Source organism: Mchenga conophoros, linkage group LG5, assembly GCF_057382185.1.
Source record: "Mchenga conophoros isolate Kocher_MC1m ecotype Shallow Benthic linkage group LG5, M_conophoros_male_GT1.1, whole genome shotgun sequence".
NCBI classification, from domain to species: domain Eukaryota; kingdom Metazoa; phylum Chordata; class Actinopteri; order Cichliformes; family Cichlidae; genus Mchenga; species Mchenga conophoros.
This window is the reverse complement of record NC_140530.1, coordinates 412,979-485,067: the sequence shown is the minus strand read 5'-3', so window position 1 is coordinate 485,067 and position 72,089 is coordinate 412,979.

Genomic DNA, 72,089 nt, shown 5'->3' with positions numbered 1-72,089 from the left:
TGTGCCTCTCCCATTTTGCTGAATCCGCCACCGCAAAATCAGGATTCTTTTGTAAATCTGTTCTTACTCGTTCTGGGAGACCTGCTAATACTGCAGATCGGAACCACGCCCTTGGTTCACCATTCTGCCCAGGATGTTCACCAGTTTGAAGAATCCACTGTTCTTTTGCATGCTCCATATACTCTCTAGGGGAATGTTCTGGGGTCCAAACAATCCTAGGTGTAGTGCCCATGTTATGAGTCGGATACTTCTCACGCACTGCGTCAGAGAGAGCATTTCGCACCCTTGCATAGGGGACGTCGTTTGGTTGGCATACAGTTCTTGCTATCTCTTCTACATCTGCGAGGCCTCCTCCTCTGAAGGTCCTCCCACCGATAGCTCGGAAATCTCCCAGAGCCAATTCCTCTCCTTCTGTAAGACTTCCTAGTCTCCTCAACCAAGCGGCTCCTCCCTCCGTGATTGGGGGCAGCTGCTTCACCAGAGCCTCAAGATCTCTGATATTGTAGGGGTGGTAGACTGGTTCACCCCTTCCTCCCTTCAATAAAGGCATTGTGAGGGATAATTCCTCCTCTGTGTCACCCTGCCCTTCTTCAGTTGGCAATGCAACAGTCTTCCTCTGGTTCTTCTCAAAGATGGACGGTCTTTTATCTCTTGGTTCCTCCAGAACCCTCCCAGAGCGAAGGGTCGTTCCTCCTGTGGGAGTCTGAAACTTTGGGGCAAATCCTCCCCTTTGCAGGTTTGACACTTCTCTGGATTTTCGTGTGTTGCTCTCTACTGAGCCCGCCAAGTCCTTTTCCAAGGCATAAAGTGTTTGTGCTACGCTACGTGGTGTTGCTACGCCTTCCTCCTCCAATTTTCTCAGGAGGCGTTCCAGTTGTATCACAGCCTCCCGATTGTCAGATTCTTTTCCAAAAACGTGGCCTTGCCACTGTTCTTTCTCAGAATCATCAACCTTTGACCTCTGATTAGTTTTTCGGGTCGCCTTTGATGGCGCCTTCTGATACTGCATTGAAGGTGAGTCTTCCTCTGAAGTCCAGACCTCCTGGGATGGATTTTCCTGGCTGGGCTGTTGCATTGTCACCTGTCCGGTACTTGTAGACGCCACAGGTTGAGCTTCTTCTGTAGCTCTATCTGGGCTAAAAAGAGAGGGAGGAATCAAGATCAACCCCCGTGTAGTAATTCCTTGTGATGTCCCAGCAACTGGGTGAGGCTGACTTACCTCTGATGCAGCTGCCGCTGATTGAGACTGCATCGCTTTCTGTGCAGGTACCCCTGATTGTGGCTGCACTACTCCTGTGTCTGCCTCCACTGTGGCTGGAGCAGATGTCGATGATGGAGGATTCTCCTGTAAGTTAACAATTCCACCTGTCACTTTTCCTGTTTTTCCTTCCGGCCCCCACATAGTACCACCCTCCAGGGCCACCACTGGACAAATATAAGGTGGGGGTGGGCCACTCAGGAAGTCCTTCAGGCTGGGATATAGCTTTCCTTCAGCCTCAGCTTCCTTTTTTAAGGCTGGCTGGATGTCGTTCACTTCCTCTTGCATCCAGTGGGAAACACCTTGGGAGATAATCATAAGCTTACAATACTTACTTTGTTTTTCCATCATAAGTTTCTTTTCAGCCTTTATTTTTCTCCCCTGGAAACGTCCTAAAGATTCCTCTTCAAGCTCCTTGATTCTCTCCTCACATTTCTCCCCTTGTCGTTGAAAGAGGGAGTGCAGAGGGATTCTGTCCTCCAATGTCTTCTGTTGATTTTCACATAATTCCTTCACTTCTTTTTCTAAATCCTGACACTGACGAGCAATCTCTTTTGAAGACGTCCCTTCAGTCATTTTAATGGCTTTCTTCAATTCCTGTATTTGCTCCTTCAGTGGCTTGTATCTCTTTCCCCCTCCAGGGGTCGCCTTTTCCTCTTCAGCCATTTTGCTTTTTGACCTCACTTACCTTACCAAAATGGCCGGTCTTAGGCTCCTCCCCTAGGGGTTGCCTCGTTGTATTTTCCTTTCGGCAGTCAGAATCTCACAAGCTGGTCAAGCCGAACTTCCGCTAGGCTCCAGCCTGAGAGAGAGAGACCGCCCACAGACACACACACACACTCTCTAATCCTCCTTTCAAGCTCAAAGCTTGACAAACGTCTAATCTAACAGTTTTAAGCACGCAAAGCCAGCGAAAATTCACTCTCACATTCACTTCCCTAACAACTACAAAGTTTTCACATACAAGAATAATCCAAACAATCTACCACGCACCGTTTTCCCTCCTTATACGAGAGACTCAACCAACTTTTAAAAGCTTTATTTACACAACATCAAATAGAGCACAGATCTCTGCCTTTTCCAGGTAGAGAAAGAAATACGACCCAACTAAAAATCTCCCAACAATCACACACAGTTCTCAAATTTTGTCAAGATATTTATCCCCGCATCCTACCTTACTGGAGTTTTACACAAGGGATCATTACTCATGGAATTCTATTAAACCATAATCACATTAGGAAATCACCAACACAAGACTACAAGGTTTAGTTTATTTAATATACTGAAATCTTTTAACCATACTTCTGAGACCCCCTTTCACCTAACGAAAAGAAGCTCAGAAGGACAGAAAGGGAGAAATAGGGCCGCAGCTGTACACACACACTCCGCTCGTACTCGCGCGCGTGTGCCCGCTACTGCGCCGCACCACACAACCCCTCCCCTCTGGGAGAGATACACACACACTCTCTGTTCCCTGAGAGCGAGAGAAGAGAAAGGCGTTTTCGTTTTTTCACACACTCTGAATCCACACAGAAAAAGTTCAACAACACAAGACAGTTTATACAATTTACACTTTTAAATGCACAGACACACGAATAATTTATATACAGTATACACGGGCCCCATAGACGTCATATACCAGAAGAGGTTACTCCTATCTTTTTGACTAATTTAAAAGCACCTATAGCCCAGGCCTAGCCTTGCTGGTCAATACACACCTCGGGAACGCCCTCCCGATAGCGCTCAAATTCCTAAGAAAACACCATATGCCAGAACAACTTTATCTCACTTCTCTATTTCTCTGCTGGTGTTGCTAAATTTTTGACTAATTTAAAAGCATCTTTCAGCCCAGAGCCTCGCTCTTGCTGATCAATTACCCGTCTCAAGTACGCCGCCTTGAAAACGGTCAAATTACTAAGTTCTAGTACTTTAAAACTGCTTCCCCGCCCGGACACCCGGATCTCCACCAGCAGCGTGAAATATCCCAGATCACGCTTTTGGCTTTACTTAAAGTTCACAAGCTCCTGACGTTTAAATAGGAGGCAGCCGGTCCGCGACTCTATCTGTCAATCTGGCGCAGTAAAAGAAACGGTCTCCCTTCGACCGTTTCGGTTTATTCGGGGCGCCCGAATCCCCCTGGCAACCAACCAAGCAAATAGTCTAACGGTGCGTCCACTGTCAGGTGTCGCCGCCACAGCGCTGAGCTGAACTACGCCCTTAGGGGCCACGCCCCAGTCCTAAATTAAATTTACTTATTTTAAAAGCCTCACTGTGGGTACCCTGCCCTCCAGTTTAATTACCTGAGACCCAAAACCGCGTTTTTGCTACTCAATCAAAACCAAATTATCCCTACACTACCGATTGACTGGCTGGCATCCCAGTCAACCCACAGATAAACCTCTTAAACCGTATTTATTTGTTTCCACACACCTTAAACCGTATTAACTTAAACACATAACTTCTTAACTCAAAATTCACCCCCAAAATGAACAACAATGAATTTAGTCAGACTACTATGCCCTATTTTAAAACTAATTAGTCAAGATCACTATGGACCAACGCCAGAAGCCCAGACTGAGTGAATATTATTTAATTAAATTTAGTTTTAACTTCCAATATAGCGCCTTTGGATAAAAATCAACAGGTGGCACTCACCTTTTCTTATGTCGCCTGGCGTCACTCAGATAGGCTGCTGGCCCTTGCCCCCTTTGTCACCTTCCCCGACGAGCTGCAGGTTGCAGAGTCTTCTATCAAAAGTTACAGCTATTTCTATGAAGTTGTACAAAAACGTTTTCTTTCGCCAAGACAGTGCGTTTCTCACTGTTACATGCATTTTGAATGGGGAACTCCACCGAAACAAAGTATAGGTTTTCATTATGTGAATAACTTGGAAATCTTAGCTCAAACAGCTGCAAAACCTGTTTGCCCAGCACGGGAACCTTGAGTTCTATAAGATAAAGCCATAAACATGTTTGTCTGAGTCTTCTATCAAAAGTTACAGCTATTTATATGAAGTTGTACAAAAACGCTTTCTTTCTCCAAGACAGTGCGTTTCTCACTGTTACATGCATTTTGAATGGGGAACTCGACCGAAACAAAGTATAGGTTTTCATTATGTGAATAACTTGGAAATCTTAGCTCAAACAGCTGCAAAACCTGTTTTCCCAGCACGGAGACCTTGAGTTCTATAAGATAAAGCCATAAACATGTTTGTCTGAGTCTTCTATCAAAAGTTACAGCTATTTATATGAAGTTGTACAAAAACGCTTTCTTTCGCCAAGACAGTGCGTTTCTCACTGTTACATGCATTTGAATGGGGAACTCCACCGAAACAAAGTATAGGTTTTCATTATGTGAATAACTTGGAAATCTTAGCTCAAACAGCTGCAAAACCTGTTTGCCCAGCACGGAGACCTTGAGTTCTATAAGATAAAGCCATAAACATGTGTATCCGAGTCTTCTATCAAAAGTTTCAGCTATTTCTATGAAGTTATACAAAAACGTTTTCTTTCGCCAAGACAGTGCGTTTCTCACTGTTACATGCATTTTGAATGGGGAACTCGACCGAAACAAAGTATAGGTTTTCATTATGTGAATAACTTGGAAATCTTAGCTCAAACAGCTGCAAAACCTGTTTTCCCAGCACGGAGACCTTGAGTTCTATAAGATAAAGCCATAAACATGTTTGTCTGAGTCTTCTATCAAAAGTTTGCCCAGCACGGGAACCTTGAGTTCTATAAGATAAAGCCATAAACATGTTTGTCTGAGTCTTCTATCAAAAGTTACAGCTATTTCTATGAAGTTGTACAAAAACGTTTTCTTTCGCCAAGACAGTGCGTTTCTCACTGTTACATGCATTTTGAATGGGGAACTCGACCGAAACAAAGTATAGGTTTTCATTATGTGAATAACTTGGAAATCTTAGCTCAAACAGCTGCAAAACCTGTTTTCCCAGCACGGAGACCTTGAGTTCTATAAGATAAAGCCATAAACATGTTTGTCTGAGTCTTCTATCAAAAGTTACAGCTATTTATATGAAGTTGTACAAAAACGCTTTCTTTCGCCAAGACAGTGCGTTTCTCACTGTTACATGCATTTGAATGGGGAACTCGACCGAAACAAAGTATAGGTTTCATTATGTGAATAACTTGGAAATCTTAGCTCAAACAGCTGCAAAACCTGTTTGCCCAGCACGGAGACCTTGAGTTCTATAAGATAAAGCCATAAACATGTGTATCCGAGTCTTCTATCAAAAGTTACAGCTATTTCTATGAAGTTGTACAAAAACGTTTTCTTTCGCCAAGACAGTGCGTTTCTCACTGTTACATGCATTTGAATGGGGAACTCCACCGAAACAAAGTATAAGTTTTCATTATGTGAATAACTTGGAAATCTTAGCTCAAACAGCTGCAAAACCTGTTTGCCCAGCACGGGAACCTTGAGTTCTATAAGATAAAGCCATAAACATGTTTGTCTGAGTCTTCTATCAAAAGTTACAGCTATTTATATGAAGTTATACAAAAACGCTTTCTTTCGCCAAGACAGTGCGTTTCTCACTGTTACATGCATTTGAATGGGGAACTCGACCGAAACAAAGTATAGGTTTTCATTATGTGAATAACTTGGAAATCTTAGCTCAAACAGCTGCAAAACCTGTTTTCCCAGCACGGGAACCTTGAGTTCTATAAGATAAAGCCATAAACATGTGTATCCGAGTCTTCTATCAAAAGTTACAGCTATTCATATGAAGTTGTACAAAAACGCTTTCTTTCGCCAAGACAGTGCGTTTCTCACTGTTACATGCATTTGAATGGGGAACTCCACCGAAACAAAGTATAAGTTTTCATTATGTGAATAACTTGGAAATCTTAGCTCAAACAGCTGCAAAACCTGTTTGCCCAGCACGGAGACCTTGAGTTCTATAAGATAAAGCCATAAACATGTTTGTCTGAGTCTTCTATCAAAAGTTACAGCTATTTATATGAAGTTATACAAAAACGCTTTCTTTCGCCAAGACAGTGCGTTTCTCACTGTTACATGCATTTGAATGGGGAACTCGACCGAAACAAAGTATAGGTTTTCATTATGTGAATAACTTGGAAATCTTAGCTCAAACAGCTGCAAAACCTGTTTTCCCAGCACGGGAACCTTGAGTTCTATAAGATAAAGCCATAAACATGTGTATCCGAGTCTTCTATCAAAAGTTACAGCTATTCATATGAAGTTGTACAAAAACGCTTTCTTTCGCCAAGACAGTGCGTTTCTCACTGTTACATGCATTTGAATGGGGAACTCGACCGAAACAAAGTATAAGTTTTCATTATGTGAATAACTTGGAAATCTTAGCTCAAACAGCTGCAAAACCTGTTTTTCCAGCACGGAGACCTTGAGTTCTATAAGATAAAGCCATAAACATGTTTGTCTGAGTCTTCTATCAAAAGTTACAGCTATTTATATGAAGTTGTACAAAAACGTTTTCTTTCGCCAAGACAGTGCGTTTCTCACTGTTACATGCATTTTGAATGGGGAACTCCACCGAAACAAAGTATAGGTTTTCATTATGTGAATAACTTGGAAATCTTGGCTCAAACAGCTGCAAAACCTGTTTGCCCAGCACGGAGACCTTGAGTTCTATAAGATAAAGCCATAAACATGTTTGTCTGAGTCTTCTATCAAAAGTTACAGCTATTTATATGAAGTTGTACAAAAACGCTTTCTTTCGCCAAGACAGTGCGTTTCTCACTGTTACATGCATTTGAATGGGGAACTCCACCGAAACAAAGTATAGGTTTTCATTATGTGAATAACTTGGAAATCTTAGCTCAAACAGCTGCAAAACCTGTTTTCCCAGCACGGAGACCTTGAGTTCTATAAGATAAAGCTATAAACATGTGTATCCGAGTCTTCTATCAAAAGTTACAGCTATTTATATGAAGTTGTACAAAATAGCTTTCTTTCGCCAAGACAGTGCGTTTCTCACTGTTACATGCATTTGAATGGGGAACTCCACCGAAACAAAGTATAGGTTTTCATTATGTGAATAACTTGGAAATCTTAGCTCAAACAGCTGCAAAACCTGTTTTCCCAGCACGGGAACCTTGAGTTCTATAAGATAAAGCCATAAACATGTTTGTCTGAGTCTTCTATCAAAAGTTACAGCTATTTATATGAAGTTGTACAAAAACGCTTTCTTTCGCCAAGACAGTGCGTTTCTCACTGTTACATGCATTTGAATGGGGAACTCCACCGAAACAAAGTATAAGTTTTCATTATGTGAATAACTTGGAAATATTAGCTCAAACAGCTGCAAAACCTGTTTTCCCAGCACGGGAACCTTGAGTTCTATAAGATAAAGCCATAAACATGTTTGTCTGACTCTTCTATCAAAAGTTACAGCTATTTATATGAAGTTGTACAAAAACGCTTTCTTTCGCCAAGACAGTGCGTTTCTCACTGTTACATGCATTTGAATGGGGAACTCGACCGAAACAAAGTATAAGTTTTCATTATGTGAATAACTTGGAAATCTTAGCTCAAACAGCTGCAAAACCTGTTTTCCCAGCACGGAGACCTTGAGTTCTATAATATAAGGCCATAAACATGTTTGTCTGAGTCTTCTATCAAAAGTTACAGCTATTTCTATGAAGTTGTACAAAAACGTTTTCTTTCGCCAAGACAGTGCGTTTCTCACTGTTACATGCATTTTGAATGGGGAACTCCACCGAAACAAAGTATAGGTTTTCATTATGTGAATAACTTGGAAATCTTAGCTCAAACAGCTGCAAAACCTGTTTTCCCAGCACGGGAACCTTGAGTTCTATAAGATAAAGCCATAAACATGTTTGTCTGAGTCTTCTATCAAAAGTTACAGCTATTTATATGAAGTTGTACAAAAACGCTTTCTTTCGCCAAGACAGTGCGTTTCTCACTGTTACATGCATTTTGAATGGGGAACTCGACCGAAACAAAGTATAGGTTTTCATTATGTGAATAACTTGGAAATCTTAGCTCAAACAGCTGCAAAACCTGTTTTCCCAGCACGGAGACCTTGAGTTCTATAAGATAAAGCCATAAACATGTTTGTCTGAGTCTTCTATCAAAAGTTACAGCTATTTATATGAAGTTGTACAAAAACGCTTTCTTTCGCCAAGACAGTGCGTTTCTCACTGTTACATGCATTTGAATGGGGAACTCCACCGAAACAAAGTATAGGTTTTCATTATGTGAATAACTTGGAAATCTTAGCTCAAACAGCTGCAAAACCTGTTTGCCCAGCACGGAGACCTTGAGTTCTATAAGATAAAGCCATAAACATGTGTATCCGAGTCTTCTATCAAAAGTTACAGCTATTTCTATGAAGTTATACAAAAACGTTTTCTTTCGCCAAGACAGTGCGTTTCTCACTGTTACATGCATTTTGAATGGGGAACTCGACCGAAACAAAGTATAGGTTTTCATTATGTGAATAACTTGGAAATCTTAGCTCAAACAGCTGCAAAACCTGTTTTCCCAGCACGGAGACCTTGAGTTCTATAAGATAAAGCCATAAACATGTTTGTCTGAGTCTTCTATCAAAAGTTACAGCTATTTCTATGAAGTTGTACAAAAACGTTTTCTTTCGCCAAGACAGTGCGTTTCTCACTGTTACATGCATTTTGAATGGGGAACTCCACCGAAACAAAGTATAGGTTTTCATTATGTGAATAACTTGGAAATCTTAGCTCAAACAGCTGCAAAACCTGTTTGCCCAGCACGGAGACCTTGAGTTCTATAAGATAAAGCCATAAACATGTGTATCCGAGTCTTCTATCAAAAGTTACAGCTATTTCTATGAAGTTATACAAAAACGTTTTCTTTCGCCAAGACAGTGCGTTTCTCACTGTTACATGCATTTTGAATGGGGAACTCGACCGAAACAAAGTATAGGTTTTCATTATGTGAATAACTTGGAAATCTTAGCTCAAACAGCTGCAAAACCTGTTTTCCCAGCACGGAGACCTTGAGTTCTATAAGATAAAGCCATAAACATGTTTGTCTGAGTCTTCTATCAAAAGTTTGCCCAGCACGGGAACCTTGAGTTCTATAAGATAAAGCCATAAACATGTGTATCCGAGTCTTCTATCAAAAGTTACAGCTATTTATATGAAGTTGTACAAAAACGCTTTCTTTCGCCAAGACAGTGCGTTTCTCACTGTTACATACATTTGAATGGGGAACTCGACCGAAACAAAGTATAAGTTTTCATTATGTGAATAACTTGGAAATCTTAGCTCAAACAGCTGCAAAACCTGTTTTCCCAGCACGGAGACCTTGAGTTCTATAATATAAGGCCATAAACATGTTTGCCTGAGTCTTCTATCAAAAGTTACAGCTATTTCTATGAAGTTGTACAAAAACGTTTTCTTTCGCCAAGACAGTGCGTTTCTCACTGTTACATGCATTTGAATGGGGAACTCCACCGAAACAAAGTATAAGTTTTCATTATGTGAATAACTTGGAAATCTTAGCTCAAACAGCTGCAAAACCTGTTTGCCCAGCACGGGAACCTTGAGTTCTATAAGATAAAGCCATAAACATGTTTGTCTGAGTCTTCTATCAAAAGTTACAGCTATTTCTATGAAGTTGTACAAAAACGTTTTCTTTCGCCAAGACAGTGCGTTTCTCACTGTTACATGCATTTTGAATGGGGAACTCCACCGAAACAAAGTATAGGTTTTCATTATGTGAATAACTTGGAAATCTTAGCTCAAACAGCTGCAAAACCTGTTTGCCCAGCACGGAGACCTTGAGTTCTATAAGATAAAGCCATAAACATGTTTGTCTGAGTCTTCTATCAAAAGTTACAGCTATTTATATGAAGTTATACAAAAACGCTTTCTTTCGCCAAGACAGTGCGTTTCTCACTGTTACATGCATTTGAATGGGGAACTCCACCGAAACAAAGTATAGGTTTTCATTATGTGAATAACTTGGAAATCTTAGCTCAAACAGCTGCAAAACCTGTTTTCCCAGCACGGGAACCTTGAGTTCTATAAGATAAAGCCATAAACATGTGTATCCGAGTCTTCTATCAAAAGTTACAGCTATTCATATGAAGTTGTACAAAAACGCTTTCTTTCGCCAAGACAGTGCGTTTCTCACTGTTACATGCATTTGAATGGGGAACTCCACCGAAACAAAGTATAAGTTTTCATTATGTGAATAACTTGGAAATCTTAGCTCAAACAGCTGCAAAACCTGTTTTTTCAGCACGGAGACCTTGAGTTCTATAAGATAAAGCCATAAACATGTTTGTCTGAGTCTTCTATCAAAAGTTACAGCTATTTATATGAAGTTATACAAAAACGCTTTCTTTCGCCAAGACAGTGCGTTTCTCACTGTTACATGCATTTGAATGGGGAACTCGACCGAAACAAAGTATAGGTTTTCATTATGTGAATAACTTGGAAATCTTAGCTCAAACAGCTGCAAAACCTGTTTTCCCAGCACGGGAACCTTGAGTTCTATAAGATAAAGCCATAAACATGTGTATCCGAGTCTTCTATCAAAAGTTACAGCTATTCATATGAAGTTGTACAAAAACGCTTTCTTTCGCCAAGACAGTGCGTTTCTCACTGTTACATGCATTTGAATGGGGAACTCCACCGAAACAAAGTATAGGTTTTCATTATGTGAATAACTTGGAAATCTTAGCTCAAACAGCTGCAAAACCTGTTTTCCCAGCACGGAGACCTTGAGTTCTATAAGATAAAGCCATAAACATGTTTGTCTGAGTCTTCTATCAAAAGTTACAGCTATTTCTATGAAGTTGTACAAAAACGTTTTCTTTCGCCAAGACAGTGCGTTTCTCACTGTTACATGCATTTTGAATGGGGAACTCCACCGAAACAAAGTATAGGTTTTCATTATGTGAATAACTTGGAAATCTTAGCTCAAACAGCTGCAAAACCTGTTTGCCCAGCACGGAGACCTTGAGTTCTATAAGATAAAGCCATAAACATGTGTATCCGAGTCTTCTATCAAAAGTTACAGCTATTTCTATGAAGTTATACAAAAACGTTTTCTTTCGCCAAGACAGTGCGTTTCTCACTGTTACATGCATTTTGAATGGGGAACTCGACCGAAACAAAGTATAGGTTTTCATTATGTGAATAACTTGGAAATCTTAGCTCAAACAGCTGCAAAACCTGTTTTCCCAGCACGGAGACCTTGAGTTCTATAAGATAAAGCCATAAACATGTTTGTCTGAGTCTTCTATCAAAAGTTTGCCCAGCACGGGAACCTTGAGTTCTATAAGATAAAGCCATAAACATGTTTGTCTGAGTCTTCTATCAAAAGTTACAGCTATTTCTATGAAGTTGTACAAAAACGTTTTCTTTCGCCAAGACAGTGCGTTTCTCACTGTTACATGCATTTTGAATGGGGAACTCCACCGAAACAAAGTATAGGTTTTCATTATGTGAATAACTTGGAAATCTTAGCTCAAACAGCTGCAAAACCTGTTTGCCCAGCACGGAGACCTTGAGTTCTATAAGATAAAGCCATAAACATGTGTATCCGAGTCTTCTATCAAAAGTTACAGCTATTTCTATGAAGTTATACAAAAACGTTTTCTTTCGCCAAGACAGTGCGTTTCTCACTGTTACATGCATTTTGAATGGGGAACTCGACCGAAACAAAGTATAGGTTTTCATTATGTGAATAACTTGGAAATCTTAGCTCAAACAGCTGCAAAACCTGTTTTCCCAGCACGGAGACCTTGAGTTCTATAAGATAAAGCCATAAACATGTTTGTCTGAGTCTTCTATCAAAAGTTTGCCCAGCACGGGAACCTTGAGTTCTATAAGATAAAGCCATAAACATGTGTATCCGAGTCTTCTATCAAAAGTTACAGCTATTTATATGAAGTTGTACAAAAACGCTTTCTTTCGCCAAGACAGTGCGTTTCTCACTGTTGCATACATTTGAATGGGGAACTCGACCGAAACAAAGTATAAGTTTTCATTATGTGAATAACTTGGAAATCTTAGCTCAAACAGCTGCAAAACCTGTTTTCCCAGCACGGAGACCTTGAGTTCTATAATATAAGGCCATAAACATGTTTGTCTGAGTCTTCTATCAAAAGTTACAGCTATTTCTATGAAGTTGTACAAAAACGTTTTCTTTCGCCAAGACAGTGCGTTTCTCACTGTTACATGCATTTGAATGGGGAACTCCACCGAAACAAAGTATAAGTTTTCATTATGTGAATAACTTGGAAATCTTAGCTCAAACGGCTGCAAAACCTGTTTGCCCAGCACGGGAACCTTGAGTTCTATAAGATAAAGCCATAAACATGTTTGTCTGAGTCTTCTATCAAAAGTTACAGCTATTTATATGAAGTTATACAAAAACGCTTTCTTTCGCCAAGACAGTGCGTTTCTCACTGTTACATGCATTTGAATGGGGAACTCCACCGAAACAAAGTATAGGTTTTCATTATGTGAATAACTTGGAAATCTTAGCTCAAACAGCTGCAAAACCTGTTTTCCCAGCACGGGAACCTTGAGTTCTATAAGATAAAGCCATAAACATGTGTATCCGAGTCTTCTATCAAAAGTTACAGCTATTCATATGAAGTTGTACAAAAACGCTTTCTTTCGCCAAGACAGTGCGTTTCTCACTGTTACATGCATTTGAATGGGGAACTCCACCGAAACAAAGTATAAGTTTTCATTATGTGAATAACTTGGAAATCTTAGCTCAAACAGCTGCAAAACCTGTTTTTTCAGCACGGAGACCTTGAGTTCTATAAGATAAAGCCATAAACATGTTTGTCTGAGTCTTCTATCAAAAGTTACAGCTATTTATATGAAGTTATACAAAAACGCTTTCTTTCGCCAAGACAGTGCGTTTCTCACTGTTACATGCATTTGAATGGGGAACTCGACCGAAACAAAGTATAGGTTTTCATTATGTGAATAACTTGGAAATCTTAGCTCAAACAGCTGCAAAACCTGTTTTCCCAGCACGGGAACCTTGAGTTCTATAAGATAAAGCCATAAACATGTGTATCCGAGTCTTCTATCAAAAGTTACAGCTATTCATATGAAGTTGTACAAAAACGCTTTCTTTCGCCAAGACAGTGCGTTTCTCACTGTTACATGCATTTGAATGGGGAACTCCACCGAAACAAAGTATAAGTTTTCATTATGTGAATAACTTGGAAACTTTAGCTCAAACAGCTGCAAAACCTGTTTTTCCAGCACGGAGACCTTGAGTTCTATAAGATAAAGCCATAAACATGTTTGTCTGAGTCTTCTATCAAAAGTTAGAGCTATTTATATGAAGTTGTACAAAAACGTTTTCTTTCGCCAAGACAGTGCGTTTCTCACTGTTACATGCATTTTGAATGGGGAACTCCACCGAAACAAAGTATAGGTTTTCATTATGTGAATAACTTGGAAATCTTAGCTCAAACAGCTGCAAAACCTGTTTGCCCAGCACGGAGACCTTGAGTTCTATAAGATAAAGCCATAAACATGTTTGTCTGAGTCTTCTATCAAAAGTTACAGCTATTTATATGAAGTTATACAAAAACGCTTTCTTTCGCCAAGACAGTGCGTTTCTCACTGTTACATGCATTTGAATGGGGAACTCCACCGAAACAAAGTATAGGTTTTCATTATGTGAATAACTTGGAAATCTTAGCTCAAACAGCTGCAAAACCTGTTTTCCCAGCACGGGAACCTTGAGTTCTATAAGATAAAGCCATAAACATGTGTATCCGAGTCTTCTATCAAAAGTTACAGCTATTCATATGAAGTTGTACAAAAACGCTTTCTTTCGCCAAGACAGTGCGTTTCTCACTGTTACATGCATTTGAATGGGGAACTCCACCGAAACAAAGTATAGGTTTTCATTATGTGAATAACTTGGAAATCTTAGCTCAAACAGCTGCAAAACCTGTTTGCCCAGCACGGAGACCTTGAGTTCTATAAGATAAAGCCATAAACATGTTTGTCTGAGTCTTCTATCAAAAGTTACAGCTATTTATATGAAGTTGTACAAAAACGCTTTCTTTCGCCAAGACAGTGCGTTTCTCACTGTTACATGCATTTGAATGGGGAACTCCACCGAAACAAAGTATAGGTTTTCATTATGTGAATAACTTGGAAATCTTAGCTCAAACAGCTGCAAAACCTGTTTTCCCAGCACGGAGACCTTGAGTTCTATAAGATAAAGCTATAAACATGTGTATCCGAGTCTTCTATCAAAAGTTACAGCTATTTATATGAAGTTGTACAAAATAGCTTTCTTTCGCCAAGACAGTGCGTTTCTCACTGTTACATGCATTTGAATGGGGAACTCCACCGAAACAAAGTATAGGTTTTCATTATGTGAATAACTTGGAAATCTTAGCTCAAACAGCTGCAAAACCTGTTTTCCCAGCACGGGAACCTTGAGTTCTATAAGATAAAGCCATAAACATGTTTGTCTGAGTCTTCTATCAAAAGTTTGCCCAGCACGGGAACCTTGAGTTCTATAAGATAAAGCCATAAACATGTGTATCCGAGTCTTCTATCAAAAGTTACAGCTATTTATATGAAGTTGTACAAAAACGCTTTCTTTCGCCAAGACAGTGCGTTTCTCACTGTTACATACATTTGAATGGGGAACTCGACCGAAACAAAGTATAAGTTTTCATTATGTGAATAACTTGGAAATCTTAGCTCAAACAGCTGCAAAACCTGTTTTCCCAGCACGGAGACCTTGAGTTCTATAATATAAGGCCATAAACATGTTTGTCTGAGTCTTCTATCAAAAGTTACAGCTATTTCTATGAAGTTGTACAAAAACGTTTTCTTTCGCCAAGACAGTGCGTTTCTCACTGTTACATGCATTTGAATGGGGAACTCCACCGAAACAAAGTATAAGTTTTCATTATGTGAATAACTTGGAAATCTTAGCTCAAACAGCTGCAAAACCTGTTTGCCCAGCACGGGAACCTTGAGTTCTATAAGATAAAGCCATAAACATGTTTGTCTGAGTCTTCTATCAAAAGTTACAGCTATTTCTATGAAGTTGTACAAAAACGTTTTCTTTCACCAAGACAGTGCGTTTCTCACTGTTACATGCATTTGAATGGGGAACTCGACCGAAACAAAGTATAAGTTTTCATTATGTGAATAACTTGGAAATCTTAGCTCAAACAGCTGCAAAACCTGTTTGCCCAGCACGGAGACCTTGAGTTCTATAAGATAAAGCCATAAACATGTTTGTCTGAGTCTTCTATCAAAAGTTACAGCTATTTCTATGAAGTTGTACAAAAACGTTTTCTTTCGCCAAGACAGTGCGTTTCTCACTGTTACATGCATTTTGAATGGGGAACTCGACCGAAACAAAGTATAGGTTTTCATTATGTGAATAACTTGGAAATCTTAGCTCAAACAGCTGCAAAACCTGTTTGCCCAGTACGGGAACCTTGAGTTCTATAAGATAAAGCCATAAACATGTGTATCCGAGTCTTCTATCAAAAGTTACAGCTATTTCTATGAAGTTGTACAAAAACGCTTTCTTTCGCCAAGACAGTGCGTTTCTCACTGTTACATGCATTTGAATGGGGAACTCCACCGAAACAAAGTATAGGTTTTCATTATGTGAATAACTTGGAAATCTTAGCTCAAACAGCTGCAAAACCTGTTTTCCCAGCACGGGAACCTTGAGTTCTATAAGATAAAGCCATAAACATGTGTATCCGAGTCTTCTATCAAAAGTTACGGCTATTTATATGAAGTTGTACAAAATAGCTTTCTTTCGCCAAGACAGTGCGTTTCTCACTGTTACATGCATTTTGAATGGGGAACTCGACCGAAACAAAGTATAGGTTTTCATTATGTGAATAACTTGGAAATCTTAGCTCAAACAGCTGCAAAACCTGTTTTTTCAGCACGGAGACCTTGAGTTCTATAAGATAAAGCCATAAACATGTTTGTCTGAGTCTTCTATCAAAAGTTACAGCTATTTATATGAAGTTATACAAAAACGCTTTCTTTCGCCAAGACAGTGCGTTTCTCACTGTTACATGCATTTGAATGGGGAACTCGACCGAAACAAAGTATAGGTTTTCATTATGTGAATAACTTGGAAATCTTAGCTCAAACAGCTGCAAAACCTGTTTTCCCAGCACGGGAACCTTGAGTTCTATAAGATAAAGCCATAAACATGTGTATCCGAGTCTTCTATCAAAAGTTACAGCTATTCATATGAAGTTGTACAAAAACGCTTTCTTTCGCCAAGACAGTGCGTTTCTCACTGTTACATGCATTTGAATGGGGAACTCGACCGAAACAAAGTATAGGTTTTCATTATGTGAATAACTTGGAAATCTTAGCTCAAACAGCTGCAAAACCTGTTTTTTCAGCACGGAGACCTTGAGTTCTATAAGATAAAGCCATAAACATGTTTGTCTGAGTCTTCTATCAAAAGTTACAGCTATTTCTATGAAGTTGTACAAAAACGTTTTCTTTCGCCAAGACAGTGCGTTTCTCACTGTTACATGCATTTGAATGGGGAACTCCACCGAAACAAAGTATAGGTTTTCATTATGTGAATAACTTGGAAATCTTAGCTCAAACAGCTGCAAAACCTGTTTTCCCAGCACGGAGACCTTGAGTTCTATAAGATAAAGCCATAAACATGTGTATCCGAGTCTTCTATCAAAAGTTACAGCTATTTCTATGAAGTTGTACAAAAACGTTTTCTTTCGCCAAGACAGTGCGTTTCTCACTGTTACATGCATTTTGAATGGGGAACTCCACCGAAACAAAGTATAGGTTTTCATTATGTGAATAACTTGGAAATCTTAGCTCAAACAGCTGCAAAACCTGTTTTCCCAGCACGGAGACCTTGAGTTCTATAATATAAGGCCATAAACATGTTTGTCTGAGTCTTCTATCAAAAGTTACAGCTATTTCTATGAAGTTGTACAAAAACTTTTTCTTTCGCCAAGACAGTGCGTTTCTCACTGTTACATGCATTTGAATGGGGAACTCGACCGAAACAAAGTATAGGTTTTCATTATGTGAATAACTTGGAAATCTTAGCTCAAACAGCTGCAAAACCTGTTTTCCCAGCACGGAGACCTTGAGTTCTATAAGATAAAGCCATAAACATGTGTATCCGAGTCTTCTATCAAAAGTTACAGCTATTTCTATGAAGTTGTACAAAAACGCTTTCTTTCGCCAAGACAGTGCGTTTCTCACTGTTACATGCATTTGAATGGGGAACTCCACCGAAACAAAGTATAGGTTTTCATTATGTGAATAACTTGGAAATCTTAGCTCAAACAGCTGCAAAACCTGTTTTCCCAGCACGGAGACCTTGAGTTCTATAATATAAGGCCATAAACATGTTTGTCTGAGTCTTCTATCAAAAGTTACAGCTATTTCTATGAAGTTGTACAAAAACGCTTTCTTTCGCCAAGACAGTGCGTTTCTCACTGTTACATGCATTTGAATGGGGAACTCGACCGAAACAAAGTATAGGTTTTCATTATGTGAATAACTTGGAAATCTTAGCTCAAACAGCTGCAAAACCTGTTTTCCCAGCACGGAGACCTTGAGTTCTATAAGATAAAGCCATAAACATGTTTGTCTGAGTCTTCTATCAAAAGTTACAGCTATTTATATGAAGTTGTACAAAAACGCTTTCTTTCGCCAAGACAGTGCGTTTCTCACTGTTACATGCATTTGAATGGGGAACTCGACCGAAACAAAGTATAGGTTTTCATTATGTGAATAACTTGGAAATCTTAGCTCAAACAGCTGCAAAACCTGTTTTCCCAGCACGGAGACCTTGAGTTCTATAAGATAAAGCCATAAACATGTGTATCCGAGTCTTCTATCAAAAGTTACAGCTATTTATATGAAGTTGTACAAAAACGCTTTCTTTCGCCAAGACAGTGCGTTTCTCACTGTTACATGCATTTGAATGGGGAACTCGACCGAAACAAAGTATAGGTTTTCATTATGTGAATAACTTGGAAATCTTAGCTCAAACAGCTGCAAAACCTGTTTTCCCAGCACGGAGACCTTGAGTTCTATAAGATAAAGCCATAAACATGTTTGTCTGAGTCTTCTATCAAAAGTTACAGCTATTTATATGAAGTTGTACAAAAACGCTTTCTTTCGCCAAGACAGTGCGTTTCTCACTGTTACATGCATTTGAATGGGGAACTCCACCGAAACAAAGTATAAGTTTTCATTATGTGAATAACTTGGAAATCTTAGCTCAAACAGCTGCAAAACCTGTTTTTCCAGCACGGAGACCTTGAGTTCTATAAGATAAAGCCATAAACATGTTTGTTTGAGTCTTCTATCAAAAGTTACAGCTATTTCTATGAAGTTGTACAAAAACGTTTTCTTTCGCCAAGACAGTGTGTTTCTCACTGTTACATGCATTTTGAATGGGGAACTCGACCGAAACAAAGTATAGGTTTTCATTATGTGAATAACTTGGAAATCTTAGCTCAAACAGCTGCAAAACCTGTTTTCCCAGCACGGAGACCTTGAGTTCTATAAGATAAAGCCATAAACATGTTTGTCTGAGTCTTCTATCAAAAGTTACAGCTATTTATATGAAGTTGTACAAAAACGCTTTCTTTCGCCAAGACAGTGCGTTTCTCACTGTTACATGCATTTGAATGGGGAACTCGACCGAAACAAAGTATAGGTTTTCATTATGTGAATAACTTGGAAATCTTAGCTCAAACAGCTGCAAAACCTGTTTTCCCAGCACGGAGACCTTGAGTTCTATAATATAAGGCCATAAACATGTTTGTCTGAGTCTTCTATCAAAAGTTACAGCTATTTCTATGAAGTTGTACAAAAACGTTTTCTTTCGCCAAGATAGTGCGTTTCTCACTGTTACATGCATTTTGAATGGGGAACTCGACCGAAACAAAGTATAGGTTTTCATTATGTGAATAACTTGGAAATCTTAGCTCAAACAGCTGCAAAACCTGTTTTCCCAGCACGTAGACCTTGAGTTCTATAAGATAAAGCCATAAACATGTTTGTCTGAGTCTTCTTTCAAAAGTTACAGCTATTTCTATGAAGTTGTACAAAAACGCTTTCTTTCGCCAAGACAGTGCGTTTCTCACTGTTACATGCATTTGAATGGGGAACTCCACCGAAACAAAGTATAGGTTTTCATTATGTGAATAACTTGGAAATCTTAGCTCAAACAGCTGCAAAACCTGTTTTCCCAGCACGGAGACCTTGAGTTCTATAATATAAGGCCATAAACATGTTTGTCTGAGTCTTCTATCAAAAGTTACAGCTATTTCTATGAAGTTGTACAAAAACGCTTTCTTTCGCCAAGACAGTGCGTTTCTCACTGTTACATGCATTTGAATGGGGAACTCGACCGAAACAAAGTATAGGTTTTCATTATGTGAATAACTTGGAAATCTTAGCTCAAACAGCTGCAAAACCTGTTTTCCCAGCACGGAGACCTTGAGTTCTATAAGATAAAGCCATAAACATGTTTGTCTGAGTCTTCTATCAAAAGTTACAGCTATTCATATGAAGTTGTACAAAAACGCTTTCTTTCGCCAAGACAGTGCGTTTCTCACTGTTACATGCATTTGAATGGGGAACTCGACCGAAACAAAGTATAGGTTTTCATTATGTGAATAACTTGGAAATCTTAGCTCAAACAGCTGCAAAACCTGTTTTCCCAGCACGGAGACCTTGAGTTCTATAAGATAAAGCCATAAACATGTGTATCCGAGTCTTCTATCAAAAGTTACAGCTATTTATATGAAGTTGTACAAAAACGCTTTCTTTCGCCAAGACAGTGCGTTTCTCACTGTTACATGCATTTGAATGGGGAACTCGACCGAAACAAAGTATAGGTTTTCATTATGTGAATAACTTGGAAATCTTAGCTCAAACAGCTGCAAAACCTGTTTTCCCAGCACGGAGACCTTGAGTTCTATAAGATAAAGCCATAAACATGTTTGTCTGAGTCTTCTATCAAAAGTTACAGCTATTTATATGAAGTTGTACAAAAACGCTTTCTTTCGCCAAGACAGTGCGTTTCTCACTGTTACATGCATTTGAATGGGGAACTCCACCGAAACAAAGTATAAGTTTTCATTATGTGAATAACTTGGAAATCTTAGCTCAAACAGCTGCAAAACCTGTTTTTCCAGCACGGAGACCTTGAGTTCTATAAGATAAAGCCATAAACATGTTTGTTTGAGTCTTCTATCAAAAGTTACAGCTATTTCTATGAAGTTGTACAAAAACGTTTTCTTTCGCCAAGACAGTGTGTTTCTCACTGTTACATGCATTTTGAATGGGGAACTCGACCGAAACAAAGTATAGGTTTTCATTATGTGAATAACTTGGAAATCTTAGCTCAAACAGCTGCAAAACCTGTTTTCCCAGCACGGAGACCTTGAGTTCTATAAGATAAAGCCATAAACATGTTTGTCTGAGTCTTCTATCAAAAGTTACAGCTATTTATATGAAGTTGTACAAAAACGCTTTCTTTCGCCAAGACAGTGCGTTTCTCACTGTTACATGCATTTGAATGGGGAACTCGACCGAAACAAAGTATAGGTTTTCATTATGTGAATAACTTGGAAATCTTAGCTCAAACAGCTGCAAAACCTGTTTTCCCAGCACGGAGACCTTGAGTTCTATAATATAAGGCCATAAACATGTTTGTCTGAGTCTTCTATCAAAAGTTACAGCTATTTCTATGAAGTTGTACAAAAACGTTTTCTTTCGCCAAGATAGTGCGTTTCTCACTGTTACATGCATTTTGAATGGGGAACTCGACCGAAACAAAGTATAGGTTTTCATTATGTGAATAACTTGGAAATCTTAGCTCAAACAGCTGCAAAACCTGTTTTCCCAGCACGTAGACCTTGAGTTCTATAAGATAAAGCCATAAACATGTTTGTCTGAGTCTTCTATCAAAAGTTACAGCTATTTCTATGAAGTTGTACAAAAACGCTTTCTTTCGCCAAGACAGTGCGTTTCTCACTGTTACATGCATTTGAATGGGGAACTCGACCGAAACAAAGTATAGGTTTTCATTATGTGAATAACTTGGAGATCTTAGCTCAAACACCTGCAAAACCTGTTTGCCCAGCACGGGAACCTTGAGTTCTATAAGATAAAGCCATAAACATGTGTATCCGAGTCTTCTATCAAAAGTTACAGCTATTCATATGAAGTTGTACAAAAACGCTTTCTTTTGCCAAGACAGTGCGTTTCTCACTGTTACATGCATTTGAATAGGGAACTCGACCGAAACAAAGTATAGGTTTTCATTATGTGAATAACTTGGAAATCTTAGCTCAAACAGCTGCAAAACCTGTTTGCCCAGCACGGAGACCTTGAGTTCTATAAGATAAAGCCATAAACATGTGTATCCAAGTCTTCTATCAAAAGTTACAGCTATTTCTATGAAGTTGTACAAAAACGCTTTCTTTCGCCAAGACAGTGCGTTTCTCACTGTTACATGCATTTGAATGGGGAACTCCACCGAAACAAAGTATAGGTTTTCATTATGTGAATAACTTGGAAATCTTACCTCAAACAGCTGCAAAACCTGTTTGCCCAGCACGGGAACCTTGAGTTCTATAAGATAAAGCCATAAACATGTTTGTCTGAGTCTTCTATCAAAAGTTACAGCTATTTATATGAAGTTGTACAAAAACGCTTTCTTTCGCCAAGACAGTGCGTTTCTCACTGTTACATGCATTTGAATAGGGAACTCGACCGAAACAAAGTATAGGTTTTCATTATGTGAATAACTTGGAAATCTTAGCTCAAACAGCTGCAAAACCTGTTTGCCCAGCACGGAGACCTTGAGTTCTATAAGATAAAGCCATAAACATGTGTATCCAAGTCTTCTATCAAAAGTTACAGCTATTTCTATGAAGTTGTACAAAAACGCTTTCTTTCGCCAAGACAGTGCGTTTCTCACTGTTACATGCATTTGAATGGGGAACTCCACCGAAACAAAGTATAGGTTTTCATTATGTGAATAACTTGGAAATCTTACCTCAAACAGCTGCAAAACCTGTTTGCCCAGCACGGGAACCTTGAGTTCTATAAGATAAAGCCATAAACATGTTTGTCTGAGTCTTCTATCAAAAGTTACAGCTATTTATATGAAGTTGTACAAAAACGCTTTCTTTCGCCAAGACAGTGCGTTTCTCACTGTTACATGCATTTGAATGGGGAACTCCACCGAAACAAAGTATAGGTTTTCATTATGTGAATAACTTGGAAATCTTAGCTCAAACAGCTGCAAAACCTGTTTGCCCAGTACGGGAACCTTGAGTTCTATAAGATAAAGCCATAAACATGTGTATCCGAGTCTTCTATCAAAAGTTACAGCTATTTATATGAAGTTGTACAAAAACGCTTTCTTTCGCCAAGACAGTGCGTTTCTCACTGTTACATGCATTTTGAATAGGGAACTCGACCGAAACAAAGTATAAGTTTTCATTATGTGAATAACTTGGAAATCTTAGCTCAAACAGCTGCAAAACCTGTTTTCCCAGCACGGGAACCTTGAGTTCTATAAGATAAAGCCATAAACATGTTTGTCTAAGTCTTCTATCAAAAGTTACAGCTATTTATATGAAGTTGTACAAAAACGCTTTCTTTCGCCAAGACAGTGCGTTTCTCACTGTTACATGCATTTGAATAGGGAACTCGACCGAAACAAAGTATAGGTTTTCATTATGTGAATAACTTGGAAATCTTAGCTCAAACAGCTGCAAAACCTGTTTGCCCAGCACGGAGACCTTGAGTTCTATAAGATAAAGCCATAAACATGTGTATCCAAGTCTTCTATCAAAAGTTACAGCTATTTCTATGAAGTTGTACAAAAACGCTTTCTTTCGCCAAGACAGTGCGTTTCTCACTGTTACATGCATTTGAATGGGGAACTCCACCGAAACAAAGTATAGGTTTTCATTATGTGAATAACTTGGAAATCTTACCTCAAACAGCTGCAAAACCTGTTTGCCCAGCACGGGAACCTTGAGTTCTATAAGATAAAGCCATAAACATGTTTGTCTGAGTCTTCTATCAAAAGTTACAGCTATTTATATGAAGTTGTACAAAAACGCTTTCTTTCGCCAAGACAGTGCGTTTCTCACTGTTACATGCATTTGAATGGGGAACTCCACCGAAACAAAGTATAGGTTTTCATTATGTGAATAACTTGGAAATCTTAGCTCAAACAGCTGCAAAACCTGTTTGCCCAGTACGGGAACCTTGAGTTCTATAAGATAAAGCCATAAACATGTGTATCCGAGTCTTCTATCAAAAGTTACAGCTATTTATATGAAGTTGTACAAAAACGCTTTCTTTCGCCAAGACAGTGCGTTTCTCACTGTTACATGCATTTTGAATAGGGAACTCGACCGAAACAAAGTATAAGTTTTCATTATGTGAATAACTTGGAAATCTTAGCTCAAACAGCTGCAAAACCTGTTTTCCCAGCACGGGAACCTTGAGTTCTATAAGATAAAGCCATAAACATGTTTGTCTAAGTCTTCTATCAAAAGTTACAGCTATTTATATGAAGTTGTACAAAAACGTTTTCTTTCGCCAAGACAGTGCGTTTCTCACTGTTACATGCATTTGAATGGGGAACTCCACCGAAACAAAGTATAGGTTTTCATTATGTGAATAACTTGGAAATCTTAGCTCAAACAGCTGCAAAACCTGTTTGCCCAGCACGGAGACCTTGAGTTCTATAATATAAGGCCATAAACATGTTTGTCTGAGTCTTCTATCAAAAGTTACAGCTATTTCTATGAAGTTGTACAAAAACGTTTTCTTTCGCCAAGACAGTGCGTTTCTCACTGTTACATGCATTTGAATGGGGAACTCCACCGAAACAAAGTATAGGTTTTCATTATGTGAATAACTTGGAAATCTTAGCTCAAACAGCTGCAAAACCTGTTTTCCCAGCACGGAGACCTTGAGTTCTATAAGATAAAGCCATAAACATGTTTGTCTGTGTCTTCTATCAAAAGTTACAGCTATTTATATGAAGTTGTACAAAAACGCTTTCTTTCGCCAAGACAGTGCGTTTCTCACTGTTACATGCATTTGAATGGGGAACTCCACCGAAACAAAGTATAGGTTTTCATTATGTGAATAACTTGGAAATCTTAGCTCAAACAGCTGCAAAACCTGTTTGCCCAGTACGGGAACCTTGAGTTCTATAAGATAAAGCCATAAACATGTGTATCCGAGTCTTCTATCAAAAGTTACAGCTATTTATATGAAGTTATACAAAAACGCTTTCTTTCGCCAAGACAGTGCGTTTCTCACTGTTACATGCATTTGAATGGGGAACTCCACCGAAACAAAGTATAGGTTTTCATTATGTGAATAACTTGGAAATCTTAGCTCAAACAGCTGCAAAACCTGTTTTCCCAGCACGGAGACCTTGAGTTCTATAATATAAGGCCATAAACATGTTTGTCTGAGTCTTCTATCAAAAGTTACAGCTATTTATATGAAGTTGTACAAAAACGCTTTCTTTCGCCAAGACAGTGCGTTTCTCACTGTTACATGCATTTGAATGGGGAACTCGACCGAAACAAAGTATAGGTTTTCATTATGTGAATAACTTGGAAATCTTAGCTCAAACAGCTGCAAAACCTGTTTTCCCAGCACGGGAACCTTGAGTTCTATAAGATAAAGCCATAAACATGTGTATCCGAGTCTTCTATCAAAAGTTACAGCTATTTATATGAAGTTGTACAAAAACGCTTTCTTTCGCCAAGACAGTGCGTTTCTCACTGTTACATGCATTTGAATGGGGAACTCGACCGAAACAAAGTATAGGTTTTCATTATGTGAATAATTTGGAAATCTTAGCTCAAACAGCTGCAAAACCTGTTTGCCCAGCACGGAGACCTTGAGTTCTATAAGATAAAGCCATAAACATGTTTGTCTGAGTCTTCTATCAAAAGTTACAGCTATTTATATGAAGTTGTACAAAAACGCTTTCTTTCGCCAAGACAGTGCGTTTCTCACTGTTACATGCATTTGAATGGGGAACTCGACCGAAACAAAGTATAGGTTTTCATTATGTGAATAACTTGGAAATCTTAGCTCAAACAGCTGCAAAACCTGTTTGCCCAGCACGGAGACCTTGAGTTCTATAATATAAGGCCATAAACATGTTTGTCTGAGTCTTCTATCAAAAGTTACAGCTATTTCTATGAAGTTGTACAAAAACGTTTTCTTTCGCCAAGACAGTGCGTTTCTCACTGTTACATGCATTTGAATGGGGAACTCCACCGAAACAAAGTATAGGTTTTCATTATGTGAATAACTTGGAAATCTTAGCTCAAACAGCTGCAAAACCTGTTTTCCCAGCACGGAGACCTTGAGTTCTATAAGATAAAGCCATAAACATGTTTGTCTGAGTCTTCTATCAAAAGTTACAGCTATTTATATGAAGTTGTACAAAAACGCTTTCTTTCGCCAAGACAGTGCGTTTCTCACTGTTACATGCATTTGAATGGGGAACTCCACCGAAACAAAGTATAGGTTTTCATTATGTGAATAACTTGGAAATCTTAGCTCAAACAGCTGCAAAACCTGTTTGCCCAGTACGGGAACCTTGAATTCTATAAGATAAAGCCATAAACATGTGTATCCGAGTCTTCTATCAAAAGTTACAGCTATTTATATGAATTTGTACAAAAACGCTTTCTTTCGCCAAGACAGTGCGTTTCTCACTGTTACATGCATTTTGAATGGGGAACTCGACCGAAACAAAGTATAAGTTTTCATTATGTGAATAACTTGGAAATCTTAGCTCAAACAGCTGCAAAACCTGTTTTCCCAGCACGGAGACCTTGAGTTCTATAAGATAAAGCCATAAACATGTTTGTCTGAGTCTTCTATCAAAAGTTACAGCTATTTATATGAAGTTGTACAAAAACGCTTTCTTTCGCCAAGACAGTGCGTTTCTCACTGTTACATGCATTTGAATGGGGAACTCCACCGAAACAAAGTATAGGTTTTCATTATGTGAATAACTTGGAAATCTTAGCTCAAACAGCTGCAAAACCTGTTTGCCCAGTACGGGAACCTTGAGTTCTATAAGATAAAGCCATAAACATGTGTATCCGAGTCTTCTATCAAAAGTTACAGCTATTTATATGAAGTTGTACAAAAACGCTTTCTTTCGCCAAGACAGTGCGTTTCTCACTGTTACATGCATTTTGAATGGGGAACTCGATCGAAACAAAGTATAAGTTTTCATTATGTGAATAACTTGGAAATCTTAGCTCAAACAGCTGCAAAACCTGTTTTCCCAGCACGGAGACCTTGAGTTCTATAAGATAAAGCCATAAACATGTTTGTCTGAGTCTTCTATCAAAAGTTACAGCTATTTCTATGAAGTTGTACAAAAACTTTTTCTTTCGCCAAGACAGTGCGTTTCTCACTGTTACATGCATTTGAATGGGGAACTCCACCGAAACAAAGTATAGGTTTTCATTATGTGAATAACTTGGAAATCTTAGCTCAAACACCTGCAAAACCTGTTTGCCCAGCACGGAGACCTTGAGTTCTATAATATAAGGCCATAAACATGTTTGTCTGAGTCTTCTATCAAAAGTTACAGCTATTTCTATGAAGTTGTACAAAAACGTTTTCTTTCGCCAAGACAGTGCGTTTCTCACTGTTACATGCATTTGAATGGGGAACTCCACCGAAACAAAGTATAGGTTTTCATTATGTGAATAACTTGGAAATCTTAGCTCAAACAGCTGCAAAACCTGTTTTCCCAGCACGGGAACCTTGAGTTCTATAAGATAAAGCCATAAACATGTGTATCCGAGTCTTCTATCAAAAGTTACAGCTATTCATATGAAGTTGTACAAAAACGCTTTCTTTCGCCAAGACAGTGCGTTTCTCACTGTTACATGCATTTGAATGGGGAACTCGACCGAAACAAAGTATAGGTTTTCATTATGTGAATAATTTGGAAATCTTAGCTCAAACAGCTGCAAAACCTGTTTGCCCAGCACGGAGACCTTGAGTTCTATAAGATAAAGCCATAAACATGTTTGTCTGAGTCTTCTATCAAAAGTTACAGCTATTTATATGAAGTTGTACAAAAACGCTTTCTTTCGCCAAGACAGTGCGTTTCTCACTGTTACATGCATTTGAATGGGGAACTCGACCGAAACAAAGTATAGGTTTTCATTATGTGAATAACTTGGAAATCTTAGCTCAAACAGCTGCAAAACCTGTTTGCCCAGTACGGGAACCTTGAGTTCTATAAGATAAAGCCATAAACATGTGTATCCGAGTCTTCTATCAAAAGTTACAGCTATTTATATGAAGTTGTACAAAAACGCTTTCTTTCGCCAAGACAGTGCGTTTCTCACTGTTACATGCATTTTGAATGGGGAACTCGATCGAAACAAAGTATAAGTTTTCATTATGTGAATAACTTGGAAATCTTAGCTCAAACAGCTGCAAAACCTGTTTTCCCAGCACGGAGACCTTGAGTTCTATAAGATAAAGCCATAAACATGTTTGTCTGAGTCTTCTATCAAAAGTTACAGCTATTTCTATGAAGTTGTACAAAAACTTTTTCTTTCGCCAAGACAGTGCGTTTCTCACTGTTACATGCATTTGAATGGGGAACTCCACCGAAACAAAGTATAGGTTTTCATTATGTGAATAACTTGGAAATCTTAGCTCAAACACCTGCAAAACCTGTTTGCCCAGCACGGAGACCTTGAGTTCTATAATATAAGGCCATAAACATGTTTGTCTGAGTCTTCTATCAAAAGTTACAGCTATTTCTATGAAGTTGTACAAAAACGTTTTCTTTCGCCAAGACAGTGCGTTTCTCACTGTTACATGCATTTGAATGGGGAACTCCACCGAAACAAAGTATAGGTTTTCATTATGTGAATAACTTGGAAATCTTAGCTCAAACAGCTGCAAAACCTGTTTTCCCAGCACGGGAACCTTGAGTTCTATAAGATAAAGCCATAAACATGTGTATCCGAGTCTTCTATCAAAAGTTACAGCTATTCATATGAAGTTGTACAAAAACGCTTTCTTTCGCCAAGACAGTGCGTTTCTCACTGTTACATGCATTTGAATGGGGAACTCGACCGAAACAAAGTATAGGTTTTCATTATGTGAATAATTTGGAAATCTTAGCTCAAACAGCTGCAAAACCTGTTTGCCCAGCACGGAGACCTTGAGTTCTATAAGATAAAGCCATAAACATGTTTGTCTGAGTCTTCTATCAAAAGTTACAGCTATTTATATGAAGTTGTACAAAAACGCTTTCTTTCGCCAAGACAGTGCGTTTCTCACTGTTACATGCATTTGAATGGGGAACTCGACCGAAACAAAGTATAGGTTTTCATTATGTGAATAACTTGGAAATCTTAGCTCAAACAGCTGCAAAACCTGTTTGCCCAGCACGGAGACCTTGAGTTCTATAATATAAGGCCATAAACATGTTTGTCTGAGTCTTCTATCAAAAGTTACAGCTATTTCTATGAAGTTGTACAAAAACGTTTTCTTTCGCCAAGACAGTGCGTTTCTCACTGTTACATGCATTTGAATGGGGAACTCGACCGAAACAAAGTATAGGTTTTCATTATGTGAATAACTTGGAAATCTTAGCTCAAACAGCTGCAAAACCTGTTTTCCCAGCACGGAGACCTTGAGTTCTATAAGATAAAGCCATAAACATGTTTGTCTGAGTCTTCTATCAAAAGTTACAGCTATTTATATGAAGTTGTACAAAAACGCTTTCTTTCGCCAAGACAGTGCGTTTCTCACTGTTACATGCATTTGAATGGGGAACTCCACCGAAACAAAGTATAGGTTTTCATTATGTGAATAACTTGGAAATCTTAGCTCAAACAGCTGCAAAACCTGTTTGCCCAGTACGGGAACCTTGAATTCTATAAGATAAAGCCATAAACATGTGTATCCGAGTCTTCTATCAAAAGTTACAGCTATTTATATGAAGTTGTACAAAAACGCTTTCTTTCGCCAAGACAGTGCGTTTCTCACTGTTACATGCATTTTGAATGGGGAACTCGATCGAAACAAAGTATAAGTTTTCATTATGTGAATAACTTGGAAATCTTAGCTCAAACAGCTGCAAAACCTGTTTTCCCAGCACGGAGACCTTGAGTTCTATAAGATAAAGCCATAAACATGTTTGTCTGAGTCTTCTATCAAAAGTTACAGCTATTTATATGAAGTTGTACAAAAACGCTTTCTTTCGCCAAGACAGTGCGTTTCTCACTGTTACATGCATTTGAATGGGGAACTCCACCGAAACAAAGTATAGGTTTTCATTATGTGAATAACTTGGAAATCTTAGCTCAAACAGCTGCAAAACCTGTTTGCCCAGTACGGGAACCTTGAGTTCTATAAGATAAAGCCATAAACATGTGTATCCGAGTCTTCTATCAAAAGTTACAGCTATTTATATGAAGTTGTACAAAAACGCTTTCTTTCGCCAAGACAGTGCGTTTCTCACTGTTACATGCATTTTGAATGGGGAACTCGATCGAAACAAAGTATAAGTTTTCATTATGTGAATAACTTGGAAATCTTAGCTCAAACAGCTGCAAAACCTGTTTTCCCAGCACGGAGACCTTGAGTTCTATAAGATAAAGCCATAAACATGTTTGTCTGAGTCTTCTATCAAAAGTTACAGCTATTTCTATGAAGTTGTACAAAAACTTTTTCTTTCGCCAAGACAGTGCGTTTCTCACTGTTACATGCATTTGAATGGGGAACTCCACCGAAACAAAGTATAGGTTTTCATTATGTGAATAACTTGGAAATCTTAGCTCAAACACCTGCAAAACCTGTTTGCCCAGCACGGAGACCTTGAGTTCTATAATATAAGGCCATAAACATGTTTGTCTGAGTCTTCTATCAAAAGTTACAGCTATTTCTATGAAGTTGTACAAAAACGTTTTCTTTCGCCAAGACAGTGCGTTTCTCACTGTTACATGCATTTGAATGGGGAACTCCACCGAAACAAAGTATAGGTTTTCATTATGTGAATAACTTGGAAATCTTAGCTCAAACAGCTGCAAAACCTGTTTTCCCAGCACGGAGACCTTGAGTTCTATAATATAAGGCCATAAACATGTTTGTCTGAGTCTTCTATCAAAAGTTACAGCTATTTCTATGAAGTTGTACAAAAACTTTTTCTTTCGCCAAGACAGTGCGTTTCTCACTGTTACATGCATTTGAATGGGGAACTCCACCGAAACAAAGTATAGGTTTTCATTATGTGAATAACTTGGAAATCTTAGCTCAAACAGCTGCAAAACCTGTTTTCCCAGCACGGAGACCTTGAGTTCTATAAGATAAAGCCATAAACATGTTTGTCTGAGTCTTCTATCAAAAGTTACAGCTATTTATATGAAGTTGTACAAAAACGCTTTCTTTCGCCAAGACAGTGCGTTTCTCACTGTTACATGCATTTGAATGGGGAACTCCACCGAAACAAAGTATAGGTTTTCATTATGTGAATAACTTGGAAATCTTAGCTCAAACAGCTGCAAAACCTGTTTGCCCAGCACGGAGACCTTGAGTTATATAAGATAAAGCCATAAACATGTTTGTCTGAGTCTTCTATCAAAAGTTACAGCTATTTATATGAAGTTATACAAAAACGCTTTCTTTCGCCAAGACAGTGCGTTTCTCACTGTTACATGCATTTGAATGGGGAACTCCACCGAAACAAAGTATAGGTTTTCATTATGTGAATAACTTGGAAATCTTAGCTCAAACAGCTGCAAAACCTGTTTGCCCAGCACGGAGACCTTGAGTTCTATAAGATAAAGCCATAAACATGTGTATCCGAGTCTTCTATCAAAAGTTACAGCTATTTATATGAAGTTGTACAAAAACGCTTTCTTTCGCCAAGACAGTGCGTTTCTCACTGTTACATGCATTTGAATGGGGAACTCCACCGAAACAAAGTATAGGTTTTCATTATGTGAATAACTTGGAAATCTTAGCTCAAACAGCTGCAAAACCTGTTTGCCCAGCACGGAGACCTTGAGTTCTATAAGATAAAGCCATAAACATGTGTATCCGAGTCTTCTATCAAAAGTTACAGCTATTTATATGAAGTTGTACAAAAACGCTTTCTTTCGCCAAGACAGTGCGTTTCTCACTGTTACATGCATTTGAATGGGGAACTCGACCGAAACAAAGTATAAGTTTTCATTATGTGAATAACTTGGAAATCTTAGCTCCAACAGCTGCAAAACCTGCTTTCCCAGCACGGAGACCTTGAGTTCTATAATATAAGGCCATAAACATGTTTGTCTGAGTCTTCTATCAAAAGTTACAGCTATTTATATGAAGTTGTACAAAAACGTTTTCTTTCGCCAAGACAGTGCGTTTCTCACTGTTACATGCATTTGAATGGGGAACTCGACCGAAACAAAGTATAGGTTTTCATTATGTGAATAACTTGGAAATCTTAGCTCAAACAGCTGCAAAACCTGTTTTCCCAGCACGGAGACCTTGAGTTCTATAAGATAAAGCCATAAACATGTTTGTCTGAGTCTTCTATCAAAAGTTACAGCTATTTATATGAAGTTGTACAAAAACGCTTTCTTTCGCCAAGACAGTGCGTTTCTCACTGTTACATGCATTTGAATGGGGAACTCCACCGAAACAAAGTATAGGTTTTCATTATGTGAATAACTTGGAAATCTTAGCTCAAACAGCTGCAAAACCTGTTTGCCCAGCACGGAGACCTTGAGTTCTATAAGATAAAGCCATAAACATGTGTATCCGAGTCTTCTATCAAAAGTTACAGCTATTTATATGAAGTTGTACAAAAACGCTTTCTTTCGCCAAGACAGTGCGTTTCTCACTGTTACATGCATTTTGAATGGGGAACTCGACCGAAACAAAGTATAAGTTTTCATTATGTGAATAACTTGGAAATCTTAGCTCAAACAGCTGCAAAACCTGTTTTCCCAGCACGGGAACCTTGAGTTCTATAAGATAAAGCCATAAACATGTTTGTCTAAGTCTTCTATCAAAAGTTACAGCTATTTATATGAAGTTGTACAAAAACGCTTTCTTTCGCCAAGACAGTGCGTTTCTCACTGTTACATGCATTTGAATGGGGAACTCCACCGAAACAAAGTATAGGTTTTCATTATGTGAATAACTTGGAAATCTTAGCTCAAACAGCTGCAAAACCTGTTTTCCCAGCACGGAGACCTTGAGTTCTATAATATAAGGCCATAAACATGTTTGTCTGAGTCTTCTATCAAAAGTTACAGCTATTTCTATGAAGTTGTACAAAAACTTTTTCTTTCGCCAAGACAGTGCGTTTCTCACTGTTACATGCATTTGAATGGGGAACTCCACCGAAACAAAGTATAGGTTTTCATTATGTGAATAACTTGGAAATCTTAGCTCAAACAGCTGCAAAACCTGTTTTCCCAGCACGGAGACCTTGAGTTCTATAAGATAAAGCCATAAACATGTTTGTCTGAGTCTTCTATCAAAAGTTACAGCTATTTATATGAAGTTGTACAAAAACGCTTTCTTTCGCCAAGACAGTGCGTTTCTCACTGTTACATGCATTTGAATGGGGAACTCGACCGAAACAAAGTATAGGTTTTCATTATGTGAATAACTTGGAAATCTTAGCTCAAACAGCTGCAAAACCTGTTTGCCCAGCACGGAGACCTTGAGTTATATAAGATAAAGCCATAAACATGTTTGTCTGAGTCTTCTATCAAAAGTTACAGCTATTTATATGAAGTTATACAAAAACGCTTTCTTTCGCCAAGACAGTGCGTTTCTCACTGTTACATGCATTTGAATGGGGAACTCCACCGAAACAAAGTATAGGTTTTCATTATGTGAATAACTTGGAAATCTTAGCTCAAACAGCTGCAAAACCTGTTTGCCCAGCACGGAGACCTTGAGTTCTATAAGATAAAGCCATAAACATGTGTATCCGAGTCTTCTATCAAAAGTTACAGCTATTTATATGAAGTTGTACAAAAACGCTTTCTTTCGCCAAGACAGTGCGTTTCTCACTGTTACATGCATTTGAATGGGGAACTCCACCGAAACAAAGTATAGGTTTTCATTATGTGAATAACTTGGAAATCTTAGCTCAAACAGCTGCAAAACCTGTTTTCCCAGCACGGGAACCTTGAGTTCTATAAGATAAAGCCATAAACATGTTTGTCTAAGTCTTCTATCAAAAGTTACAGCTATTTATATGAAGTTGTACAAAAACGCTTTCTTTCGCCAAGACAGTGCGTTTCTCACTGTTACATGCATTTGAATGGGGAACTCCACCGAAACAAAGTATAGGTTTTCATTATGTGAATAACTTGGAAATCTTAGCTCAAACAGCTGCAAAACCTGTTTGCCCAGCACGGAGACCTTGAGTTCTATAAGATAAAGCCATAAACATGTGTATCCGAGTCTTCTATCAAAAGTTACAGCTATTTATATGAAGTTGTACAAAAACGCTTTCTTTCGCCAAGACAGTGCGTTTCTCACTGTTACATGCATTTGAATGGGGAACTCCACCGAAACAAAGTATAGGTTTTCATTATGTGAATAACTTGGAAATCTTAGCTCAAACAGCTGCAAAACCTGTTTTCCCAGCACGGGAACCTTGAGTTCTATAAGATAAAGCCATAAACATGTTTGTCTAAGTCTTCTATCAAAAGTTACAGCTATTTATATGAAGTTGTACAAAAACGCTTTCTTTCGCCAAGACAGTGCGTTTCTCACTGTTACATGCATTTGAATGGGGAACTCCACCGAAACAAAGTATAGGTTTTCATTATGTGAATAACTTGGAAATCTTAGCTCAAACAGCTGCAAAACCTGTTTTCCCAGCACGGAGACCTTGAGTTCTATAATATAAGGCCATAAACATGTTTGTCTGAGTCTTCTATCAAAAGTTACAGCTATTTCTATGAAGTTGTACAAAAACTTTTTCTTTCGCCAAGACAGTGCGTTTCTCACTGTTACATGCATTTGAATGGGGAACTCCACCGAAACAAAGTATAGGTTTTCATTATGTGAATAACTTGGAAATCTTAGCTCAAACAGCTGCAAAACCTGTTTTCCCAGCACGGAGACCTTGAGTTCTATAAGATAAAGCCATAAACATGTTTGTCTGAGTCTTCTATCAAAAGTTACAGCTATTTATATGAAGTTGTACAAAAACGCTTTCTTTCGCCAAGACAGTGCGTTTCTCACTGTTACATGCATTTGAATGGGGAACTCGACCGAAACAAAGTATAGGTTTTCATTATGTGAATAACTTGGAAATCTTAGCTCAAACAGCTGCAAAACCTGTTTGCCCAGCACGGAGACCTTGAGTTATATAAGATAAAGCCATAAACATGTTTGTCTGAGTCTTCTATCAAAAGTTACAGCTATTTATATGAAGTTATACAAAAACGCTTTCTTTCGCCAAGACAGTGCGTTTCTCACTGTTACATGCATTTGAATGGGGAACTCCACCGAAACAAAGTATAGGTTTTCATTATGTGAATAACTTGGAAATCTTAGCTCAAACAGCTGCAAAACCTGTTTGCCCAGCACGGAGACCTTGAGTTCTATAAGATAAAGCCATAAACATGTGTATCCGAGTCTTCTATCAAAAGTTACAGCTATTTATATGAAGTTGTACAAAAACGCTTTCTTTCGCCAAGACAGTGCGTTTCTCACTGTTACATGCATTTGAATGGGGAACTCCACCGAAACAAAGTATAGGTTTTCATTATGTGAATAACTTGGAAATCTTAGCTCAAACAGCTGCAAAACCTGTTTGCCCAGCACGGAGACCTTGAGTTCTATAAGATAAAGCCATAAACATGTGTATCCGAGTCTTCTATCAAAAGTTACAGCTATTTATATGAAGTTGTACAAAAACGCTTTCTTTCGCCAAGACAGTGCGTTTCTCACTGTTACATGCATTTGAATGGGGAACTCGACCGAAACAAAGTATAAGTTTTCATTATGTGAATAACTTGGAAATCTTAGCTCCAACAGCTGCAAAACCTGCTTTCCCAGCACGGAGACCTTGAGTTCTATAATATAAGGCCATAAACATGTTTGTCTGAGTCTTCTATCAAAAGTTACAGCTATTTCTATGAAGTTGTACAAAAACGTTTTCTTTCGCCAAGACAGTGCGTTTCTCACTGTTACATGCATTTGAATGGGGAACTCCACCGAAACAAAGTATAGGTTTTCATTATGTGAATAACTTGGAAATCTTAGCTCAAACAGCTGCAAAACCTGTTTTCCCAGCACGGAGACCTTGAGTTCTATAAGATAAAGCCATAAACATGTTTGTCTGAGTCTTCTATCAAAAGTTACAGCTATTTATATGAAGTTGTACAAAAACGCTTTCTTTCGCCAAGACAGTGCGTTTCTCACTGTTACATGCATTTGAATGGGGAACTCCACCGAAACAAAGTATAGGTTTTCATTATGTGAATAACTTGGAAATCTTAGCTCAAACAGCTGCAAAACCTGTTTGCCCAGTACGGGAACCTTGAGTTCTATAAGATAAAGCCATAAACATGTGTATCCGAGTCTTCTATCAAAAGTTACAGCTATTTATATGAAGTTGTACAAAAACGCTTTCTTTCGCCAAGACAGTGCGTTTCTCACTGTTACATGCATTTTGAATGGGGAACTCAAACGAAACAAAGTATAAGTTTTCATTATGTGAATAACTTGGAAATCTTAGCTCAAACACCTGCAAAACCTGTTTGCCCAGCACGGAGACCTTGAGTTCTATAATATAAGGCCATAAACATGTTTGTCTGAGTCTTCTATCAAAAGTTACAGCTATTTCTATGAAGTTGTACAAAAACGTTTTCTTTCGCCAAGACAGTGCGTTTCTCACTGTTACATGCATTTGAATGGGGAACTCGACCGAAACAAAGTATAGGTTTTCATTATGTGAATAACTTGGAAATCTTAGCTCAAACAGCTGCAAAACCTGTTTTCCCAGCACGGAGACCTTGAGTTCTATAAGATAAAGCCATAAACATGTTTGTCTGAGTCTTCTATCAAAAGTTACAGCTATTTATATGAAGTTGTACAAAAACGCTTTCTTTCGCCAAGACAGTGCGTTTCTCACTGTTACATGCATTTGAATGGGGAACTCCACCGAAACAAAGTATAGGTTTTCATTATGTGAATAACTTGGAAATCTTAGCTCAAACAGCTGCAAAACCTGTTTGCCCAGCACGGAGACCTTGAGTTCTATAAGATAAAGCCATAAACATGTGTATCCGAGTCTTCTATCAAAAGTTACAGCTATTTATATGAAGTTGTACAAAAACGCTTTCTTTCGCCAAGACAGTGCGTTTCTCACTGTTACATGCATTTTGAATGGGGAACTCGACCGAAACAAAGTATAAGTTTTCATTATGTGAATAACTTGGAAATCTTAGCTCAAACAGCTGCAAAACCTGTTTTCCCAGCACGGGAACCTTGAGTTCTATAAGATAAAGCCATAAACATGTTTGTCTAAGTCTTCTATCAAAAGTTACAGCTATTTATATGAAGTTGTACAAAAACGCTTTCTTTCGCCAAGACAGTGCGTTTCTCACTGTTACATGCATTTGAATGGGGAACTCGACCGAAACAAAGTATAGGTTTTCATTATGTGAATAACTTGGAAATCTTAGCTCAAACAGCTGCAAAACCTGTTTTCCCAGCACGGAGACCTTGAGTTCTATAATATAAGGCCATAAACATGTGTATCTGAGTCTTCTATCAAAAGTTACAGCTATTTATATGAAGTTGTACAAAAACGCTTTCTTTCGCCAAGACAGTGCGTTTCTCACTGTTACATGCATTTGAATGGGGAACTCGACCGAAACAAAGTATAGGTTTTCATTATGTGAATAACTTGGAAATCTTAGCTCAAACAGCTGCAAAACCTGTTTGCCCAGCACGGAGACCTTGAGTTCTATAAGATAAAGCCATAAACATGTGTATCCGAGTCTTCTATCAAAAGTTACGGCTATTTATATGAAGTTGTACAAAAACGTTTTCTTTCGCCAAGACAGTGCGTTTCTCACTGTTACATGCATTTGAATGGGGAACTCCACCGAAACAAAGTATAGGTTTTCATTATGTGTATAACTTGGAAATCTTAGCTCAAACAGCTGCAAAACCTGTTTTCCCAGCACGGAGACCTTGAGTTCTATAATATAAGGCCATAAACATGTTTGTCTGAGTCTTCTATCAAAAGTTACAGCTATTTCTATGAAGTTGTACAAAAACTTTTTCTTTCGCCAAGACAGTGCGTTTCTCACTGTTACATGCATTTGAATGGGGAACTCCACCGAAACAAAGTATAGGTTTTCATTATGTGAATAACTTGGAAATCTTAGCTCAAACAGCTGCAAAACCTGTTTTCCCAGCACGGAGACCTTGAGTTCTATAAGATAAAGCCATAAACATGTTTGTCTAAGTCTTCTATCAAAAGTTACAGCTATTTATATGAAGTTGTACAAAAACGCTTTCTTTCGCCAAGACAGTGCGTTTCTCACTGTTACATGCATTTGAATGGGGAACTCGACCGAAACAAAGTATAGGTTTTCATTATGTGAATAACTTGGAAATCTTAGCTCAAACAGCTGCAAAACCTGTTTTCCCAGCACGGAGACCTTGAGTTCTATAATATAAGGCCATAAACATGTGTATCTGAGTCTTCTATCAAAAGTTACAGCTATTTATATGAAGTTGTACAAAAACGCTTTCTTTCGCCAAGACAGTGCGTTTCTCACTGTTACATGCATTTGAATGGGGAACTCCACCGAAACAAAGTATAGGTTTTCATTATGTGAATAACTTGGAAATCTTAGCTCAAACAGCTGCAAAACCTGTTTGCCCAGCACGGAGACCTTGAGTTCTATAAGATAAAGCCATAAACATGTGTATCCGAGTCTTCTATCAAAAGTTACGTCTATTTATATGAAGTTGTACAAAAACTTTTTCTTTCGCCAAGACAGTGCGTTTCTCACTGTTACATGCATTTGAATGGGGAACTCCACCGAAACAAAGTATAGGTTTTCATTATGTGTATAACTTGGAAATCTTAGCTCAAACAGCTGCAAAACCTGTTTTCCCAGCACGGAGACCTTGAGTTCTATAATATAAGGCCATAAACATGTTTGTCTGAGTCTTCTATCAAAAGTTACAGCTATTTCTATGAAGTTGTACAAAAACTTTTTCTTTCGCCAAGACAGTGCGTTTCTCACTGTTACATGCATTTGAATGGGGAACTCCACCGAAACAAAGTATAGGTTTTCATTATGTGAATAACTTGGAAATCTTAGCTCAAACAGCTGCAAAACCTGTTTTCCCAGCACGGAGACCTTGAGTTCTATAAGATAAAGCCATAAACATGTTTGTCTGAGTCTTCTATCAAAAGTTACAGCTATTTATATGAAGTTGTACAAAAACGCTTTCTTTCGCCAAGACAGTGCGTTTCTCACTGTTACATGCATTTGAATGGGGAACTCGACCGAAACAAAGTATAGGTTTTCATTATGTGAATAACTTGGAAATCTTAGCTCAAACAGCTGCAAAACCTGTTTGCCCAGCACGGAGACCTTGAGTTATATAAGATAAAGCCATAAACATGTTTGTCTGAGTCTTCTATCAAAAGTTACAGCTATTTATATGAAGTTATACAAAAACGCTTTCTTTCGCCAAGACAGTGCGTTTCTCACTGTTACATGCATTTGAATGGGGAACTCCACCGAAACAAAGTATAGGTTTTCATTATGTGAATAACTTGGAAATCTTAGCTCAAACAGCTGCAAAACCTGTTTGCCCAGCACGGAGACCTTGAGTTCTATAAGATAAAGCCATAAACATGTGTATCCGAGTCTTCTATCAAAAGTTACAGCTATTTATATGAAGTTGTACAAAAACGCTTTCTTTCGCCAAGACAGTGCGTTTCTCACTGTTACATGCATTTGAATGGGGAACTCCACCAAAACAAAGTATAGGTTTTCATTATGTGAATAACTTGGAAATCTTAGCTCAAACAGCTGCAAAACCTGTTTGCCCAGCACGGAGACCTTGAGTTCTATAAGATAAAGCCATAAACATGTGTATCCGAGTCTTCTATCAAAAGTTACAGCTATTTATATGAAGTTGTACAAAAACGCTTTCTTTCGCCAAGACAGTGCGTTTCTCACTGTTACATGCATTTGAATGGGGAACTCGACCGAAACAAAGTATAAGTTTTCATTATGTGAATAACTTGGAAATCTTAGCTCCAACAGCTGCAAAACCTGCTTTCCCAGCACGGAGACCTTGAGTTCTATAATATAAGGCCATAAACATGTTTGTCTGAGTCTTCTATCAAAAGTTACAGCTATTTCTATGAAGTTGTACAAAAACGTTTTCTTTCGCCAAGACAGTGCGTTTCTCACTGTTACATGCATTTGAATGGGGAACTCCACCGAAACAAAGTATAGGTTTTCATTATGTGAATAACTTGGAAATCTTAGCTCAAACAGCTGCAAAACCTGTTTTCCCAGCACGGAGACCTTGAGTTCTATAAGATAAAGCCATAAACATGTTTGTCTGAGTCTTCTATCAAAAGTTACAGCTATTTATATGAAGTTGTACAAAAACGCTTTCTTTCGCCAAGACAGTGCGTTTCTCACTGTTACATGCATTTGAATGGGGAACTCCACCGAAACAAAGTATAGGTTTTCATTATGTGAATAACTTGGAAATCTTAGCTCAAACAGCTGCAAAACCTGTTTGCCCAGTACGGGAACCTTGAGTTCTATAAGATAAAGCCATAAACATGTGTATCCGAGTCTTCTATCAAAAGTTACAGCTATTTATATGAAGTTGTACAAAAACGCTTTCTTTCGCCAAGACAGTGCGTTTCTCACTGTTACATGCATTTTGAATGGGGAACTCAACCGAAACAAAGTATAAGTTTTCATTATGTGAATAACTTGGAAATCTTAGCTCAAACAGCTGCAAAACCTGTTTTCCCAGCACGGAGACCTTGAGTTCTATAAGATAAAGCCATAAACATGTTTGTCTGAGTCTTCTATCAAAAGTTACAGCTATTTATATGAAGTTATACAAAAACGCTTTCTTTCGCCAAGACAGTGCGTTTCTCACTGTTACATGCATTTTGAATGGGGAACTCGACCGAAACAAAGTATAAGTTTTCATTATGTGAATAACTTGGAAATCTTAGCTCAAACAGCTGCAAAACCTGTTTTCCCAGCACGGAGACCTTGAGTTCTATAAGATAAAGCCATAAACATGTTTGTCTGAGTCTTCTATCAAAAGTTACAGCTATTTATATGAAGTTGTACAAAATAGCTTTCTTTCGCCAAGACAGTGCGTTTCTCACTGTTACATGCATTTGAATGGGGAACTCGACCGAAACAAAGTATAGGTTTTCATTATGTGAATAACTTGGAAATCTTAGCTCAAACAGCTGCAAAACCTGTTTGCCCAGCACGGAGACCTTGAGTTCTATAAGATAAAGCCATAAACATGTGTATCCGAGTCTTCTATCAAAAGTTACAGCTATTTATATGAAGTTGTACAAAAACGCTTTCTTTCGCCAAGACAGTGCGTTTCTCACTGTTACATGCATTTGAATGGGGAACTCAACCGAAACAAAGTATAAGTTTTCATTATGTGAATAACTTGGAAATCTTAGCTCAAACAGCTGCAAAACCTGTTTTCCCAGCACGGAGACCTTGAGTTCTATAATATAAGGCCATAAACATGTGTATCTGAGTCTTCTATCAAAAGTTACAGCTATTTATATGAAGTTGTACAAAAACGCTTTCTTTCGCCAAGACAGTGCGTTTCTCACTGTTACATGCATTTGAATGGGGAACTCCACCGAAACAAAGTATAGGTTTTCATTATGTGAATAACTTGGAAATCTTAGCTCAAACAGCTGCAAAACCTGTTTGCCCAGCACGGAGACCTTGAGTTCTATAAGATAAAGCCATAAACATGTGTATCCGAGTCTTCTATCAAAAGTTACGGCTATTTATATGAAGTTGTACAAAAACGTTTTCTTTCGCCAAGACAGTGCGTTTCTCACTGTTACATGCATTTGAATGGGGAACTCCACCGAAACAAAGTATAGGTTTTCATTATGTGTATAACTTGGAAATCTTAGCTCAAACAGCTGCAAAACCTGTTTTCCCAGCACGGAGACCTTGAGTTCTATAATATAAGGCCATAAACATGTTTGTCTGAGTCTTCTATCAAAAGTTACAGCTATTTCTATGAAGTTGTACAAAAACTTTTTCTTTCGCCAAGACAGTGCGTTTCTCACTGTTACATGCATTTGAATGGGGAACTCCACCGAAACAAAGTATAGGTTTTCATTATGTGAATAACTTTGAAATCTTAGCTCAAACAGCTGCAAAACCTGTTTTCCCAGCACGGAGACCTTGAGTTCTATAAGATAAAGCCATAAACATGTTTGTCTGAGTCTTCTATCAAAAGTTACAGCTATTTATATGAAGTTGTACAAAAACGCTTTCTTTCGCCAAGACAGTGCGTTTCTCACTGTTACATGCATTTGAATGGGGAACTCGACCGAAACAAAGTATAGGTTTTCATTATGTGAATAACTTGGAAATCTTAGCTCAAACAGCTGCAAAACCTGTTTGCCCAGCACGGAGACCTTGAGTTATATAAGATAAAGCCATAAACATGTTTGTCTGAGTCTTCTATCAAAAGTTACAGCTATTTATATGAAGTTATACAAAAACGCTTTCTTTCGCCAAGACAGTGCGTTTCTCACTGTTACATGCATTTGAATGGGGAACTCCACCGAAACAAAGTATAGGTTTTCATTATGTGAATAACTTGGAAATCTTAGCTCAAACAGCTGCAAAACCTGTTTGCCCAGCACGGAGACCTTGAGTTCTATAAGATAAAGCCATAAACATGTGTATCCGAGTCTTCTATCAAAAGTTACAGCTATTTATATGAAGTTGTACAAAAACGCTTTCTTTCGCCAAGACAGTGCGTTTCTCACTGTTACATGCATTTGAATGGGGAACTCGACCGAAACAAAGTATAAGTTTTCATTATGTGAATAACTTGGAAATCTTAGCTCCAACAGCTGCAAAACCTGCTTTCCCAGCACGGAGACCTTGAGTTCTATAATATAAGGCCATAAACATGTTTGTCTGAGTCTTCTATCAAAAGTTACAGCTATTTCTATGAAGTTGTACAAAAACGTTTTCTTTCGCCAAGACAGTGCGTTTCTCACTGTTACATGCATTTGAATGGGGAACTCCACCGAAACAAAGTATAGGTTTTCATTATGTGAATAACTTGGAAATCTTAGCTCAAACAGCTGCAAAACCTGTTTTCCCAGCACGGAGACCTTGAGTTCTATAAGATAAAGCCATAAACATGTTTGTCTGAGTCTTCTATCAAAAGTTACAGCTATTTATATGAAGTTGTACAAAAACGCTTTCTTTCGCCAAGACAGTGCGTTTCTCACTGTTACATGCATTTGAATGGGGAACTCCACCGAAACAAAGTATAGGTTTTCATTATGTGAATAACTTGGAAATCTTAGCTCAAACAGCTGCAAAATCTGTTTGCCCAGTACGGGAACCTTGAGTTCTATAAGATAAAGCCATAAACATGTGTATCCGAGTCTTCTATCAAAAGTTACAGCTATTTATATGAAGTTGTACAAAAACGCTTTCTTTCGCCAAGACAGTGCGTTTCTCACTGTTACATGCATTTTGAATGGGGAACTCAACCGAAACAAAGTATAAGTTTTCATTATGTGAATAACTTGGAAATCTTAGCTCAAACAGCTGCAAAACCTGTTTTCCCAGCACGGAGACCTTGAGTTCTATAAGATAAAGCCATAAACATCTTTGTCTGAGTCTTCTATCAAAAGTTACAGCTATTTATATGAAGTTATACAAAAACGCTTTCTTTCGCCAAGACAGTGCGTTTCTCACTGTTACATGCATTTTGAATGGGGAACTCGACCGAAACAAAGTATAAGTTTTCATTATGTGAATAACTTGGAAATCTTAGCTCAAACAGCTGCAAAACCTGTTTTCCCAGCACGGAGACCTTGAGTTCTATAAGATAAAGCCATAAACATGTTTGTCTGAGTCTTCTATCAAAAGTTACAGCTATTTATATGAAGTTGTACAAAATAGCTTTCTTTCGCCAAGACAGTGCGTTTCTCACTGTTACATGCATTTGAATGGGGAACTCGACCGAAACAAAGTATAGGTTTTCATTATGTGAATAACTTGGAAATCTTAGCTCAAACAGCTGCAAAACCTGTTTGCCCAGCACGGAGACCTTGAGTTCTATAAGATAAAGCCATAAACATGTGTATCCGAGTCTTCTATCAAAAGTTACAGCTATTTATATGAAGTTGTACAAAAACGCTTTCTTTCGCCAAGACAGTGCGTTTCTCACTGTTACATGCATTTGAATGGGGAACTCGACCGAAACAAAGTATAAGTTTTCATTATGTGAATAACTTGGAAATCTTAGCTCCAACAGCTGCAAAACCTGCTTTCCCAGCACGGAGACCTTGAGTTCTATAATATAAGGCCATAAACATGTTTGTCTGAGTCTTCTATCAAAAGTTACAGCTATTTCTATGAAGTTGTACAAAAACGTTTTCTTTCGCCAAGACAGTGCGTTTCTCACTGTTACATGCATTTGAATGGGGAACTCGACCGAAACAAAGTATAGGTTTTCATTATGTGAATAACTTGGAAATCTTAGCTCAAACAGCTGCAAAACCTGTTTGCCCAGTACGGGAACCTTGAGTTCTATAAGATAAAGCCATAAACATGTGTATCCGAGTCTTCTATCAAAAGTTACAGCTATTTATATGAAGTTGTACAAAAACGCTTTCTTTCGCCAAGACAGTGCGTTTCTCACTGTTACATGCATTTTGAATGGGGAACTCAACCGAAACAAAGTATAAGTTTTCATTATGTGAATAACTTGGAAATCTTAGCTCAAACAGCTGCAAAACCTGTTTTCCCAGCACGGAGACCTTGAGTTCTATAAGATAAAGCCATAAACATGTTTGTCTGAGTCTTCTATCAAAAGTTACAGCTATTTATATGAAGTTATGCAAAAACGCTTTCTTTCGCCAAGACAGTGCGTTTCTCACTGTTACATGCATTTTGAATGGGGAACTCGACCGAAACAAAGTATAAGTTTTCATTATGTGAATAACTTGGAAATCTTAGCTCAAACAGCTGCAAAACCTGTTTTCCCAGCACGGAGACCTTGAGTTCTATAAGATAAAGCCATAAACATGTTTGTCTGAGTCTTCTATCAAAAGTTACAGCTATTTATATGAAGTTGTACAAAATAGCTTTCTTTCGCCAAGACAGTGCGTTTCTCACTGTTACATGCATTTGAATGGGGAACTCCACCGAAACAAAGTATAGGTTTTCATTATGTGAATAACTTGGAAATCTTAGCTCAAACAGCTGCAAAACCTGTTTGCCCAGCACGGAGACCTTGAGTTCTATAAGATAAAGCCATAAACATGTTTGTCTGAGTCTTCTATCAAAAGTTACAGCTATTTCTATGAAGTTGTACAAAAACGCTTTCTTTCGCCAAGACAGTGCGTTTCTCACTGTTACATGCATTTGAATGGGGAACTCGACCGAAACAAAGTATAAGTTTTCATTATGTGAATAACTTGGAAATCTTAGCTCCAACAGCTGCAAAACCTGCTTTCCCAGCACGGAGACCTTGAGTTCTATAATATAAGGCCATAAACATGTTTGTCTGAGTCTTCTATCAAAAGTTACAGCTATTTCTATGAAGTTGTACAAAAACGTTTTCTTTCGCCAAGACAGTGCGTTTCTCACTGTTACATGCATTTGAATGGGGAACTCCACCGAAACAAAGTATAGGTTTTCATTATGTGAATAACTTGGAAATCTTAGCTCAAACAGCTGCAAAACCTGTTTTCCCAGCACGGGAACCTTGAGTTCTATAAGATAAAGCCATAAACATGTGTATCCGAGTCTTCTATCAAAAGTTACAGCTATTTATATGAAGTTGTACAAAAACGCTTTCTTTCGCCAAGACAGTGCGTTTCTCACTGTTACATGCATTTTGAATGGGGAACTCGATCGAAACAAAGTATAAGTTTTCATTATGTGAATAACTTGGAAATCTTAGCTCAAACAGCTGCAAAACCTGTTTTCCCAGCACGGAGACCTTGAGTTCTATAAGATAAAGCCATAAACATGTTTGTCTGAGTCTTCTATCAAAAGTTACAGTTATTTATATGAAGTTATACAAAAACGCTTTCTTTCGCCAAGACAGTGCGTTTCTCACTGTTACATGCATTTTGAATTGGGAACTCGACCGAAACAAAGTATAAGTTTTCATTATGTGAATAACTTGGAAATCTTAGCTCAAACAGCTGCAAAACCTGTTTTCCCAGCACGGAGACCTTGAGTTCTATAAGATAAAGCCATAAACATGTTTGTCTGAGTCTTCTATCAAAAGTTACAGCTATTTATATGAAGTTGTACAAAATAGCTTTCTTTCGCCAAGACAGTGCGTTTCTCACTGTTACATGCATTTGAATGGGGAACTCGACCGAAACAAAGTATAGGTTTTCATTATGTGAATAACTTGGAAATCTTAGCTCAAACAGCTGCAAAACCTGTTTTCCCAGCACGGGAACCTTGAGTTCTATAAGATAAAGCCATAAACATGTTTGTCTAAATCTTCTATCAAAAGTTACAGCTATTTATATGAAGTTGTACAAAAACGCTTTCTTTCGCCAAGACAGTGCGTTTCTCACTGTTACATGCATTTGAATGGGGAACTCCACCGAAACAAAGTATAGGTTTTCATTATGTGAATAACTTGGAAATCTTAGCTCAAACAGCTGCAAAACCTGTTTGCCCAGCACGGAGACCTTGAGTTCTATAAGATAAAGCCATAAACATGTTTGTCTGAGTCTTCTATCAAAAGTTACAGCTATTTATATGAAGTTATACAAAAACGCTTTCTTTCGCCAAGACAGTGCGTTTCTCACTGTTACATGCATTTGAATGGGGAACTCGACCGAAACAAAGTATAGGTTTTCATTATGTGAATAACTTGGAAATCTTAGCTCAAACAGCTGCAAAACCTTTTTTCCCAGCACGGGAACCTTGAGTTCTATAAGATAAAGCCATAAACATGTTTGTCTGAGTCTTCTATCAAAAGTTACGGCTATTTATATGAAGTTGTACAAAAACGCTTTCTTTCGCCAAGACAGTGCGTTTCTCACTGTTACATGCATTTGAATGGGGAACTCAAGGGCTGGCAAGGCTTTCGGAGCCCGGGGAGCGGACACCCGCACAAAGGGTGGCCAGGCGGCCCGGTCCGGGTTTTTTCTTCTTTTCTTCTTTCTTTCACACGCCTGGTGGGCGGTGCCACCCGATCACAAGGGCTGGCAAGGCTTTCGGAGCCTGGGGAGCGGACACCCGCACAAAGGGTGGCCAGGCGGCCCGGTCCGGGTTTTTTCTTCTTTTCTTCTTTCTTTCACACGCCTGGTGGGCGGTGCCACCCGATCACAAGGGCTGGCAAGGCTTTCGGAGCCTGGGGAGCGGACACCCGCACAAAGGGTGGCCAGGCGGCCCGGTCCGGGTTTTTTCTTCTTTTCTTCTTTCTTTCACACGCCTGGTGGGCGGTGCCACCCGATCACAAGGGCTGGCAAGGCTTTCGGAGCCTGGGGAGCGGACACCCGCACAAAGGGTGGCCAGGCGGCCCGGTCCGGGTTTTTTCTTCTTTTCTTCTTTCTTTCACACGCCTGGTGGGCGGTGCCACCCGATCACAAGGGCTGGCAAGGCTTTCGGAGCCTGGGGAGCGGACACCCGCACAAAGGGTGGCCAGGCGGCCCGGTCCGGGTTTTTTCTTCTTTTCTTCTTTCTTTCACACGCCTGGTGGGCGGTGCCACCCGATCACAAGGGCTGGCAAGGCTTTCGGAGCCTGGGGAGCGGACACCCGCACAAAGGGTGGCCAGGCGGCCCGGTCCGGGTTTTTTCTTCTTTTCTTCTTTCTTTCACACGCCTGGTGGGCGGTGCCACCCGATCACAAGGGCTGGCAAGGCTTTCGGAGCCTGGGGAGCGGACACCCACACAAAGGGTGGCCAGGCGGCCCGGTCCGGGTTTTTTCTTCTTTTCTTCTTTCTTTCACGCGCCTGGTGGGCGGTGCCACCCGATCACAAGGGCTGGCAAGGCTTTCGGAGCCTGGGGAGCGGACACCCGCACAAAGGGTGGCCAGGCGGCCCGGTCCGGGTTTTTTCTTCTTTTCTTCTTTCTTTCACGCGCCTGGTGGGCGGTGCCACCCGATCACAAGGGCTGGCAAGAATTTCGGAGCCTGGGGAGCGGACACCCACACAAAGGGTGGCCAGGCGGCCCGGTCCGGGTTTTTTCTTCTTTTCTTCTTTCTTTCACGCGCCTGGTGGGCGGTGCCACCCGATCACAAGGGCTGGCAAGGCTTTCGGAGCCTGGGGAGCGGACACCCGCACAAAGGGTGGCCAGGCGGCCCGGTCCGGGTTTTTTCTTCTTTTCTTCTTTCTTTCACACGCCTGGTGGGCGGTGCCACCCGATCACAAGGGCTGGCAAGGCTTTCGGAGCCTGGGGAGCGGACACCCGCACAAAGGGTGGCCAGGCGGCCCGGTCCGGGTTTTTTCTTCTTTTCTTCTTTCTTTCACGCGCCTGGTGGGCGGTGCCACCCGATCACAAGGGCTGGCAAGGCTTTCGGAGCCTGGGGAGCGGACACCCTCACAAAGGGTGGCCAGGCGGCCCGGTCCGGGTTTTTCCTTCTTTTCTTCTTTCTTTCACACGCCTGGTGGGAACCTTGGTACATTCCGGACCTCTGAACATTCCGGAATTCCGAACATTCCGGAACCTTTGTGCATTCCGGAACTCTGAACATTCCGGAACCTTGGTGCATTCCGGAACCTTGGTGCATTCCGGAACTCTGAACATTCCGGAACCTTGGTGCATTCCGGAACTCTTAACATTCCGGAACCTTGGTGCATTCCGGAACTCTGAACATTCCGGAACCTTGGTACATTCCGGAATTCCGAACATTCCGGAACCTTGGTGCATTCCGGAACTCTGAACATTCCGGAATTCCGAACATTCCGGAACCTTGGTGCATTCCGGAACTCTGAACATTCCGGAACCTTGGTGCATTCCGGAACCTTGGTGCATTCCGGAACTCTGAACATTCCGGAACCTTGGTGCATTCCGGAACTCTGAACATTCCGGAACCTTGGTACATTCCGGAATTCAGAACATTCCGGAACCTTGGTGCATTCCGGAACTCTGAACATTCCGGAATTCCGAACATTCCGGAACCTTGGTGCATTCCGGAACTCTGAACATTCCGGAACTCTGAACATTCCGGAACCTTGGTGCATTCCGGAACTCTGAACATTCCGGAACCTTGGTGCATTCCGGAACCTTGGTGCATTCCGGAACTCTGAACATTCCGGAACCTTGGTGCATTCCGGAACGTGGTGCATTCCGGAACTCTGAACATTCCGGAATTCCGAACATTCCGAACATTCCGGAATTCCGAACATTCCGGAACCTTGGTGCATTCCGGATCTCTGAACATTCCGGAATTCCGAACATTCCGGAACCTTGGTGCATTCCGGAACTCTGAACATTCCGGAACTCTGAACATTCCGGAACCTTTGTGCATTCCGGAACCTTGATGCATTCCGGAACTCTGAACATTCCGGAATTCCGAACATTCCGGAACCTTGGTGCATTCCGGAACTCTGAACATTCCGGAACCTTGGTGCATTCCGGAACCTTGGTGCATTCCGGAACTCTGAACATTCCGGAACTCTGAACATTCCGGAATTCTGAACATTCCGGAACCTTGGTGCATTCCGGAATTCCGAACATTCCGGAATTCCGAACATTCCGGAATTCCGAACATTCCGGAACCTTTGTGCATTCCGGAACCTTGGTGCATTCCGGAACTCTGAACATTCCGGAATTCCGAACATTCCGGAACCGTGGTGCATTCCGGAACTCTGAACATTCCGGAATTCCGAACATTCCGGAACCTTGGTGCATTCCGGAACTCTGAACATTCCGGAATTCCGAACATTCCGGAACCTTGGTGCATTCCGGATCTCTGAACATTCCGGAATTCCGAACATTCCGGAACCTTGGTGCATTCCGGAACTCTGAACATTCCGGAACCTTGGTACATTCCGGAATTCCGAACATTCCGGAACCTTGGTGCATTCCGGAACTCTGAACATTCCGGAATTCCGAACATTCCGGAACCTTGGTGCATTCCGGAACTCTGAACATTCCGGAACCTTGGTGCATTCCGGAACCTTGGTGCATTCCGGAACTCTGAACATTCCGGAACCTTGGTGCATTCCGGAACTCTGAACATTCCGGAACCTTGGTACATTCCGGAATTCAGAACATTCCGGAACCTTGGTGCATTCCGGAACTCTGAACATTCCGGAATTCCGAACATTCCGGAACCTTGGTGCATTCCGGAACTCTGAACATTCCGGAACTCTGAACATTCCGGAACCTTGGTGCATTCCGGAACTCTGAACATTCCGGAACCTTGGTGCATTCCGGAACCTTGGTGCATTCCGGAACTCTGAACATTCCGGAACCTTGGTGCATTCCGGAACCTTGGTGCATTCCGGAACTCTGAACATTCCGGAACTCTGAACATTCCGGAATTCTGAACATTCCGGAACCTTGGTGCATTCCGGAATTCCGAACATTCCGGAATTCCGAACATTCCGGAATTCCGAACATTCCGGAACCTTTGTGCATTCCGGAACCTTGGTGCATTCCGGAACTCTGAACATTCCGGAATTCCGAACATTCCGGAACCGTGGTGCATTCCGGAACTCTGAACATTCCGGAATTCCGAACATTCCGGAACCTTGGTGCATTCCGGAACTCTGAACATTCCGGAATTCCGAACATTCCGGAACCTTGGTGCATTCCGGATCTCTGAACATTCCGGAATTCCGAACATTCCGGAACCTTGGTGCATTCCGGAACTCTGAACATTCCGGAACTCTGAACATTCCGGAACCTTTGTGCATTCCGGAACCTTGATGCATTCCGGAACTCTGAACATTCCGGAATTCCGAACATTCCGGAACCTTTGTGCATTCCGGAACCTTGATGCATTCCGGAACTCTGAACATTCCGGAATTCCGAACATTCCGGAACCTTGGTGCATTCCGGAACTCTGAACATTCCGGAATTCCGAACATTCCGGAACCTTTGTGCATTCCGGAACCTTGGTGCATTCCGGAACTCTGAACATTCCGGAATTCCGAACATTCCGGAACCTTGGTGCATTCCGGAACTCTGAACATTCCGGAATTCCGAACATTCCGGAACCTTTGTGCATTCCGGAACCTTGGTGCATTCCGGAACTCTGAACATTCCGGAATTCCGAACATTCCGGAACCGTGGTGCATTCCGGAACTCTGAACATTCCGGAATTCCGAACATTCCGGAACCTTGGTGCATTCCGGAATTCCGAACATTCCGGAATTCCGAACATTCCGGAACCTTGGTGCATTCCGGATCTCTGAACATTCCGGAATTCCGAACATTCCGGAACCTTGGTGCATTCCGGAACTCTGAACATTCCGGAACTCTGAACATTCCGGAACCTTTGTGCATTCCGGAACCTTGATGCATTCCGGAACTCTGAACATTCCGGAATTCCGAACATTCCGGAACCTTGGTGCATTCCGGAACTCTGAACATTCCGGAACTCTGAACATTCCGGAACCTTGGTGCATTCCGGAACTCTGAACATTCCGGAACCTTGGTGCATTCCGGAACCTTGGTGCATTCCGGAACTCTGAACATTCCGGAACTCTGAACATTCCGGAATTCTGAACATTCCGGAAACTTGGTGCATTCCGGAATTCCGAACATTCCGGAATTCCGAACATTCCGGAATTCCGAACATTCCGGAACCTTGGTGCATTCCGGATCTCTGAACATTCCGGAATTCCGAACATTCCGGAACCTTGGTGCATTCCGGAACTCTGAACATTCCGGAACTCTGAACATTCCGGAACCTTTGTGCATTCCGGAACCTTGATGCATTCCGGAACTCTGAACGTTCCGGAATTCCGAACATTCCGGAACCTTGGTGCATTCCGGAACTCTGAACATTCCGGAATTCCGAACATTCCGGAACCTTTGTGCATTCCGGAACCTTGGTGCATTCCGGAACTTTGAACATTCCGGAATTCCGAACATTCCGGAACCTTGGTGCATTCCGGAACTCTGAACATTCCGGAATTCCGAACATTCCGGAACCTTTGTGCATTCCGGAACCTTGGTGCATTCCGGAACTCTGAACATTCCGGAATTCCGAACATTCCGGAACCGTGGTGCATTCCGGAACTCTGAACATTCCGGAATTCCGAACATTCCGGAACCTTGGTGCATTCCGGAATTCCGAACATTCCGGAATTCCGAACATTCCGGAACCTTGGTGCATTCCGGATCTCTGAACATTCCGGAATTCCGAACATTCCGGAACCTTGGTGCATTCCGGAACTCTGAACATTCCGGAACTCTGAACATTCCGGAACCTTTGTGCATTCCGGAACCTTGATGCATTCCGGAACTCTGAACATTCCGGAATTCCGAACATTCCGGAACCGTGGTGCATTCCGGAACTCTGAACATTCCGGAATTCCGAACATTCCGAACATTCCGGAATTCCGAACATTCCGGAACCTTGGTGCATTCCGGATCTCTGAACATTCCGGAATTCCGAACATTCCGGAACCTTGGTGCATTCCGGAACTCTGAACATTCCGGAACTCTGAACATTCCGGAACCTTTGTGCATTCCGGAACCTTGATGCATTCCGGAACTCTGAACATTCCGGAATTCCGAACATTCCGGAACCTTGGTGCATTCCGGAACTCTGAACATTCCGGAACCTTGGTGCATTCCGGAACCTTGGTGCATTCCGGAACTCTGAACATTCCGGAACTCTGAACATTCCGGAATTCCGAACATTCCGGAACCTTGGTGCATTCCGGAACTCTGAACATTCCGGAACTCTGAACATTCCGGAACCTTTGTGCATTCCGGAACTCTGAACATTCCGGAACCTTGGTGCATTCCGGAACCTTGGTGCATTCCGGAACTCTGAACATTCCGTAACCTTGGTACATTCCGGAATTCCGAACATTCCGGAACCTTGGTGCATTCCGGAATTCCGAACATTCCGGAATTCCGAACATTCCGGAACCTTGGTGCATTCCGGATCTCTGAACATTCCGGAATTCCGAACATTCCGGAACCTTGGTGCATTCCGGAACTCTGAACATTCCGGAACTCTGAACATTCCGGAACCTTTGTGCATTCCGGAACCTTGATGCATTCCGGAACTCTGAACATTCCGGAATTCCGAACATTCCGGAACCGTGGTGCATTCCGGAACTCTGAACATTCCGGAATTCCGAACATTCCGGAACCTTTGTGCATTCCGGAACTCTGAACATTCCGGAACCTTGGTGCATTCCGGAACCTTGGTGCATTCCGGAACTCTGAACATTCCGGAACCTTGGTGCATTCCGGAACTCTTAACATTCCGGAACCTTGGTGCATTCCGGAACTCTGAACATTCCGGAATTCCGAACATTCCGGAACCTTGGTGCATTCCGGAATTCCGAACATTCCGGAACCTTGGTGCATTCCGGAACTCTGAACATTCCGGAATTCCGAACATTCCGGAACCTTGGTGCATTCCGGAATTCCGAACATTCCGGAACTCTGAACATTCCGGAACCTTTGTGCATTCCGGAATTCCGAACATTCCGGAATTCCGAACATTCCGGAACCTTTGTGCATTCCGGAACCTTGGTGCATTCCGGAACTCTGAACATTCCGGAACCTTGGTACATTCCGGAATTCCGAACATTCCGGAACCTTGGTGCAATCCGGAACTCTGAACATTCCGGAATTCCGAACATTCCGGAACCTTGGTGCATTCCGGAACTCTGAACATTCCGGAACCTTGGTGCATTCCGGAACCTTGGTGCATTCCGGAACTCTGAACATTCCGGAACCTTGGTGCATTCCGGAATTCTGAACATTCCGGAACCTTGGTACATTCCGGAATTCAGAACATTCCGGAACCTTGGTGCATTCCGGAACTCTGAACATTCCGGAATTCCGAACATTCCGGAACCTTGGTGCATTCCGGAACTCTGAACATTCCGGAACTCTGAACATTCCGGAACCTTTGTGCATTCCGGAACCTTGATGCATTCCGGAACTCTGAACATTCCGGAATTCCGAACATTCCGGAACCTTGGTGCATTCCGGAACTCTGAACATTCCGGAATTCCGAACATTCCGGAACCTTTGTGCATTCCGGAACCTTGGTGCATTCCGGAACTCTGAACATTCCGGAACTCTGAACATTCCGGAATTCCGAACATTCCGGAACCTTGGTGCATTCCGGAACTCTGAACATTCCGGAATTCCGAACATTCCGGAACCTTTGTGCATTCCGGAACCTTGGTGCATTCCGGAACTCTGAACATTCCGGAATTCCGAACATTCCGGAACCGTGGTGCATTCCGGAACTCTGAACATTCCGGAATTCCGAACATTCCGGAACCTTGGTGCATTCCGGAATTCCGAACATTCCGGAATTCCGAACATTCCGGAACCTTGGTGCATTCCGGATCTCTGAACATTCCGGAATTCCGAACATTCCGGAACCTTGGTGCATTCCGGAACCTTGATGCATTCCGGAACTCTGAACATTCCGGAATTCCGAACATTCCGGAACCTTGGTGCATTCCGGAACTCTGAACATTCCGGAATTCCGAACATTCCGGAACCTTGGTGCATTCCGGAATTCCGAACATTCCGGAATTCCGAACATTCCGGAACCTTGGTGCATTCCGGATCTCTGAACATTCCGGAATTCCGAACATTCCGGAACCTTTGTGCATTCCGGAACTCTGAACATTCCGGAATTCCGAACATTCCGGAACCTTGGTGCATTCCGGAACTCTGAACATTCCGGAATTCCGAACATTCCGGAACCTTGGTGCATTCCGGAACTCTGAACATTCCGGAACTCTGAACATTCCGGAATTCCGAACATTCCGGAACCTTGGTGCATTCCGGAACTCTGAACATTCCGGAACCTTTGTGCATTCCGGAACCTTGATGCATTCCGGAACTCTGAACATTCCGGAATTCCGAACATTCCGGAACCTTGGTGCATTCCGGAACTCTGAACATTCCGGAACCTTGGTGCATTCCGGAACCTTGGTGCATTCCGGAACTCTGAACATTCCGGAACTCTGAACATTCCGGAAGTCTGAACATTCCGGAATTCCGAACATTCCGGAACCTTGGTGCATTCCGGAATTCCGAACATTCCGGAATTCCGAACATTCCGGAACCTTTGTGCATTCCGGAACCTTGGTGCATTCCGGAACTCTGAACATTCCGGAACTCTGAACATTCCGGAATTCCGAACATTCCGGAACCTTGGTGCATTCCGGAACTCTGAACATTCCGGAACTCTGAACATTCCGAAATTCCAAACATTCCGGAACCTTGGTGCATTCCGGAATTCCGAACATTCCGGAACCTTGGTGCATTCCGGAACTCTGAACATTCCGGACTTCCGAACATTCCGGAACCTTGGTGCATTCCGGAACTCTGAACATTCCGGAACTCTGAACATTCCGGAACCTTGGTACATTCCGGAATTCCGAACATTCCGGAATTCCGAACATTCCGGAATCTTGGTGCATTCCGGAACTCTGAACATTCCGGAACCTTGGTGCATTCCGGAACTCTGAACATTCCGGAATTCCGAACATTCCGGAAACTTGGTGCATTCCGGAACTCTGAACATTCCGGAACTCTGAACATTCCGGAATTCCGAACATTCCAGAACCTTGGTGCATTCCGGAACTCTGAACATTCCGGAACCTTGGTGCATTCCGGAACTCTGAACATTCCGGAATTCTGAATTCCGGAACGTTGGTGCATTCCGGAACTCTTAACATTCCGGAACCTTGGTACATTCCGGAATTCCGAACATTCCGGAACCTTGGTGCATTCCGGAATTCCGAACATTCCGGAACCTTGGTGCATTCCGGAACTCTGAACATTCCGGAATTCCGAACATTCCGGAACCTTGGTGCATTCCGGAACTCTGAACATTCCGGAACCTTGGTACATTCCGGAATTCCGAACATTCCGGAACCTTGGTGCATTCCGGAACCTTGGTGCATTCCGGAACTCTGAACATTCTGGAATTCTGAAAATTCCGGAACCTTGCTGCATTCCGGAACTCTGAATTCCGGAACCTTGGTGCAATCCGGAACTCTGAACATTCCGGAATCTTGGTGCATTCCGGAATTCCGAACATTCCGGAACCTTGGTGCATTCCGGAACTCTGAATATTCCGGAATTCCGAACATTCCGGAACCTTGGTGCATTGCTGAACTCTGAACATTCCGGAACCTTGGTGCATTCCGGAACTCTGAACATTCCGGAACTCTGAACATTCCGGAACTCTGAACATTCCGGAACCTTGCTGCATTCCGGAACCTTGGTGCATTCCGGAACTCTGAACATTCCGGAACCTTGGTGCATTCCGGAACTCTTAACATTCCGAAACCTTGGTGCATTCCGGAATTCCGAACATTCCGGAATTCCGAACATTCCGGAACCTTGGTGCATTCCGGAACTCTGAACATTCCGGAATTCCGACCATTCCGGAACCTTGGTGCATTCCGGAACTCTGAACATTCCGGAATTCCGAACATTCCGGAACCTTGGTGCATTCCGGAACTCTGAACATTCCGGAATTCCGAACATTCCGGAACCTTGGTGCATTCCGGAACTCTGAACATTCCGGAACCTTGGTGCATTCCGGAACTCTTAACATTCCGGAACCTTGGTGCATTCCGGAATTCCGAACATTCCGGAACCTTGGTACATTCGGGAATTCCGAACATTCCGGAACCTTTGTGCATTCCGGAACCTTGGTGCATTCCGGAACTCTGAACATTCCGGAACCTTGGTGCATTCCGGAACTCTGAACATTCCGGAACTCTGAACATTCCGGAATTCCGAACATTCCGGAACCTTGATGCATTCCGGAACCTTGGTGCATTCCGGAACTCTGAACATTCCGGAATTCCAAACATTCCGGAACCTTGGTGCATTCCGGAACTCTGAACATTCCGGAATTCCGAACATTCCGGAACCTTGGTGCATTCCGGAATTCCGAACATTCCGGAACCTTGGTGCATTCCGGAACTCTGAACATTCCGGAATTCCGAACATTCCGGAACCTTGGTGCATTCCGGAACTCTGAACATTCCGGAACCTTGGTACATTCCGGAACCTTGGTGCATTCCGGAACTCTGAACATTCCGGAATTCCGAACATTCCGGAACCTTGGTGCATTCCGGAACTCTGAACATTCCGGAATTCCGAACATTCCGGAACCTTGGTGCATTCCGGAATTCCGAACATTCCGGAACCTTGGTGCATTCCGGAACTCTGAACATTCCGGAATTCCGAACATTCCGGAACCTTGGTGCATTCCGGAATTCCGAACATTCCGGAACTCTGAACATTCCGGAACCTTTGTGCATTCCGGAATTCCGAACATTCCGGAATTCCGAACATTCCGGAACCTTTGTGCATTCCGGAACCTTGATGCATTCCGGAACTCTGAACATTCCGGAATTCCGAACATTCCGGAACCTTGGTGCATTCCGGAACTCTGAACATTCCGGAACCTTGGTACATTCCGGAATTCCGAACATTCCGGAATTCCGAACATTCCGGATCCTTTGTGCATTCCGGAACCTTGGTGCATTCCGGAACTCTGAACATTCCGGAACTCTGAACATTCCGGAATTCCGAACATTCCGGAACCTTGGTGCATTTCGGAACTCTGAACATTCCGGAATTCCGAACATTCCGGAACCTTGGTGCATTCCGGAACTCTGAACATTCCGGAACTCTGAACATTCCGCAACCTTTGTGCATTCCGGAACCTTGGTGCATTCCGGAACTCTGAACATTCCGGAATTCCGAACATTCCGGAACCTTGGTGCATTCCGGAACTCCGAACATTCCGGAACCTTGGTACATTCCGGAATTCCGAACATTCCGGAATTCCGAACATTCCGGAATTCCGAACATTCCGGAACCTTTGTGCATTCCGGAACCTTGGTGCATTCCGGAACTCTGAACATTCCGGAACCTTTGTGCATTCCGGAACCTTGATGCATTCCGGAACTCTGAACATTCCGGAATTCCAAACATTCCGGAACCTTGGTGCATTCCGGAACTCTGAACATTCCGGAATTCCGAACATTCCGGAACCTTGGTGCATTCCGGAACTCTGAACATTCCGGAATTCCGAACATTCCGGAACCTTGGTGCATTCCGGAACTCTGAACATTCCGGAACTCTGAACATTCCGGAATTCCAAACATTCCGGAACCTTGGTGCATTCCGGAATTCCGAACATTCCGGAACCTTGGTGCATTCCGGAACTCTGAACATTCCGGAACTCTGAACATTCCGGAACTCTGAACATTCCGGAATTCCGAACATTCCGGAACCTTGGTGCATTCCGGAACTCTGAACATTCCGGAATTCCGAACATTCCGGAACCTTGGGGCATTCCGGAACTCTGAACATTCCGGAACTCTGAACATTCCGGAACCTTTGTGCATCCCGGAACCTTGGTGCATTCCGGAACTCTGAACATTCCGGAACCTTGGTGCATTCCGGAACCTTGGTGCATTCCGGAACTCTGAACATTCCGGAACCTTGGTGCATTCCGGAACTCTTAACATTCCGGAACTCTGAACATTCCGGAATTCCGAACATTCCGGAACCTTGGTGCATTCCGGAACTCTGAACATTCCGGAACCTTGGTACATTCCGGAATTCCGAACATTCCGGAATTCCGAACATTCCGGATCCTTTGTGCATTCCGGAACCTTGATGCATTCCGGAACTCTGAACATTCCGGAACTCTGAACATTCCGGAATTCCGAACATTCCGGAACCTTGGTGCATTTCGGAACTCTGAACATTCCGGAATTCCGAACATTCCGGAACCTTGGTGCATTCCGGAACTCTGAACATTCCGGAACTCTGAACATTCCGCAACCTTTGTGCATTCCGGAACCTTGGTGCATTCCGGAACTCTGAACATTCCGGAATTCCGAACATTCCGGAACCTTGGTGCATTCCGGAACTCCGAACATTCCGGAACCTTGGTACATTCCGGAATTCCGAACATTCCGGAATTCCGAACATTCCGGAACCTTTGTGCATTCCGGAACCTTGGTGCATTCCGGAACTCTGAACATTCCGGAACTCTGAACATTCCGGAACCTTTGTGCATTCCGGAACCTTGATGCATTCCGGAACTCTGAACATTCCGGAATTCCAAACATTCCGGAACCTTGGTGCATTCCGGAACTCTGAACATTCCGGAATTCCGAACATTCCGGAACCTTGGTGCATTCCGGAACTCTGAACATTCCGGAATTCCGATCATTCCGGAACCTTGGTGCATTCCGGAACTCTGAACATTCCGGAACCTTGGTACATTCCGGAACCTTGGTGCATTCCGGAACTCTGAACATTCCAGAATTCTGAAAAATCCGGAACCTTGCTGCATTCCGGAACTCTGAATTCCGGAACATTGGTGCATTCCGGAACTCCAAACATTCCGGAACTCTGAACATTCCGGAATTCCGAACATTCCGGAACCTTTGTGCATTCCGGAACCTTGATGCATTCCGGAACTCTGAACATTCCGGAATTCCGAACATTCCAGAACCTTGGTGCATTCCGGAACTCTGAACATTCCGGAACCTTGGTGCATTCCGGAACTCTGAACATTCCGGAATTCTGAATTCCGGAACGTTGGTGCATTCCGGAACTCTTAACATTCCGGAACCTTGGTACATTCCGGAATTCCGAACATTCCGGAACCTTGGTGCATTCCGGAATTCCGAACATTCCGGAACCTTGGTGCATTCCGGAACTCTGAACATTCCGGAATTCCGAACATTCCGGAACCTTGGTGCATTCCGGAACTCTGAACATTCCGGAACCTTGGTACATTCCGGAATTCCGAACATTCCGGAACCTTGGTGCATTCCGGAACCTTGGTGCATTCCGGAACTCTGAACATTCTGGAATTCTGAAAATTCCGGAACCTTGCTGCATTCCGGAACTCTGAATTCCGGAACCTTGGTGCAATCCGGAACTCTGAACATTCCGGAATCTTGGTGCATTCCGGAACTCTGAACATTCCGGAATTCCGAACATTCCGGAACCTTGGTGCATTCCGGAACTCTGAACATTCCGGAATTCCGAACATTCCGGAACCTTGGTACATTCCGGAATTCCGAACATTCCGGAATTCCGAACATTCCGGAACCTTGGTGCATTCCGGAACTCTGAACATTCCGGAACTCTGAACATTCCGGAACCTTGGTGCATTCCGGAATTCCGAACATTCCGGAACCTTTGTGCATTCCGGAACTCTGAACATTCCGGAACCTTTGTGCATTCCGGAACCTTGGTGCATTCCGGAACTCTGAACATTCTGGAACCTTGGTGCATTCCGGAACTCTGAACATTCCGGAATTCCGAACATTCCGGAACCTTGGTGCATTCCGGAACTCTGAACATTCCGGAATTCCGAACATTCCGGAACCTTGGTGCATTCCGGAACTCTGAACATTCCGGAACTCTGAACATTCCGGAACCTTGGTACATTCCGGAACTCTGAACATTCCGGAACTCTGAACATTCCGGAATTCCGAACATTTCAGAACCTTGGTGCATTCCGGAACTCTGAACATTCCGGAACCTTGGTGCATTCCGGAACTCTGAACATTCCGGAACTCTGAACATTCCGGAACCTTGGTACATTCCGGAACTCTGAACATTCCGGAACCTTGGTGCATTCCGGAACTCTGAACATTCCGGAATTCTGAACATTCCAGAACCTTGGTGCATTCCGGAACTCTTAACATTCCGGAACCTTGGTGCATTCCGGAACTCTGAACATTCCGGAATTCCGAACATTCCGGAACCTTGGTGCATTCCGGAACTCTGAACATTCCGGAATTCCGAACATTCCGGAACCTTGGTGCATTCCGGAACTCTGAACATTCCGGAATTCCGAACATTCCGGAACCTTGGTGCATTCCGGAACTCTGAACATTCCGGAACCTTTGTGCATTCCGGAACCTTGGTGCATTCCGGAACTCTGAACATTCTGGAACCTTGGTGCATTCCGGAACTCTGAACATTCCGGAATTCCGAACATTCCGGAACCTTGGTGCATTCCGGAACTCTGAACATTCCGGAATTCCGAACATTCCGGAACCTTGGTGCATTCCGGAACTCTGAACATTCCGGAACTCTGAACATTCCGGAACCTTGGTACATTCCGGAACTCTGAACATTCCGGAACTCTGAACATTCCGGAATTCCGAACATTTCAGAACCTTGGTGCATTCCGGAACTCTGAACATTCCGGAACCTTGGTGCATTCCGGAACTCTGAACATTCCGGAACTCTGAACATTCCGGAACCTTGGTACATTCCGGAACTCTGAACATTCCGGAACCTTGGTGCATTCCGGAACTCTGAACATTCCGGAATTCTGAACATTCCAGAACCTTGGTGCATTCCGGAACTCTTAACATTCCGGAACCTTGGTGCATTCCGGAACTCTGAACATTCCGGAATTCCGAACATTCCGGAACCTTGGTGCATTCCGGAACTCTGAACATTCCGGAATTCCGAACATTCCGGAACCTTGGTGCATTCCGGAACTCTGAACATTCCGGAACTCCGAACATTCCGGAACCTTGGTACATTCCGGAATTCCGAACATTCCGGAACCTTGGTGCATTCCGGAATTCCGAACATTCCGGAACCTTGGTGCATTCCGGAACTCTGAACATTCCGGAACTCTGAACATTCCGGAACCTTGGTGCATTCCGGAACTCTGAACATTCCGGAACCTTGGTGCATTCCGGAATTCCGAACATTCCGGAACCTTGGTGCATTCCGGAACTCTGAACATTCCGGAATTCCGAACATTCCGGAACCTTGGTGCATTCCGGAACTCTGAACATTCCGGAACTCTGAACATTCCGGAACCTTGGTACATTCCGGAACTCTGAACATTCCGGAACTCTGAACATTCCGGAATTCCGAACATTTCAGAACCTTGGTGCATTCCGGAACTCTGAACATTCCGGAACCTTGGTGCATTCCGGAACTCTGAACATTCCGGAACTCTGAACATTCCGGAACCTTGGTACATTCCGGAACTCTGAACATTCCGGAACCTTGGTGCATTCCGGAACTCTGAACATTCCGGAATTCTGAACATTCCAGAACCTTGGTGCATTCCGGAACTCTTAACATTCCGGAACCTTGGTGCATTCCGGAACTCTGAACATTCCGGAATTCCGAACATTCCGGAACCTTGGTGCATTCCGGAACTCTGAACATTCCGGAACTCCGAACATTCCGGAACCTTGGTACATTCCGGAATTCCGAACAGTCCGGAACCTTGGTGCATTCCGGAATTCCGAACATTCCGGAACCTTGGTGCATTCCGGAACTCTGAACATTCCGGAACTCTGAACATTCCGGAACTCTGAACATTCCGGAATTCCGAACATTCCGGAACCTTTGTGCATTCCGGAACTCTGAATTCCGGAACCTTGGTGCAATCCGGAACTCTGAACATTCCGGAACCTTGGTGCATTCCGGAACTCTGAACATTCCGGAACCTTGGTGCATTCCGGAACTCTGAACATTCCGGAACTCTGAACATTCCGGAACTCTGAACATTCCGGAATTCCGAACATTCCGGAACCTTGGTGCATTCCGGAACTCTGAATTCCGGAACCTTGGTGCAATCCGGAACTCTGAACATTCCGGAACATTGGTGCATTCCGGAACTCTGAACATTCCGGAACTCTTAACATTCCGGAACATTGGTGCATTCCGGAACCTTGGTGCATTCCGGAACTCTGAACATTCCGGAACCTTTGTGCATTCCGGAACCTTGGTGCATTCCGGAACTCTGAACATTCCGGAACCTTGGTGCATTCCGGAACTCCAAACATTCCGGAACTCTGAACATTCCGGAATTCCGAACATTCCGGAACCTTGGTGCATTCCGGAACTCTGAACATTCCGGAACCTTGGTGCATTCCGGAACTCTGAACATTCCGGAACCTTGGTGCATTCCGGAACCTTGGTGCATTCCGGAACTCTGAACATTCCGGAACCTTGGTGCATTCCGGAACTCTTAACATTCCGGAACCTTGGTGCATTCCGGAACTCTGAACATTCCGGAATTCCGAACATTCCGGAACCTTGGTGCATTCCGGAATTCCGAACATTCCGGAACCTTGGTGCATTCCGGAACTCTGAACATTCCGGAATTCCGAACATTCCGGAACCTTGGTGCATTCCGGAATTCCGAACATTCCGGAACTCTGAACATTCCGGAACCTTTGTGCATTCCGGAATTCCGAACATTCCGGAATTCCGAACATTCCGGAACCTTTGTGCATTCCGGAACCTTGGTGCATTCCGGAACTCTGAACATTCCGGAACCTTGGTGCATTCCGGAATTCCGAACATTCCGGAACCTTGGTGCATTCCGGAACTCTGAACATTCCGGAATTCCGAACATTCCGGAACCTTGGTGCATTCCGGAACTCTGAACATTCCGGAACCTTGGTGCATTCCGGAACCTTGGTGCATTCCGGAACTCTGAACATTCCGGAACCTTGGTGCATTCCGGAATTCTGAACATTCCGGAACCTTGGTACATTCCGGAATTCAGAACATTCCGGAACCTTGGTGCATTCCGGAACTCTGAACATTCCGGAATTCCGAACATTCCGGAACCTTGGTGCATTCCGGAACTCTGAACATTCCGGAACTCTGAACATTCCGGAACCTTTGTGCATTCCGGAACCTTGATGCATTCCGGAACTCTGAACATTCCGGAATTCCGAACATTCCGGAACCTTGGTGCATTCCGGAACTCTGAACATTCCGGAATTCCGAACATTCCGGAACCTTTGTGCATTCCGGAACCTTGGTGCATTCCGGAACTCTGAACATTCCGGAACTCTGAACATTCCGGAATTCCGAACATTCCGGAACCTTGGTGCATTCCGGAACTCTGAACATTCCGGAATTCCGAACATTCCGGAACCTTTGTGCATTCCGGAACCTTGGTGCATTCCGGAACTCTGAACATTCCGGAATTCCGAACATTCCGGAACCGTGGTGCATTCCGGAACTCTGAACATTCCGGAATTCCGAACATTCCGGAACCTTGGTGCATTCCGGAATTCCGAACATTCCGGAATTCCGAACATTCCGGAACCTTGGTGCATTCCGGATCTCTGAACATTCCGGAATTCCGAACATTCCGGAACCTTGGTGCATTCCGGAACCTTGATGCATTCCGGAACTCTGAACATTCCGGAATTCCGAACATTCCGGAACCTTGGTGCATTCCGGAACTCTGAACATTCCGGAATTCCGAACATTTCGGAACCTTGGTGCATTCCGGAATTCCGAACATTCCGGAATTCCGAACATTCCGGAACCTTGGTGCATTCCGGATCTCTGAACATTCCGGAATTCCGAACATTCCGGAACCTTTGTGCATTCCGGAACTCTGAACATTCCGGAATTCCGAACATTCCGGAACCTTGGTGCATTCCGGAACTCTGAACATTCCGGAATTCCGAACATTCCGGAACCTTGGTGCATTCCGGAACTCTGAACATTCCGGAACTCTGAACATTCCGGAATTCCGAACATTCCGGAACCTTGGTGCATTCCGGAACTCTGAACATTCCGGAACTCTGAACATTCCGGAACCTTTGTGCATTCCGGAACCTTGATGCATTCCGGAACTCTGAACATTCCGGAATTCCGAACATTCCGGAACCTTGGTGCATTCCGGAACTCTGAACATTCCGGAACCTTGGTGCATTCCGGAACCTTGGTGCATTCCGGAACTCTGAACATTCCGGAACTCTGAACATTCCGGAAGTCTGAACATTCCGGAATTCCGAACATTCCGGAACCTTGGTGCATTCCGGAATTCCGAACATTCCGGAATTCCGAACATTCCGGAACCTTTGTGCATTCCGGAACCTTGGTGCATTCCGGAACTCTGAACATTCCGGAACTCTGAACATTCCGGAATTCCGAACATTCCGGAACCTTGGTGCATTCCGGAACTCTGAACATTCCGGAACTCTGAACATTCCGGAATTCCAAACATTCCGGAACCTTGGTGCATTCCGGAATTCCGAACATTCCGGAACCTTGGTGCATTCCGGAACTCTGAACATTCCGGACTTCCGAACATTCCGGAACCTTGGTGCATTCCGGAACTCTGAACATTCCGGAACTCTGAACATTCCGGAACCTTGGTACATTCCGGAATTCCGAACATTCCGGAATTCCGAACATTCCGGAATCTTGGTGCATTCCGGAACTCTGAACATTCCGGAACCTTGGTGCATTCCGGAACTCTGAACATTCCGGAATTCCGAACATTCCGGAAACTTGGTGCATTCCGGAACTCTGAACATTCCGGAACTCTGAACATTCCGGAATTCCGAACATTCCAGAACCTTGGTGCATTCCGGAACTCTGAACATTCCGGAACCTTGGTGCATTCCGGAACTCTGAACATTCCGGAATTCTGAATTCCGGAACGTTGGTGCATTCCGGAACTCTTAACATTCCGGAACCTTGGTACATTCCGGAATTCCGAACATTCCGGAACCTTGGTGCATTCCGGAATTCCGAACATTCCGGAACCTTGGTGCATTCCGGAACTCTGAACATTCCGGAATTCCGAACATTCCGGAACCTTGGTGCATTCCGGAACTCTGAACATTCCGGAACCTTGGTACATTCCGGAATTCCGAACATTCCGGAACCTTGGTGCATTCCGGAACCTTGGTGCATTCCGGAACTCTGAACATTCTGGAATTCTGAAAATTCCGGAACCTTGCTGCATTCCGGAACTCTGAATTCCGGAACCTTGGTGCAATCCGGAACTCTGAACATTCCGGAATCTTGGTGCATTCCGGAATTCCGAACATTCCGGAACCTTGGTGCATTCCGGAACTCTGAATATTCCGGAATTCCGAACATTCCGGAACCTTGGTGCATTGCTGAACTCTGAACATTCCGGAACCTTGGTGCATTCCGGAACTCTGAACATTCCGGAACTCTGAACATTCCGGAACTCTGAACATTCCGGAACCTTGCTGCATTCCGGAACCTTGGTGCATTCCGGAACTCTGAACATTCCGGAACCTTGGTGCATTCCGGAACTCTTAACATTCCGAAACCTTGGTGCATTCCGGAATTCCGAACATTCCGGAATTCCGAACATTCCGGAACCTTGGTGCATTCCGGAACTCTGAACATTCCGGAATTCCGACCATTCCGGAACCTTGGTGCATTCCGGAACTCTGAACATTCCGGAATTCCGAACATTCCGGAACCTTGGTGCATTCCGGAACTCTGAACATTCCGGAATTCCGAACATTCCGGAACCTTGGTGCATTCCGGAACTCTGAACATTCCGGAACCTTGGTGCATTCCGGAACTCTTAACATTCCGGAACCTTGGTGCATTCCGGAATTCCGAACATTCCGGAACCTTGGTACATTCGGGAATTCCGAACATTCCGGAACCTTTGTGCATTCCGGAACCTTGGTGCATTCCGGAACTCTGAACATTCCGGAACCTTGGTGCATTCCGGAACTCTGAACATTCCGGAACTCTGAACATTCCGGAATTCCGAACATTCCGGAACCTTGATGCATTCCGGAACCTTGGTGCATTCCGGAACTCTGAACATTCCGGAATTCCAAACATTCCGGAACCTTGGTGCATTCCGGAACTCTGAACATTCCGGAATTCCGAACATTCCGGAACCTTGGTGCATTCCGGAATTCCGAACATTCCGGAACCTTGGTGCATTCCGGAACTCTGAACATTCCGGAATTCCGAACATTCCGGAACCTTGGTGCATTCCGGAACTCTGAACATTCCGGAACCTTGGTACATTCCGGAACCTTGGTGCATTCCGGAACTCTGAACATTCCGGAATTCCGAACATTCCGGAACCTTGGTGCATTCCGGAACTCTGAACATTCCGGAATTCCGAACATTCCGGAACCTTGGTGCATTCCGGAATTCCGAACATTCCGGAACCTTGGTGCATTCCGGAACTCTGAACATTCCGGAATTCCGAACATTCCGGAACCTTGGTGCATTCCGGAATTCCGAACATTCCGGAACTCTGAACATTCCGGAACCTTTGTGCATTCCGGAATTCCGAACATTCCGGAATTCCGAACATTCCGGAACCTTTGTGCATTCCGGAACCTTGATGCATTCCGGAACTCTGAACATTCCGGAATTCCGAACATTCCGGAACCTTGGTGCATTCCGGAACTCTGAACATTCCGGAACCTTGGTACATTCCGGAATTCCGAACATTCCGGAATTCCGAACATTCCAGATCCTTTGTGCATTCCGGAACCTTGGTGCATTCCGGAACTCTGAACATTCCGGAACTCTGAACATTCCGGAATTCCGAACATTCCGGAACCTTGGTGCATTTCGGAACTCTGAACATTCCGGAATTCCGAACATTCCGGAACCTTGGTGCATTCCGGAACTCTGAACATTCCGGAACTCTGAACATTCCGCAACCTTTGTGCATTCCGGAACCTTGGTGCATTCCGGAACTCTGAACATTCCGGAATTCCGAACATTCCGGAACCTTGGTGCATTCCGGAACTCCGAACATTCCGGAACCTTGGTACATTCCGGAATTCCGAACATTCCGGAATTCCGAACATTCCGGAATTCCGAACATTCCGGAACCTTTGTGCATTCCGGAACCTTGGTGCATTCCGGAACTCTGAACATTCCGGAACCTTTGTGCATTCCGGAACCTTGATGCATTCCGGAACTCTGAACATTCCGGAATTCCAAACATTCCGGAACCTTGGTGCATTCCGGAACTCTGAACATTCCGGAATTCCGAACATTCCGGAACCTTGGTGCATTCCGGAACTCTGAACATTCCGGAATTCCGAACATTCCGGAACCTTGGTGCATTCCGGAACTCTGAACATTCCGGAACTCTGAACATTCCGGAATTCCAAACATTCCGGAACCTTGGTGCATTCCGGAATTCCGAACATTCCGGAACCTTGGTGCATTCCGGAACTCTGAACATTCCGGAACTCTGAACATTCCGGAACTCTGAACATTCCGGAATTCCGAACATTCCGGAACCTTGGTGCATTCCGGAACTCTGAACATTCCGGAATTCCGAACATTCCGGAACCTTGGGGCATTCCGGAACTCTGAACATTCCGGAACTCTGAACATTCCGGAACCTTTGTGCATCCCGGAACCTTGGTGCATTCCGGAACTCTGAACATTCCGGAACCTTGGTGCATTCCGGAACCTTGGTGCATTCCGGAACTCTGAACATTCCGGAACCTTGGTGCATTCCGGAACTCTTAACATTCCGGAACTCTGAACATTCCGGAATTCCGAACATTCCGGAACCTTGGTGCATTCCGGAACTCTGAACATTCCGGAACCTTGGTACATTCCGGAATTCCGAACATTCCGGAATTCCGAACATTCCGGATCCTTTGTGCATTCCGGAACCTTGATGCATTCCGGAACTCTGAACATTCCGGAACTCTGAACATTCCGGAATTCCGAACATTCCGGAACCTTGGTGCATTTCGGAACTCTGAACATTCCGGAATTCCGAACATTCCGGAACCTTGGTGCATTCCGGAACTCTGAACATTCCGGAACTCTGAACATTCCGCAACCTTTGTGCATTCCGGAACCTTGGTGCATTCCGGAACTCTGAACATTCCGGAATTCCGAACATTCCGGAACCTTGGTGCATTCCGGAACTCCGAACATTCCGGAACCTTGGTACATTCCGGAATTCCGAACATTCCGGAATTCCGAACATTCCGGAACCTTTGTGCATTCCGGAACCTTGGTGCATTCCGGAACTCTGAACATTCCGGAACTCTGAACATTCCGGAACCTTTGTGCATTCCGGAACCTTGATGCATTCCGGAACTCTGAACATTCCGGAATTCCAAACATTCCGGAACCTTGGTGCATTCCGGAACTCTGAACATTCCGGAATTCCGAACATTCCGGAACCTTGGTGCATTCCGGAACTCTGAACATTCCGGAATTCCGATCATTCCGGAACCTTGGTGCATTCCGGAACTCTGAACATTCCGGAACCTTGGTACATTCCGGAACCTTGGTGCATTCCGGAACTCTGAACATTCCAGAATTCTGAAAAATCCGGAACCTTGCTGCATTCCGGAACTCTGAATTCCGGAACATTGGTGCATTCCGGAACTCCAAACATTCCGGAACTCTGAACATTCCGGAATTCCGAACATTCCGGAACCTTTGTGCATTCCGGAACCTTGATGCATTCCGGAACTCTGAACATTCCGGAATTCCGAACATTCCAGAACCTTGGTGCATTCCGGAACTCTGAACATTCCGGAACCTTGGTGCATTCCGGAACTCTGAACATTCCGGAATTCTGAATTCCGGAACGTTGGTGCATTCCGGAACTCTTAACATTCCGGAACCTTGGTACATTCCGGAATTCCGAACATTCCGGAACCTTGGTGCATTCCGGAATTCCGAACATTCCGGAACCTTGGTGCATTCCGGAACTCTGAACATTCCGGAATTCCGAACATTCCGGAACCTTGGTGCATTCCGGAACTCTGAACATTCCGGAACCTTGGTACATTCCGGAATTCCGAACATTCCGGAACCTTGGTGCATTCCGGAACCTTGGTGCATTCCGGAACTCTGAACATTCTGGAATTCTGAAAATTCCGGAACCTTGCTGCATTCCGGAACTCTGAATTCCGGAACCTTGGTGCAATCCGGAACTCTGAACATTCCGGAATCTTGGTGCATTCCGGAACTCTGAACATTCCGGAATTCCGAACATTCCGGAACCTTGGTGCATTCCGGAACTCTGAACATTCCGGAATTCCGAACATTCCGGAACCTTGGTACATTCCGGAATTCCGAACATTCCGGAACCTTGGTGCATTCCGGAATTCCGAACATTCCGGAACCTTTGTGCATTCCGGAACTCTGAACATTCCGGAACCTTTGTGCATTCCGGAACCTTGGTGCATTCCGGAACTCTGAACATTCTGGAACCTTGGTGCATTCCGGAACTCTGAACATTCCGGAATTCCGAACATTCCGGAACCTTGGTGCATTCCGGAACTCTGAACATTCCGGAATTCCGAACATTCCGGAACCTTGGTGCATTCCGGAACTCTGAACATTCCGGAACTCTGAACATTCCGGAACCTTGGTACATTCCGGAACTCTGAACATTCCGGAACTCTGAACATTCCGGAATTCCGAACATTTCAGAACCTTGGTGCATTCCGGAACTCTGAACATTCCGGAACCTTGGTGCATTCCGGAACTCTGAACATTCCGGAACTCTGAACATTCCGGAACCTTGGTACATTCCGGAACTCTGAACATTCCGGAACCTTGGTGCATTCCGGAACTCTGAACATTCCGGAATTCTGAACATTCCAGAACCTTGGTGCATTCCGGAACTCTTAACATTCCGGAACCTTGGTGCATTCCGGAACTCTGAACATTCCGGAATTCCGAACATTCCGGAACCTTGGTGCATTCCGGAACTCTGAACATTCCGGAATTCCGAACATTCCGGAACCTTGGTGCATTCCGGAACTCTGAACATTCCGGAATTCCGAACATTCCGGAACCTTGGTGCATTCCGGAACTCTGAACATTCCGGAACCTTTGTGCATTCCGGAACCTTGGTGCATTCCGGAACTCTGAACATTCTGGAACCTTGGTGCATTCCGGAACTCTGAACATTCCGGAATTCCGAACATTCCGGAACCTTGGTGCATTCCGGAACTCTGAACATTCCGGAATTCCGAACATTCCGGAACCTTGGTGCATTCCGGAACTCTGAACATTCCGGAACTCTGAACATTCCGGAACCTTGGTACATTCCGGAACTCTGAACATTCCGGAACTCTGAACATTCCGGAATTCCGAACATTTCAGAACCTTGGTGCATTCCGGAACTCTGAACATTCCGGAACCTTGGTGCATTCCGGAACTCTGAACATTCCGGAACTCTGAACATTCCGGAACCTTGGTACATTCCGGAACTCTGAACATTCCGGAACCTTGGTGCATTCCGGAACTCTGAACATTCCGGAATTCTGAACATTCCAGAACCTTGGTGCATTCCGGAACTCTTAACATTCCGGAACCTTGGTGCATTCCGGAACTCTGAACATTCCGGAATTCCGAACATTCCGGAACCTTGGTGCATTCCGGAACTCTGAACATTCCGGAATTCCGAACATTCCGGAACCTTGGTGCATTCCGGAACTCTGAACATTCCGGAACTCCGAACATTCCGGAACCTTGGTACATTCCGGAATTCCGAACATTCCGGAACCTTGGTGCATTCCGGAATTCCGAACATTCCGGAACCTTGGTGCATTCCGGAACTCTGAACATTCCGGAACTCTGAACATTCCGGAACCTTGGTGCATTCCGGAACTCTGAACATTCCGGAACCTTGGTGCATTCCGGAATTCCGAACATTCCGGAACCTTGGTGCATTCCGGAACTCTGAACATTCCGGAATTCCGAACATTCCGGAACCTTGGTGCATTCCGGAACTCTGAACATTCCGGAACTCTGAACATTCCGGAACCTTGGTACATTCCGGAACTCTGAACATTCCGGAACTCTGAACATTCCGGAATTCCGAACATTTCAGAACCTTGGTGCATTCCGGAACTCTGAACATTCCGGAACCTTGGTGCATTCCGGAACTCTGAACATTCCGGAACTCTGAACATTCCGGAACCTTGGTACATTCCGGAACTCTGAACATTCCGGAACCTTGGTGCATTCCGGAACTCTGAACATTCCGGAATTCTGAACATTCCAGAACCTTGGTGCATTCCGGAACTCTTAACATTCCGGAACCTTGGTGCATTCCGGAACTCTGAACATTCCGGAATTCCGAACATTCCGGAACCTTGGTGCATTCCGGAACTCTGAACATTCCGGAACTCCGAACATTCCGGAACCTTGGTACATTCCGGAATTCCGAACAGTCCGGAACCTTGGTGCATTCCGGAATTCCGAACATTCCGGAACCTTGGTGCATTCCGGAACTCTGAACATTCCGGAACTCTGAACATTCCGGAACTCTGAACATTCCGGAATTCCGAACATTCCGGAACCTTTGTGCATTCCGGAACTCTGAATTCCGGAACCTTGGTGCAATCCGGAACTCTGAACATTCCGGAACCTTGGTGCATTCCGGAACTCTGAACATTCCGGAACCTTGGTGCATTCCGGAACTCTGAACATTCCGGAACTCTGAACATTCCGGAACTCTGAACATTCCGGAATTCC